The sequence below is a fragment of the Dendropsophus ebraccatus genome, chromosome 7 (genome assembly GCF_027789765.1).
Source record: "Dendropsophus ebraccatus isolate aDenEbr1 chromosome 7, aDenEbr1.pat, whole genome shotgun sequence".
Lineage (NCBI taxonomy): Eukaryota > Metazoa > Chordata > Amphibia > Anura > Hylidae > Dendropsophus > Dendropsophus ebraccatus.
Window position 1 is genome coordinate 20,932,197 of NC_091460.1, and position 72,089 is coordinate 21,004,285.

The 72,089-nt window shown below is 44.9% G+C and overlaps 1 protein-coding gene across 1 annotated transcript; it reads left to right on the top strand.

Annotated features, from left to right (window-relative positions):
* Positions 1-11,518: 11,518 nt before the first annotated feature.
* LOC138796480 (vomeronasal type-2 receptor 26-like) lies at positions 11,519-24,655 on the top strand. Its single transcript, XM_069976086.1, has 2 exons — positions 11,519-11,792; positions 23,754-24,655. Exons 1-2 carry the CDS (start codon positions 11,519-11,521, stop codon positions 24,653-24,655), a joined length of 1,176 nt encoding a protein of 391 aa, XP_069832187.1.
* Positions 24,656-72,089: the final 47,434 nt, after the last annotated feature.

Below are 72,089 nucleotides of genomic sequence, written 5' to 3' on the forward strand. Positions count from 1 at the left end.
TGTGTGGAATTCAAGGTTTCGGTACCTATAATGAAAAGTAGATTTAGTGTTCCTTTGGACATGCAGAGTTGTTCTACTGATGTTATTATTATCTGTGGCTCATACAGTATGACTCCTATCAAGTTTCTAATACATGCAGCTCCATTTCTAAACAACAAGACTCTTATACTCCTGAAATCCTGGTCCTTTCCAAATGAGCTTATACGCACCAGGGAGGGTTCTCCGGCTAACTGCAGTTTAGTGTTTACACTCTCCATGTTTGATATTCCAGAAATTAAAGAATATGTTTCTAAAGTACAATTATCTAATCGACCTTCTGACCCGTTACTAGAAGAGCTTTGGATGATATCATTTCAGTGCTTTTCAAAAAATAAAACAAAAAACCTTCTTTTTTCAGAGATATATCCATTTCCTTTCCATAACTGTTCAGGAGAGAAACTGTTTACCAAACATTTCTATTATCCATCAGACACAGTTCCTTCCCAAGTATTTATTGCAGTCTATATGATGGCACACAGTCTGCATAATATGGACTTAATTTTTAATAAAAATGGAAAACACAACAATGCAAATATACATGAATATAAATACAAGGTGAGTGTAACATATTCTAATAGTAACAACTGGTAGACATTACTGAATCTCATTAAAAAAAAAAAAAAAAATCTACTTTGCTAGTGATTAGAAAAAGACACCTGCCTCCAGCAATCAGCGTTCACTTCTAGATTGCACAGACTTCTCAATAAGATTGGCCAGCAGTCTGTACCAGGAAGCATCCAGAGGCACACAGCAGCGTGGGAGCGACTGGAGACTCGAGTTGTGTTTTTCTTTTTTTTTAATTTACTTTGCTTAAGAAATGTATCTAGGAGATGACGTTGGATCAAAGTTATGTGTTTCATGAGACCCTATGCTTAGGCAAACCTTTTTTCACATTTAATCTGTGTCCATTTACTCGACAGTGTAGGGGTTGAGTGGTGCGACCCACGTGTTTGAGTCCACAGGGGTATTTCAACATCACACAACAGGATTTGCAATTTAGTCTCTGCTTGATGGTAAAACTCCGCCCGGTTGTGTTGCTTCGATTCTCGGTAGTCCCTGCTTTGATGGAATAACAGCAAAGACATCTCTTCTGATTACATTTTGTTATCCCTGCCTGATCTCTGATTTGTTTTGCGGTCGTCCTTCCTGTGTTTATGTAGACTAATGGGGGCAACCAGATTTTTGATGGTTGGTGCCCTCCTGTAGGTGATCAAAGGTCTATCCGGGAGTAGGGGACATATATAGGGATCTACTTTTAAGAGGTGCCAGTGTTTTTTGTAGGATCTTCTGTATGTGCTAATCCAATCTACTATACCGGGTGATGACGGTTAACTCTACTTTTTTCCTGCTGTTTTGGAGCCTTTTTTTTTATTTAAATGTCATCTTTATTGAATTTTTTTTCCAAATAAATTTTTAACAAAACAGTCACAAGACAATCGGGTGTGTTACATGGCTCAGAAAAGAAGCAATAAACAATTCCATCACAAGATACTCTAGGGCTGAATCAAATCGTTAGTTGTGTGGAGAGTATCTCAATACCGCTGAAAAGTGATGGTCAGAAATGAATGAGAAAAGCAACGTCGTCTTTAAAAGACAGAAATCCCATTCAACAGTTATGCAAGCTATATAAAAAATTCTGTCACCAACCAGACAAAGCCACAAAACTCAAACACACATAGAACATAACAATGAGGGGGATGGAGAGGGGGGGAAGGGGGGGGGGGGGGTAGATTCCAGGCACCAAAACCCTAGCGGTCTATAGTGAAGAGTATGTATCCCACGAGTCCCAAACCTTCTCAAATCTTTTCATCTTATTGTTTATTGAGGCAGTAAGATACTCTAGTGATCTTAATTCTTTAATTCTCGCTATCAAATCAAGACGGGAGGAAGGGGTCGTTTGTCTCCAGTGCCGGGCTATAAGGGTCTTGGCCGCCGTCAACATCTGCAGCAGTAGCCTAGTGAAATTTTTGCCTAGGGTCTTCGGGGTGAGATTAAGCAAGCAGGCCAATGGGTCTGCAGGTACTGTTTTTTTCAGCACCGCAGACGCCAAGTCACAGACTGCCTTCCAGTATGGTTGAATAGAGGGGTAAAGCCAAAAAATATGGTATAAGGAGCCTGTTGCTCCGCTGCACCTCCAACAAAGAGGAGAGATAGTGGCGTTCAGCCGGTGGAGTAACTCGGGTGTGGTACCACATCATGAGAATCTTATATTGAGTCTCTTTGTAGGTCGTGCAGATAGATGACGTGGCCGCCCTGCTTTAAATAATTTGCCAACATTCGGGGGATATAGGTGTCAAAAGAGTAGCCTCCCACTTGTCCATATATTTATGGCGAGGGGGCAAGTCGTCTATGGGAGAGTTTAGAACTCTATATATATCTGATATTAGGCCCTTAGTTGAGTGTCCTCTACGGATCAGTTGCTCATAAACCGTAGGTTTGGAGGCCGTGAGGGCACCCAGCGTGGTTTCCATAAAGTGGCGTAATTGCAAATATGTGTACCGTTCCGCTAGAGGTAGGTCATGTTTATGAGCCAGGTCCTCAAACGTCAGTAACGCTCGAGTTATGGGGTGCACCACATCTGCAAACTGGAACAATTTCTTGTTTCCCCACGTCTGGACCATCGCAGACTCCAAGCCCGGGGGAAACTGAGGGTGTAGTAAAAATGATACTAAGGGCGGGACCGGGGAGGCGAGGCGGAATCGTGCAGCGCAAGTGGACCAAATGTGTCGGGTAAATAGGATGGGTCCAAGTAGAGGCCCAGCGGGGAGAGGGGGTGGGGACTGGTGCCACAGAAGGGAGTTAGGGTGCATCGGGGCCAACCATCGCTTTTCTATTTCCGTCCACTTGTTATAAGCATGATATTGGGACCACAAAGCTATATGCCTTAGGTGGGCGGCCCAGTAGTAATATAAGATATTAGGGGCAGCCAGCCCGCCCTGAGTTTTGCCAGACATCATGACCACTTTAGGAATTCTATGTCTCTTCCCATTCCAGATAAACCGGAACAGAGCCGCCTGGAGTGATTTGAGAGCCGATCTAGGAATTTTCACCGGGAGGGTTTCAAAATGATAAAGTAGCTTTGGTAGAATAGACATTTTTATGGCGGCCACTCGGCCCAGGAGGGAGATAAAGTGAGCTTTCCATTTCTCTAATAGGGCTCTAATATCTCTAAATAAAGGGACAAAATTCGCAGAGTATAATGAATTGTAGGTGGGGGTTAAGCGAATGCCCAGGTAACGTATGGAGGTAGAGGACCATTTATATTTAAAGTTGTCAGAGAGTTGTTGGAGGGTGGCGCTCGGGAGATTCAAGGGCAGTGCTTCGGTCTTGGTCGTATTAACCTTATATCCCGACAGGGCTCCAAAGGAGTGCAAAAGAGCATGCAGTATCGGCAGAGTGGTATGTAAGTTCGTTAAAGTCAGCAGTACATCATCTGCAAACAGCATGATCTTGAACTCCTTCCCCCTAATGGATACGCCCTGAATATCCGGATTGTTTCTGATTGCCGCCGCCAGGGGCTCAATGCAAAGAACAAATAGCAATGGGGATAGGGGGCACCCCTGGCGCGTGCCATTGGAGAGAGTGATAGTGTCGGGCCGGCCATGAGCAGACTTGATAGAGGCGGTCGGTCCAGAGTATAGACCATGGATGGCTGTCAGGAAAGAACCCTGGAAACCAAAATGCTTCAGAGTTTCAAATAGAAAAGGCCAACCTAAGCGGTCGAACGCTTTTTCCGCGTCCAAACTTAGAACCATGGCTTGGTCCATCTGCAGGTTGACTGCGTCTATCAAGTCCACTACCCTCCTCGTGTTGTCCGCACCTTGCCTATTATACACAAAGCCCACTTGGTCAGCATTCACCAAAGAAGGTAGCCAGCACCCTAGGCGATTGGCCAGTATTTTGGTGAACAGTTTGAGGTCCGAATTTAACAGGGCTATCGGTCTGTAGCTAGCGCAATCTAGAGGGTCTTTGCCTGGCTTAGGGATCAATGTAATAAGGGAGTGGAGCATAGAGGGGGGTATGGCCGCTCCTTCCAGGAACGTGTTAAAGAGGGGGACCAGCCGCGGGACAAGCTCAGCAGGGAAGGTTTTATAATATAAATAGGTGAAGCCATCTGGCCCAGGTGATTTGCCAGAGGGGAGGTGTTTAAGCGCTTCCTCTACCTCTTCAGTAGTGACAGGGGCGTTGAGTTTGAGCAGAGCTTCCGCAGGAAGGGTAGGCAAGTTACAAGAGGAGAGAAAGTCCCCTATCTTACGCGAACGAGCTTCTGGGTCTGAAGGCAGGGTTGAGGGGAGAGAGTAGAGGGTGGAGAAGTACCTAGTCAGAAGGGAAGAAATTGTGGAAGGGTGATAATGAATGGAACCCTGTTCGTCTCTTAAGGCCTGCGGCGATTGGGCAGCCGTCCTTTCTGAAAGCATACGGGCCAGCAAAGTGTGAGCTTTATTGCCCTTCTCATAGAAACATTGCCGTGAATACAAAAGCAAACATTTAACTTTGTACATCAATAAATCTTTGAGTTGGGCACGAGCTGCAATCAAGCGGCGCAAGATAGAGACTGATGGGTGAGTCAGTAGGGTTTTCTCCAAGTCCCCAATCTTACCTCGGTTTTCTAAGATACGGGCCTGGCGGTCTTTTTTCAGGCGGGTCCCCAAAGCTATACAATGGCCTCGGATGACTGCTTTATGCGCCTCCCAAAGAATAGTATGAGAAGTGACAGAGCCCTCGTTTTCTCGGTAATAGTTAGTTATGGCAGTTTTGATAGAGTCCCTGGGTATTTGATGTTTTAGGAGGGAGTCATTGAGTCTCCAATGGCATGCACGGGTAGGGGAAGTGGGGGAGAGGAGGGTCATCAGCAATGGGCCATGGTCGGACCACGAGATAGGTCCGATATCAGCGTCGCGAAGTAGTCGCACCGTGGGGATGTTGCCAAAGAAGTAGTCTATTCTGGTATGTGTGTTATGGGGGTGAGAGAAGAAAGAGAAAGAGGCCTCAGTAGGGTGTCCAATACGCCAAAGGTCATATAGATTATGCAATCGAATGAGTTTGCGAAATTCTCGTGAAAGACGCGACAGTTCTGGCGAAGGAGGTTGTCCCACTACAGAGTGTCTGTCCGCTTTTTCGAAGAAGGGTAGATTAAAGTCACCGCCCACAATCAGGGGGGCAGGAGGATGCTTGGCCAGGCAAGTGAGCACCCCACGGAGGAAGGGAATCTGGCGTTTGTTAGGTGCATATAGGTTGCAGAGAATAACAGTCTTACCCTGCATAGAGCCTTCCAAGATCACAAATCTCCCCCCCGGGTCCGAGTAGTGTGTAGTCACCTGTAAGGGCCAATGACGGGAGATCAAGATTGCTACTTTTTTACTTCCAGAGGATGCTGAGTAAATTGTTGGGTATGAGTGTCTGGCAAAACCAAAGCTGGCTGTAGAGTCAAAGTGGGTCTCCTGTATAAATGCTATGTCTGCATGAGAAGATCGCAGCTCCTGCAATAGCAGACGCCGCTTCGTGTTCGAATTAAGACCCTTGACATTCAAGGAAAGTAGACTAGCCATGGGAGTCTATAGTCATGGACCTCTGTGTGTTAGGTGACTCACCAGATCCAGGAGGAAGAAGGCAGACCAGGATATCTGGAGGCCACGACGCGTCACTCGGCACTGGAGACAAAAGCGTCAGGAGTGGAAGTAAGAATGCCTGGATGGGAAGAGGAGAGGGGGTAGGGTAGACAACACAACTAAGACAGGACCAACAAACATACAATGAACAGTTTAACCAAACAATCAAAATCCAAGTCATGGCTTTAGGCCGGAAACCCGTGACCCAGGTGCACGGGCACGGGTCACACTTCAAGATGGGGTACACCATAGAATAACCCATTTCAAGTGTCAAACAGGAACAGTCCCATAGGGAGAGATAAGCATTGAACAAGGTCATATAGTAGACAAAAACAATGGAACAAGTCCACACAGCAAAAATGCAATCCAAAAAATGGAGGCCAGCATATGCAGCAGAAATATGCCCTGAGAAAAGAGGGAAGAAGAAGCAAGGATATCAGCTTCCATTAGATAGCTCAAAAATCACGACCCGGGGAGTTGCGAGATGGAGGCGAGGAAGCGTGGGATCGTGGTCGTTGGCGCTTCTGGGAGACAGCTGTCCAGATCGCAGGAGGTGGAGGAGGCGGTGGGGTGACAGTCCAGTCCGTAAGCCTCGGGGTGGGGACACCTAGGGCATCGCAAAATGCAGCAAGGTCGTCTAGATCTCTGAGGGTGGCCGTTCGGCCATCTTGGCGGGCTGTTAATGCAAATGGAAAGTTCCAGCGATAAGTAGCCTGGTGGTCCCGAAGGATAGCAAGCAAGGGGCGTAGGCAACGTCGTTTTTGTAGAGTGATCCAGGACAGGTCAGAGAATAGCTGGATAGGGGCGCCATCAAATTCAAAGTCCTTGAGGACGCGGGCCTTGGCCACAATGCGCTCTTTGACGGCAAAATCATGGACGCAGCATATAACCCCCCGAGGGGATCCAGTTGCAAACTTGGGTTTTAGGGCCCGGTGTGCTCTGTCCAGCTTAATTTTGTGAGAGTTGGGTTCGCCTAGGATAGAGTCGCCATTAGATCTTCATCCTGTGTAGCCTCAGGGAGCCCTCTAAGCCGTATGTTGTTGCGTCTGCCCCGATTGTCTAAGTCCTCTAAATGGCGCTGCATGTCATTCAAGGCAGAAAAGAGACCGATGTGGCGTGCAGCTGAGAAATGTAAGAGCGAGTGTGATCATGCTCTTCCTCCAACTCGTCTACTCTCTCTGCTATGTGTTGCAAGTCTTTATGTACAGCTGCAATCTCAACTCTGCAAGCATTCTGTACTTTAGTCACAAGAGAGTTAAAGTCACTTTTGGTGGGGAGTTGGAAAAGCAATTTCTAAATGCCACTTTTGGTTTGAGCATCGGGGAGGGAGGCGTCTGAGTCAGATTCCCCTTGTTGCACCCATAAATCCAGCTGAGAGGCCGGTTCATTGTCAGGAGTCTTTTTGTTCTTATGCTTATGAGGGGTGTCCGACCCTTTGGAGGATTTGACTCTGTCTCCACTAGGGGGTTTAGGGGCTGCCGACATCTCCAGATCAAGCGTCCCAATCCCTGAGAGGTGTAGGAACTCCTGTGTGTCTGGGAGGTCCTGGCTGGGATTTGTGTACTGCACAGGGATGGCTATCAGTTCTGTCCCTGATTTTAGCTGGAGTGCCAGAGGGCTTATGGGGTGGCAGTGAGGGCTTCCCCCAGGGGGTACAGGTATATGCTGCCAGAGTTTCTCCTGTGACCGCAGCGTCCTGCTCCCAGGAGGGGTAAGGCGGTGGTGTGCTGGGGCAAGATGGCGCCCGCAAATCCTCACACGCGGCCGGACCGGAAGTCGCAGCTCCCGTCTCTTCCCCGGCTGATATCGGGCACCGGACCGGGAGACCCGGCAGGGAGGGTGCCGACCACAGATTGCGGATGGACGGGAGACTGGCAGCACGTGGAGGGGCCACACTACAGTGGAGCGGGGACCGCCGGCTGTGCTGCACCACACGGCAGGGCTCACCGGTTCTCGGCAGCAGGTATCTGTCCAGGGTCCAAACGGCACTACAAGGACGGGCGAGAGGCTCGGGCGGGTGCGGGCCAACTCGGGACTTCTTCCCAATAGGTTTTCTGGGCAAAGGAGGCGATATTTTGGCCTATTTAGCTGCTGTGTGGACGGAGCTCCCGGAGTGTGCGTCCTCTCACATTGCCTGCTTGCTCCGCCCCCCGTTCTGGAGCCTTTACACTTCTACTTAGACTACTTGGGAGAGTTGACATGTTCTTTGATATGCATTATGCAGTAACGTCTTGGGGTAACCTTTTTCTGTAAACCTTTTCTTCAATATACTTGCTTATTTCTTGAATGTAAAGTCCTCTGTACAGTTTTTCCGATTGCGTTTATATTGGCTGTAGGGGATATTTGTCTTACATTTTTTCAGATGGCCGCTCTTAAAGGATAGGTAGCTATTAGAGTCTACCTCCTTGAAGAACGTTGACGTGATGATCTCGTCCATTTTATGACCAATTGATAAGTCCAGAAATTCAATCTGCGTATTGGAGTGGTTAGAGGTTAGTTGAATGCCCCATGTGTTATTAATATAGTGTACAAAATCACTAATCATATTTGGATCAGCCTTCCAGAAGAAAAACAAATCATCTATATATCTCTTGTAGAACAAAACATGTGTTTTAAAAAGGGGACAGGACTTGATATGTGTGTTTTCAAGCACCCCCATAAAAAGATTTGTGTACAAAGGTGCCACCCACATACCCATGGCTGTGCCCAGGATCTGATGCTACAGTAGGTGACACCATCATACTTAAAAAAGTTTTTGAGTATGAATTCTAATGCTTCAATCAGGAACTTTGTTTGTCCCACTGGGACTTGTTCATCCTGGTCCAGAAATTCCTTCCCACATTGGACCCCAAGATCATGATGTATGATGGTGTACAGGGCCAAAACATCAATAGTGACCAAAGACATCCCTGCCTCTCATGTTATCCCTCTTAGGATGGATATTAGGTTTTTCGATTTCATCAGAAAACTCTCCAGATTCTGGACATATGGCTGATAAAAGCGCTATAAGCCTGGGAATGAAGCGATTTTTAGGAACATATATTTGTTAACAATGGTTTGAATTTTTTACAGGCCATCAGATACAATGAAAGTTATACATGTTACATATTGTCGTAATCATAACGACTTGAGGAACATGTATAACAAGTCAGTTTTACCCCAGGGCGAACGGCGTAAAAAAAAATACCCCCCAAATAAAAAAAAAAGCTTTTTTTTTTTCAATTTCACCCCACTTTGAATTTTTTTCTGGTTTCGCAGTGAACTTTATGAAAAAATTCAGCCTGTAATTGCAAAGTACAATTAGTGACGCAAAAAATAAGGGCTCATGTGGGTTTCTAGGTGAAAAAATGCAAGTGCTATGGCCTTTTAAGCACAAGGAAAAAAAGAAAATGCAAAAATTTAAATTGGCCGGGTCCTCTAAGGGTTAAAGGAGAAGTCCAGTGATAAGTCTAAGTTTAGATTTTGATCAGACTCTATGGAGCCAGATCCTCCCAGGATGGATGGTTCCCATTTGATAGCTAGAGCTGTAACCTGCAGTATTACCAACTCGTCACTTATAAATCACAGACACAGATAAGACAATGTATCAGGATTATAAGCCTGGATAATAATGGCCACGTTTTATTATGGTAATCACATTTTATAGTCAGATAAAATATTAGGTGTTGACAAATGTTGTATAAGGCATAAATGAGGCGCTGCAAGTGATTTAGATATTCAGTTATGCGCAATGGCATCTATATTAGTATTCATAATTATTAATCAAGAAGGTCAAAAAGGTTAGAACAATACATTCTTTGCAAAGATACTTTCCCATCATTCCAAGAGCACAATAGACCAAACAGTCCAGTTTCTTCTAATGTCCTTCAAAGCTTGATAAGAAGTTTCTGAGTGAAATAGTGAGAAATCATGAGAAAATTTCTTATTGTCTCCATGTATCAAAAAATGTGTGTAGTCATACAGGTATGGTGCAAAAAGGTGCATCACATGGTGCATCACATCCCCCTAGCCTTATCATCCAGTGAAAATTTTATTAAAGTATTGTATTGCCCCTCAAAAGTTATACAAATTACCAATACAAACTTATTACAGAAAAAGCACATAAAGTGCTTTTTTTCCCTGCACTTACTACTGCACCAAGGCTTCACTTCCTGAATAAAATGGCGATGTCACGACCCGATTCCCAGAGCTGTGCGGGCTGTGGCTGCTGGGGAGGATAAGCAATAAGTGTAATAAGTGTATATTGGTGATTTGTATAACTTTTGGGGGGCAATATACAATACTTTAAGAAAGATTTCTGCCGGACTTCTCCTTTAACTTTGGGTTGGGTTAAGGGCCTGTAGGCCACTCTACAGTATGATAGAAGTACTGAGGGCATACAGGTGTTAAGTTAGGTGCCTCTGAGCTTGTGAGAACCGGCTCCGGGTGCAACTGTATAAGTGGTTAGTGAAAAGTGACCGCCATGGTTTTGGGGCTTTGAGGACCACCTCCCATTGTTGTATTTCTGGGGTTGGATCATGTAATGACATGTTATGTTAATAAAGTGACTGCTGTGGCCAATTTAAATCCAAGCCAGAGTGGTGTGTTTATTAACCCTGCCTATGCCCTGATATGATTGGTTGTAATTTTATTGATTGTGTATGGTGATTGGTGGTTCAAAATATAAATTTGTATCTTGCACTTTATTGTAACATACTTGAGAAAGGCTCAGGAGTATTGGAGCCGAAACGTCGGTATTTTTATATGCAACGGCCTAAAATAAAGTAAAACTATTTTTTCACCGGATGGATGCTGTCTCCGTACCATTTTTTCTGCTATTTGAGTTAGGTGTGGGCTTACCTGAAGGAGACTGTGCACCTTGAGGGGGATCCGCTGTTCCAATCTTGGATTTGTCTGTTTATTAAAAGGTATGGGTAAAACAAGAAGGAACTTGACAGTACCCCAGTCATGCCTGTACTAAATATTTCCATTACATGTTCTTTGTATGATATGATAATTATTGTTTTCTTTGAAAGTTGGCAGAGAACATAAGAAAAACTAATTTCCTAGACCACATAGGTCTCCTTGAGAATGAAGAATGGGTAACACCACTGAAATTGATAAATTGGCAATCCATAAAATCTGAATCAGACGTGATTGATATGCAGACACTTGTCGGAGAGTTTGATGCCTTACATTCTCAGCTCAATATTATACCATCAGGGATAACATGGAAACATAATGTGGTATGTTATACAGATTCTAATACATAAGTCTATTTACCCCCATAACCCTCTATTTAACAGCACAGATACAAAGTATATACTAAAGTGCTGCGTCCCAGCATCCTTTCTGTCACTCTAGCATATACTTTGCCTCCCTCCTCCTTTACCTCCTTACCTCATCTCCCTTTCATAAAACATTTTATGACACAGTGAGAAGACAAGGCAGAAAAAAGGAGGACGGAGCGTAACACATTTATACGAAGAATTGTCGTGTGCAAACATCCCACCTCTCATTCTGTATGATGCAGCCCATCCTCCCAGAAGCTACAGTCCTAAGTACACAGGCATGGATAGGAGGAGATCCATGTCTATTCCTTCTTTTTGTATCTCTCCCATCTATTTCTGTAACCAGATGAAATGTAGCTAATTCTGGATTAGAATTATTAGTAAATTGTGTTGCTCAAGCATTCTCTGTGGAGCATGGTGCTTGGTCAAGCATTGGGGTCCTCGATAAAGCTAAATGCTTGACTGAGAACCTTGTGCTGCTCAGGTGTTCAGAATACAAAAAGAGCATCAGGCAGTAACTTTTAGCAACTCGGGCACTTTTAGTAACCAGAACTCCTCCTTGTCCTCATTTACCATGATTTATGCCTGTAGGCTTAAATAATGGTGAAAACTAGAGATGAGCGAATCAGTCGGATTTCTGCTTCGTATGAATCAGAAATCTCGGCGGCTGACTCCCGCTGCCTGTTCCCTCCCTGCAGCGGGCGGATACATCGTAAGGAACGCCTGGAAAACTGGGATACAGCCAATGCCAATGGCTGTATCCCAGTTTTCCAGGCATTGAAGTCAATGGGAAGACAGACGTCCAATGCACATGTTTTGAATAACGACGTTTTTACCACGGACGTCAAAATAATGACGGACATCATTTTCAGACGTATTTTGCAAAAAGCGTACGTTTTTTATTAGTTGTTCACACACAGTTTTTCTTTTGTCACCGTTCTTTCTCAGTTTTTACTATTAAATTCAATGGACTTTTCAATTAAGACACATCCAAAGGCCAATAAGTAATCCCAAACTAGAATAATGTACCAACAGCCGTCATTGCACTAACGGGATGCCAGGCTGCTAAATGACGTCCGTTATTTTAGACTCAAAATGACGGATGTCATTTTAAACGGAGATGAAAAAACGTTCTGTGAACATAGCCATACAGAAATCCCAATGTTCGGTTTAGAGCCCAAACACGAACATAAAAAAAATGATCGTGATTGATTTGGGTTCGTGTTTGACAAACATTCACTAACAAATAAGGAACATACAGTAGAAGCATATGTTTCAGTCTATGCCCATGTACAGGGGGAGGTTTAGGGGGATAGTCACTGAATGACTCCAGAGAACACAACATTTCCTGGGCTTCATTCATAGCCATCCTGGGCTGCAGGTTGGACAACCATGTTTCAGGTAGATAGAATAACACAAAAATTGTTCTCTTACATCTTATACAGGAAGGTATTCAGACAATATATACTTTATTTAGATGCCAAAAGGCCGATGTAATGACCCCTGTCGGCCAGGAACCAGGAAGGTTATCAGGGAAGGATATCACATCTGCTGCTATGACTGCGCCCCATGTCCAGAAGGAGAATTTACCAACAGTACAGGTAAGGATTTATTTTTCATTTCTTTTTTCCTTAGTTAAAAGGGAACTCCAGGTAGAGGTTAAAAAAAAAAAAGAAACTTATGCAGAAACGTACAGCATTGCTTACCTGTCTATGGCAGTTTTGAAACTACCAAAAATCCATTTGTTTTTTTTTGTTTTTTTTGGGGGGGGGAGTTGTTCTGTATTGTGTTTCTGTCCCTCTTGGTTGAGCAGTTCCCAGAATGCAATGCTTTCCCTCAGCTAATCATCACAGTCCCCTACCCATCCCGATCAGTAAAATTAGTGCTGCACCTGCTTCTGGCCATTCAGAGATGGTGAATCACTCAGGGGGTTGGGGATCCAGCCAAGCCTCCTGTGATATTACTCCCTGAACCCTGTCTGCATCATCAGCCTGCACTCATAATACATTGTATAGACACATCTATATAACTTTTACTGTACTTTTAATAGAACAGTTGTTTTTTTTATCTGGAGTTCCCGTTTAACCCTTTAAGGACATGGCCCATTTTCGTTTTTACGTTTTCGGTTTTTCCTCCTTGTGCATAAAAGGCCATAGCACTTGCATTTTTCCACCTAGAAACCCACATGACCCCTTATTTTTTGCGTCACTAATTGTACTTTGCAATTACAGGCTGAATTTTTGCATAAAGTACACTGCGAAACCAGAAAAAAATTCAAAGTGTGGTGAAATTGAAAAAAAAAACGCATTTCTTTTATTTGGGGGAAATGTGTTTTTACGCCATTCGCCCTGGGGTAAAACTGACTTGTTATGCATGTTCCTCAAGTTGTTATGATTAAAACGATATATAACATGTATAACTTATATTGTATCTGATGGCCTGTAAAAAATTCAAACCGTTGTTAACCAATATACGTTCCTTAAAATCGCTCCATTCCCCGGCTTATAGCGCTTTTATCCTTTGGTCTATGGGGCTGTGCGAGGTGTCATTTTTTGCGCCATGATGTGATCTTTCTATCGGTACCTTGATTGCCCATATACGACTTTTTGATCGCTTTTTATTACATTTTTTCTGGATTTGATGCGACCAAAAATGCGCAATTTTGCACTTTGGGATTTTTTTGCGCTGACGCCGTTTACCGTACGAGATCAGGAATGTGATTAATTAATAGTTCGGGCGATTACGCACGCGGCGATACCAAACATGTTTATTTATTTATTTATTTGTTTACTTTTATTTAAAACCTGGGAAAAGGGGGGTGATTCAGACTTTTATTAGGGGAGGGGGATTTTTACTATAAACAACACTTTTTTTTTTTTTTTTTACACATATACTAGAATCCCCCCTGGGGGACTTCTAGTATATACACTGTGATCTCTCATTGAGATCTCTGCAGCATAGATATGCTGCAGAGATCCATGAGATCGGCACTCGTTTGCTTTCGGCTGCTGCAGCCGGAAGTAAACGAGTGCCAAGCCGGGGACGGCGCCATCTTGGACGCGTCCCCGGCCGGCATCAGTAACGGAGATCGCTCCTCCGGGACAAGGTCCCGGAGGAGCGATCTCCCCCACTAGACACCAGGGAAACGTTGCCTCCGGTAATCGGAGGCAGCTGTCAACTTTGACAGCTGCCTCCGATTAGCTAATTAGCGGGCACGGCGATCCGACCGTGCCCGCTAATAGCATCGGTCCCGGGCTACTCGCGGCACCCGGGATCGCGGCACTTCAAAGCGGGGCCGCCGCGCGGCCCCGCTTTGAAGTGCAAGTGAGGACATATGACGTACCGGTACGTCATATGTCCTTAAGAGGTTAAGGGGGGATTATATGGATTGAATGAACCCAAGATTCCGGGCTGTTCACAAGACTTTAACAAACCAACCCACCACTACTTTCTTCTAACTATATAGCAGCAGTAAAGCAAACCTTAAGCTAACTTTTTTTTTACATCAACAGGAGTGGTGATTAGGGATGGTCCGAACCGAGTTAATGATTCCCGCTGTCTGCCCGCTCCGTGCAGCGGGCGGATCCAGCGGGAGGACCGCCTGGAAAACTGGGATACAGCCATAGCCATAGGCTGTATCCCAGTTTTCCAGATGTTCCTCCCGCTGTATCCGCCCACTCCACAGAGCGGGCAGACAGCGGGAATCTGCTGCCAAGCGTTCGGGTTCATACGAACCCGAACCTCAGCAGGTTCAGACCATCCCTAGTTGTGATCTAAAGCAATTTTGCAACATAATCACTTTATTTTTTCATGTTTTCTATGTTTAAAGCGAAGTGTAGAGGCAGGGAGATTTTTTCAAAAGTGCGGAGGAGGATGAAAAAAATAACATGCACTTACCTCCGCGGCTCCAGCTCTCGTGCCTGCATATTGATTCTTCAATCCCCAACTCCTTCCTGGTTTGAGAGGAGAGTTGGGATATATTGTTCCATTCCTGCTCAGCCAGTCAGTGACAGAGACAGGACCCCGCTACAGCCACTGACTGGCTAAGCAGGCCTGGAATTCTCCGTTAAATCATTGTCATACATATGGCCAAACTGTGGTCCATGCCAATATTTGGCCTTTGTTTTGTAAAAAAAAAAAAGCACAGGAAGTCCCAGTTCTTTGTGCGGTTATGCAAGAAAAGTCTCCTGTTTATCATGCAGGTGGTTTATCAACTTAGGGCAATTAATTTAGGCTACTTATATTATCTTTTGCTAATTATACTATCAGCTCTGCAGCTTACCAGGAGACAATACTCCTTGTTATGTAACAATTCTGTCAGTATAATGTCACTGTGTGGTTACAGAGATGATGTTTGACAGGAGAGCTGACCATACAATGTGAGCAATCCCAGGATTCTCTGCTACTGAATGTGAATGTGCTGTGGACATGTTGATTTAAACATAGAGGAGACATTTATTAAAATGCGCTCCTGGCATATGTCAGGGAAAAGAAGCAGATTTGCCCTTTTTCCATGGTGTACACCAGCCATATAACCCTCTCGCCTGATGGGTGGCAGAGGGGGGATTGGCAAGTTGGGTAGGAGGTGTGGCCTTCTCCCACACCTGATTTTTCACGATTTACATTTGCTGACAGGCGTAAATCATGACACAAATATGTACCTGCTTGTAGAAAATGGCATTAGCACCTGTAGTTTATGGCTCGCCGCAGTAGGATGACATCAGAGAGGTTTCTTTATAAAATGGAGATTTATTGCTTCTTCTTTAAAAGTAGTGAAATTACAGAATTGTATAGAAATTAATATCAGAGAAATGTCTTACAGCCCTTAGTGTCTAGTGTCCATAGTTCATATGAGAGTCCTTTGAAGTGAAGGGTTTGTCTTACATATCGTCACGAGCTTCAGGCAGCTGTTGCGTCACTCAAGCATCCTGGATGACCTTCCTTCCTTCACTCTTCCATCATGGATTCCTCATGCGCAGGGGTGATTCTAGCCTCTCTGCTGCCTGAGGCGAACTATAGAATGACGCCCCCCCCCCCCCCCCCCGTCAATCCGCCCACATTATAATCCACTACTGCCCCCCCCCCCCCACTGCTGTCCCCAATAAACATAATGTTTGGTCCATTTCTGCACAGAGGATGTCAGGAGAGGAGGGGGGCTAATCCTATAGGAGAGGTCCCAGCAGCACAGAGGATGTCAGGAGATGAGGGTGCTAATCCTATAGGAGAGGTCCCAGCAGCACAGAGGATGTCAGGAGAGGAGGGTGCTAATCCTATAGAAGAAGTCCCAGCAGCACAGAGGATGTCAGGAGAGGAGGGTGCTGATCTTTTAGGACAGGTCACAGCAGCACAGAGAATGTCAGGAGAGGAGGGTGCTGATCTTTTAGGAGATGGTCCCCCTCCTCCCCCCTTATAGATGGTCCCCCTCTTCCCCCCCTTATAGATGGTCCCCCCCCCCCCTTATAGATGGTCCCCCTCTCCCCCCCCCCTTATAGATGGTCCCCCTCTCCCCCCTCCCTTATAGATGGTCCCCCTCTCCCCCCCCCTTATAGATGGTCCCCCTCTCCCCCCTCCCTTATAGATGGTCCCCCTCTCCCCCCCTCCCTTATAGATGGTCCCCCTCTCCCCCCTCCCTTATAGATGGTCCCCCTCTTTCCCCTCCCTTATAGATGGTCCCCCTCCCCCCTCTTTCCCCCTTATAGATGGTCCCCCTCTCCCCTCTTTTCCCCTTATAGATGGTCCCCCTCTTTCCCCTCCCTTATAGATGGTCCCCCTCTTCCCCCCCCCCTTATAGATGGTCCCCCTCTTCCCCCCCCCCCTTATAGATGGTCCCCCTCTCCCCCCCCTTATAGATGGTCCCCCTCTTCCCTCTCTCCCCCCCTTATAGATGGTCCCCCTCTCCCCCCCCCCTTATAGATGGTCCCCCTCTTCCCCCCCCTTATAGATGGTCCCCTCTCCCTTATAGATGGTCCCCCTCTCCCCCTCCCTTATAGATGGTCCCCTCTCCCTTAAAGATGGTCCCCCTCCCCCCCTTATACATGGTCCCCCTCTCCCCCCTCCCTTATAGATGCCCCCTTATAGATGGTCCCCCTCTTCCCCCCCCCTTATAGATGGTCCCCCTCTTCCCCCCCCCTTATAGACAGTCCCCCTCCCGCCCCTCCCTTATAGATGGTCCCCCCCTTATAGATGGTCCCCCTCTTTCCCCCCTCCCTTATAGATGGCCCCCCCTTATAGATGGTCCCCCTCTTTCCCCCCTCCCTTATAGATAGTCCCCTTCCCCCCCCTATAGATGGTCCCCCTCTCCCCCCCCCTTATAGACAGTCCCCCTCCCGCCCCTCCCTTATAGATGGCCCCCCTCTTTCCCCCCCCTTATAGATGGTCCCCCTCTTTCCCCCCTCCCTTATAGATGGTCACCTTCCCCCCCCCTATAGATGGTCCCCCTCTTCCCTCTCCCCCTCCCTTATAGATGGTCCCCCCTTATAGATGGTCCCCCTCTTCCCCCCCTACCTTATAGATGGTCCCCCTCTTTCCCCCCTCCTTTATAGATGGTCCCCCTCTTCCCCCCCCCCCTTATAGATGGTCCCCCTCTTCCCCCCCTACCTTATATATGGTCCCCCTCTCCCCCCCCCCCCCTGCACAGCAGATAAAACAAAAACAAAAAACAGCACACAACTCACCTGCCCTCCGTTCCCCCGTCGAGCCTCTCTGGTCTGGTCCCGGCTGATGTGCGGCTGCCCGGGGTGTCCCGTCCTGTCCCCGGCAGCGCGCGCATCAGAGAGCTCCCCGTGTGCCTGTGGCTGTGACTTCCGGCGCACGGGGATCTCTCTGATGCGCGCGCTGCCGGGGACAGGATGGGACACCTCCGGCAGCCGCACATCAGCCGGGGGACTAAGGCTGCATTCCCACGTTCCGTGATCCTGACAGATCACGGACTTGGAATGCATGTATCGGAGTCCCCCCGCGCCCGGACAGCATCTGTAATGAGATGCTGTGAGCGGGGGAGACTGTGTTCATAAGCGCCGCGCTGTAGTAACAGCACCGCGCGGCTGATTCATTACAGCGCGGCGCTTATGAATACAGTCTCCCCCGCTCACAGCATCTCATTACAGATGCTGTCCGGGCGCAGGGGGACTCCGGTACATAGTACAATCAGTGGCGGATTATAATGTGGGCGGGCGGCCGCCCGAACCGCTCATATTATAGTCTGCCACTGAATGCCGCAGGGCCGTTTTAATACATTGGTGGGCCCAGTGCACAGCCCTCAAGAGTGGGCCCCCCCTTCCCTTTCGGCACATTGTATAATGTACTGAATTTGCCCCCACACTGTATCAAGAGCCCCAATACATACAGTAGTTACCTTATAACACTATTTCCACCATACAGTGATTATATATTACATAAAAACTGCACTAAACAAAACAGAAAGATATCACCAATTATACCATTACATAATACCGCCACATCATGACCCCCAACACTACAACCCTATAACAGAGTGCAGTTACATCCAGTGACTCACCGGGGGCGTCTTCTCCGATCAGAGTCTGTCACCTTTTCTTTTTCTCTCCATCCAGCCTGGGCCACCTTGAAGTCTTCCCCTGGCTGTGAATCTTCTCTCCAGAATCTGCCAGACAAATATTTTAGGCTCCAACACATACAGTAGTTAGGTCCCTTGTACCTCTATACAGTAGTTACACCCCTCTGTACCCCTACATAGTTACACCCCTCTGTGCCTCCATAGTTTTAAGGTGTCCCTGTAGTATATAGCCCCTCATGTGCTCCTCCAGTTATATACAGCCCTCCTGTGCGCTCCCCCATTAGTATATAGCCCCCCTGTGCACTCTCCCCAGTAGTATATAGCCCCCCCTGTGCTCTCCCACAATAGTATATAGCTCCCCTGTGCTCCCCCATAGTATATAGCCCCCTGTGCTCCCCCATAGTATATAGCCCCCTGTGCTCCCCCATAGTATATAGCCCCCTGTGCTCCCCCGTAGTATATAGCTCCCCTGTGCTCCCCAGTAGTATATAGCCCCCTGTGCTCCCCAGTAGTATATAGCTCCCCTGTGCTCCCCAGTAATATATAGCTCCCCTGTGCTCCCCCATAGTATATAGCTTCCCTGTGCTCCCCATAGTATATAGACCCCTGTGCTCCCCAGTAGTATATAGTCCCCTGTGCTCCCCCATAGTATATAGCTCCCCTGTGCTCCCCCATAGTATATAGCCCCCTGTGCTCCCCCATAGTATATAGCCCCCTGTGCTCCCCAGTAGTATATAGCCCCCTGTGCTCCCCAGTAGTATATAGCTCCCCTGTGCTCCCCAGTAGTATATAGCTCCCCTGTGCTCCCCCATAGTATATAGCTTCCCTGTGCTCCCCATAGTATATAGACCCCTGTGCTCCCCAGTAGTATATAGTCCCCTGTGCTCCCAAGTAGTATATAGCTCCCCTGTGCTCCCCCATAGTATATAGCTCCCCTGTGCTCCCCATAGTATATAGACCCCCTGTGCTCCCCATAGTATATAGACCCCTGTGCTCCCCAGTAGTATATAGTCCCCTGTGCTCCCCCATAGTATATAGCTCCCCTGTGCTCCCCAATAGTATATAGCCCCCTGTCCTCCCCCATAGTATATAGCTCCCTGTGCTCCCCCATAGTATATAGCCCCCTGTCCTCCCCCATAGTATATAGCCCCCTGTGCTCCCCCATAGTATATAGCTCCCCTGTGCTCCCCAGTAGTATATAGCTCCCCTGTGCTCCCCCATAGTATATAGCCCCCTGTGCTCCCCCATAGTATATAGCCCCCTGTGCTCCCCCATAGTATATAGCTTCCCTGTGCTCCCCATAGTATATAGACCCCTGTGCTCCCCAGTAGTATATAGCCCCCTGTGCTCCCCAGTAGTATATAGCTCCCCTGTGCTCCCCAGTAGTATATAGCTCCCCTGTGCTCCCCCATAGTATATAGCTTCCCTGTGCTCCCCATAGTATATAGACCCCTGTGCTCCCCAGTAGTATATAGTCCCCTGTGCTCCCCCGTAGTATATAGCTCCCCTGTGCTCCCCCATAGTATATAGCCCCCTGTGCTCCCCCATAGTATATAGCCCCCTGTGCTCCCCAGTAATATATAGCCCCCTGTGCTCCCCAGTAGTATATAGCTCCCCTGTGCTCCCCAGTAGTATATAGCTCCCCTGTGCTCCCCCATAGTATATAGCTTCCCTGTGCTCCCCATAGTATATAGACCCCTGTGCTCCCCAGTAGTATATAGTCCCCTATGCTCCCCCATAGTATATAGCCCCCTGTGCTCCCCAATAGTATATAGCTCCCCCTCCCATATAACATTGAAAAAAACAAACACTTACTCACCTAGGTCCACGCGTTCCTCTTCTCTTCCCTCTTGTGGCCGCACTTCCTGCGGTCACAAGAGGCTGCACTCCCCTTACCCTCGCGCCGACGCTCCAGTGACGTCGGCCGCTAGAGGGAGAGTGCGGCCTCTTGTGACCGCAGGAAGTGCGGCCACAAGAGTGACTGACAGGGAGGGAGCCAATGGCTCTCTCTCTGTCAGTGTCGCTGCTGCTGCAGCGCTGAAGCGCCGCAGCAGCAGCGGGCGGGGGCAGCGGCGAACGGCGGGGCCCTGCAGGGGGCGCCATGGAGGGGTAAGTAGATTACCCATCCATGGCGCTCCCCCCTGACAGGCTGGTGGCCGGAGCCCTGTGCGACCGCATTGGTCGCACATAGCAACGGCCGGCCTGCTCGGGGGGGCCCCTTTAACCAGTGGGCCCGGTGCACGTGCACCATGTGCCCTCTGGTTAAAGCGGCCCTGGAATGCCGCCCCCATGAAGACAGCTAATGGAGCCGCCTGAGGCAGACGACTCAGGTCGCCTCATGATTGCGGCGCCCCTGCTCATGCGACATAACCTTCTCCTTGAAGGCTCTGGATCCTTCTTGTGACATAGGGCTCATACCTTCTGTACAGCCCTGATCCAACCAACCTCCATCTTGGTAACTACCATCTTATATAGGGTTCATGACTCACTGTCAATGTCATGTGTGGGTGTGTTTATTATAATTGAGTGTGTGTGTCTGCACATATATGACCATAACAAATATAGAACTCTTTCTCTATGCATCAGCATATCCTGCTTCCAGTTATGGATGTATAGTTATCGTGCTGTGTACTGGCATCACCACCCTACATACGTCATGGAATTGTGAATAGTGCTGTGTACACTTATGTATCTATTTCCAACTTATACACGTCTCCTTAGTATAGAATATGATATTATAATGTCAGTATTACAATCACTTTATACAGTGAATAGTGTTATGCTATTATGGTGAGGTCAGCAGTATATATATGACTTACATTATATTATACCAAGATATTGTTCATTGTAAAACACATCGTATTTAACACTGCTCCTGAGCATATGTAGATTTGTTGCCTAATGCCAGCACCAGGAGCAGGGACAGGAGGCGGGATTTTAGGACACCAATCTTGATAAATGTCACCCAGATAACTTATATTGCAAAACGACTTGCGATCTGAACCCTGTCTATTTCTCGCGACAGTGACTCTTTAATATAATGGTGTTCACAGTACGATAAATACTAAATATAATTGACATATAATCCTACTTTGTATTTTTTATTTTTTTATTTTATTTTTAAATTTTTTGCTTTGAAAATGGGAAAAGGGGTGTTTTTTATTTTTTATTTTTATGGAGCATAAACCATGGAGCATTTTTTATATTGTCAAAAAAATGTATTACTTTTTTCATTACTTAAATCATCTTAGGCTATCTACGCTTGCCATTATTTGCAAAATACACTGCAATACTAATATATTTATACTAATTCCTGTATATGACAGTTCCCTGTCCTTTTGTAGAAACAATAAATGGCATTACCCATAGTGCTCTCAGGCTTTCTCAGTATACACTGCATCCCGCTATATACATTTTGATCTGCTTTCTCAGGAGTTATAATTCCCCCTACTGCACAGTTTTTCATTTAGATTCACTATACTGAAGATATTCATCATAAGGGAGCAGGAGAATCTGGGCAGGATGGGGTGATGGGGGCCAGGGCCGGCGTCAGCACCCGGCCGACTAGGGCAAGTGCCGGGGTCCGAAGCGCCTCTAGGGGCCCAGTACCGTCTGATGCTGTCAGAAAAAAAAGTGTAGTAACAGAGGGGACTGGGCCCCTAGAGACCCGCATAGGACAGTTAGGGGGCGTCGGTACAAACTGGAGTCCCTGGCACATGTTTCTCTGCAGAAAACTTCCCTACAGCTGCTGAGTAGCTGCTGCACCTATGGGAGATGCAGGACCTTTCATTGAACATGCTGAGACCTCTAGACTAGAAGCACCAGCATGTCCATGTGTTGATATATATATATATATATATATCACTGCAGGAGCTTTATACAGGAGAACTAGAAGCACCAGCTTTCCCAGTCCCTCTCAGTCACCCCCTTCTCCCTCTCAGTCACCCCCAGCTCCCCCTCAGTCACCCCCAGCTGCTCCAGTCCCTTTCAGTCCCCCTCAGTCACCCCCAGCTCCCCCTAAGTCACATCCAGCTTCACCAGTCCCTCTCAGTCACCCTCACCTCCCCCTCCCGTCACCCCTAGCTTCCCCAGTCCCTCTCAGTCACCCCCAGCTCCCCCTCAGTCACCCCTAGCTGTCCCAGTCCCTCTCAGTCACCCCCAGCTGCCCAAGTCCCTCTCAGTCCTCCTTAGTCACCCCCAGCTCCCCCTCAGTCACGCCCAGCTGCCCCTTTCTCCCTTAGTCACCCCTAGCTGCCCTAGTTCCCCTTCAGTCACCCCCAGCTGCCCCAGTCCCTCTCAGCCCCCCACCAGCATCCCCTCAGTCACCTCCAGCTTCCCTAGTCCCTCTGTCACCCCCAGCTCCCCCTCAGTCACCCCCTAGCCCCCCTCAAGTCACCCCCAGCTGCCCCAGTCCCTCTCGGTCACCCCCAGCTTCCCCAGTCCTTCTCAGTCACCCCCAGCTCCCCCTCAGTCACCCCCAGCTGCCCCAGTCCCTCTCAGTCCCCCTCAGTCACCCCCAGCTCCCCCTCAGTCACCTCCAGCTTCCCCAGTCCTTCTCAGTCACCCTCAGCTCCTCCTCAGTCACCCCCAGCTGCCCCAGTCCCTCTCAGTCCCCCTCAGTCTGCCCCAGTCACAGGGGGAGCAGTGTTGAACTGGGAAGCATTACAGTTGTTGTCTCAAACATCATTAAAATAGTATCTGACCTCACAGCTTCTCTGGCGATCTGTCATGTCCTCTCTCCGCAGTTCTACTGTACATCAGTAATACTGTAATATTGTAATAAAATATTATTGGGAAAGCTGGGGACGTCTTTGGGATGTGACCATAGTAGTAGTAAGCAGTCTGAGAGTTTAGGATCCTATAAACGAGGCTGACGGCTGCCCGGTAGAATTGTCAGTGCTGAGAGAAGAGATGACGGATCCTGTGCGGTGAGACACAGAAGTAGCTGGAGAAATTATGAAGATTACCGTCCGATCACCACCGACAGTGGCACAGTACAAGAGGTGGAGGCAGTAGCACGGTACATGAGGGAACACAGTGACAGTTTATTAGGACACATTGGCACATAAGGAGGCGTCACCTTAGAGTAATTGGATATAATGTTTTTGGCCTCTGACTGCGCCTGATCGGTTTGGATGGGGGGGGAGGGAAAAATAAATAAATATTATCCTTATGTGAAATGGAAGGGATGCAATCTGAAGAGCCTAGTATGGACCATCAAGTTGATGGAAATAACTCTTCCACCCTGCATTTGGCAAAATTATAAACTATTGTTAATTCATTTTGTTTCTTCTTTTCCAGACAGTGAAAATTGCCAGAGATGTCCTGACCATGAATGGCCGAATGAGGGGAAAACCAAATGTGTTGTGAGAGATGATGAGTTTCTGTCCTATGAGACTGATGTTGTTGTTTTAGTCTTTTCCATCATCTCCATATTACTCTCTCTTATAACTTTATGTATAATTGGAATATTCACTTTATTCCGGAACATTCCCATTGTCAGAGCCAATAACCGGAACCTCAGCTTCATTCTCCTGATCTCTCTCATGTTCAGCTTACTCTCTGTGTTTCTCTTCATCGGTCGTCCAGTGGATATAACCTGCATGCTGAGACAAATCTTCTATGGGGTCTTCTTCACAGTAGCCGTGTCTTCTGTCCTGGCCAAGACCATCATAGTCTGCATAGCATTCAAGGCCACCAGACCTGACAGTCCCTGGAGAAAGTGTGTGGGGGTTAAGCTTCCTTATACTGTAGTGTTGGTCTGTTCATCTATTCAGATCCTGAATGCAGTTATCTGGTTGTCACTGTCTCCTCCATATCAGGAGTATAACCTGGATTATCCTGGGAAGATCATCATTCAGTGTAATGAAGGGTCAGTCTTGGCCTTTTACCTCATGTTGGGTTATATGGGGTTTCTGGCAGCGGTGAGCTTTGTTCTAGCTTTCCTAGTGAGGACATTACCTGATATCTACAATGAAGCCAAGTACATCACCTTCAGCATGCTGGTGTTCTGCAGTGTCTGGATCTGTGCCATCCCGGCCTATCTGAGCAGTACAGGGAAACACATGGTCACTGTAGAGATATTCGCCATATTGGCCTCAGGGGGAGGAATATTGGCCTGCATGTTTTTTCCAAAATGTTACAATATCCTGATGGAGTTTAAGAAGAGGAATAGTAAAGAAACAAAAAAAAATTCCACATAAAAACTAATTATTAATATAAAATACAAAGTAATTTTTATTTCCTTTATTGTATTAAAGAGTTTCTCTTTTTTGCTGATTTAATAGGCTCCTCCGCCATTATCATTTTTCTCTATGAATCTCTCTATAAAGACTATTTTATTCTGTAACTAATTGTAGTTAGAGATAAGCAGAGCACTCTTAGTTTTGCTTTGTACTGAACACTCGGCTTTTAAATCCTGCTGTCTGCCCACCCTGTAGAGAAGGTTGAGAAGGCCCGAGGACCGGGTGGAAAACATACAGGACTGCTAATCTCTAATTGTAGTTACATTGTTGTTCCATCTTTCATTCTTACATTCACTAAACTGGGACTCCTGTAAAGACTTCACACGGAGGGTTTGGGAATAAACCATGGAATTTATCCACATATAGGGTGGGATCACACTACGGATTTTTTGCGGATAAACTCCGTTATTCCGTTGGCTGTCCGCGCCCCTTTCCGCCAGCTCCATAGATACCATTCTATGGGCCGGCATGTCAATTCTTTCGGCGGATAGCGGAATACGCCATCTCATAGCAGGGCCGTTTCTAGAGGCGGGCGGGCCGGGCGACCGCACGGGGCGCCGACAGCTAGGGGGCACTGGTGGCTCCACTGAGCTGCGCGCACCCCCGGCCGCCCGCCCGCTCACCGCATCACCTAGCTCTGTGACCCCCTGCCCCTGTGCCCCATCACAGGGCAAGACTGGTGCCCAAACGTTGTTCCGCCCTGCCGCCCGGACGTAGCTCCGCCCCCGCGCCTGAACGTAGCTCCGCCCCCCATGGACTGGCCGGACCCTGCCGAGCACTCTGCAGGCCGCTGCAGACATCTTCTCCCTGAGCAGGCGCAATGACGTCATATCACCGCGCCTGCTGAAGAGAGAAGATTTGTGCAGACGTGACGGCGGCCTGCTCCTAGCAGGCTGGAGAAGAGGAGAGAGGGACCTGCTGTATGCTGGAACAAGGTGAGTATAATGTTTTTTTTTGTGTGGACAAAGCATGGGGGGGTTATTACTATGGGTGGGGGAGCACAGGGGGGGTTACTACTATGGGTGGGGGAGGACAGGGGGGCTTATTACTATGGGTGGGGGAGCACAGGGGGGCTTATTACTATGGGTGGGGGAGCACTGGGGGGCTTATTACTATGGGTGGGGGAGCACGGGGGGGCTTATTACTATGGGTGGGGGAGCACAGGGGGGCTTACTACTATGGGTGGGGGAGCACAGGGGGGCGTATTACTATGGGTGGGGGAGCACAGGAGGGCTTATTACTATGGGTGGGGGAGCACAGGGGGGCTTATTACTATGGGTGGGGGAGCACAGGAGGGCTTATTACTATGGGTGGGGGAGCGCAGGGGGGCTTATTACTATTGGTGGGGGAGCACAGGGGGGGTTACTACTATGGGGGGAGCACAGGGGGGCTTATTACTATGGGTGGGGGAGCACAGGGGGGCTTACTACTATGGGTGGGAGAGCACAGGGGGGCTTACTACTATGGGTGGGGGAGCACAGGGGGGCTTATTACTATGGGTGGGGGAGCACAGGAGGGCTTATTACTATGGGTGGGGGAGCACAGGGGGGCTTATTACTATGGATGGGGGAGCACAGGAGGGCTTATTACTATGGGTGGGGGAGCACAGGGGGGCTTATTACTATGGGTGGGGGAGCACAGGGGGGCTTATTACTATGGGTGGGGGAGCACAGGAGGGCTTATTACTATGGGTGGGGGAGCACAGGGGGGCTTATTACTATGGGTGGGGGAGCACAGGGGGGCTTATTACTATGGGGGAGCACAGGGGGACTTATTACTATGGGTGGGGGAGCACAGGGGGGGTTACTTCTATGGGGGGAGCACAGGGGGGCTTATTACTATGGGTGGGGGAGCACAGGGGGGCTTATTACTATGGGTGGGAGAGCACAGGGGGGCTTATTACTATGGGTGGGGGAGAACAGGGGGGCTTATTACTATGGGGGAGCACAGGGGGGCCTATTACTATGCATGGGGGAGCACGGGGGGCTTATTACTATGGGTGGGGGAGCACAGGGGGGCTTATTACTATGGGTGGGGGAGCACAGGAGGGCTTATTACTATGGGTGGGGGAGCACGGGGGGCTTATTACTATGGGTGGGGGAGCACAGGGGGGCTTATTACTATGGGTGGGGAAGCACGGAGGGGGGCTTATTACTATGGGTGGGGGAGCACGGGCGGCTTATTAGTATGGGTTGGGGAGCACAGGGGGGATTACTACTATGGGTGGGAGAGCACAGGGGGGCTTATTACTATGGGTGGGGGAGCACAGGGGGGCTTATTACTATGGGTGGGGGAGCACAGGAGGGCTTATTACTATGGGTGGGGGAGCACAGGGGGGCTTATTACTATGGGTGGGGGAGCACAGGGGGCTTATTACTATGGGGGAGCACAGGGGGGCTTATTACTATGGGTGGGGGAGCACAGGGGGGGTTACTTCTATGGGGGGAGCACAGGGGGGCTTATTACTATGGGTGGGGGAGCACAGGGGGGCTTATTACTATGGGTGGGAGAGCACAGGGGGGCTTATTACTATGGGTGGGGGAGAACAGGGGGGCTTATTACTATGGGGGAGCACAGGGGGGCTTATTACTATGCCTGGGGGAACACGGGGGGCTTATTACTATGGGTGGGGGAGCACGGGGGCTTATTACTATGGGTGGGGGAGCACGGGGGGCTTATTACTATGGGTGGGGGAGCACAGGGGGGCTTACTACTATGGGTGGGAGAGCACAGGGGGGCTTACTACTATGGGTGGGGGAGCACAGAGGGGCTTATTACTATGGGTGGGGGAGCACAGGAGGACTTAGTACTATGGGTGGGGGAGCACAGGGGGGCTTATTACTATGGGTGGGGGAGCACAGGAGGGCTTATTACTATGGGTGAGGGCGCACAGGGGAGCTTATTACTATGGGTGGGGGAGCACAGAGGGGCTTATTACAATGGGTGGGGGAGCACAGGGGGGCTTATTACTATGGGTGGGGGAGCACAGGAGGGCTTATTACTATGGGTGGGGGGAGGGGGCGTTTTTAGCAGGATTCGCCCTGTAGTCAAAATTACCTAGAAACGGCCCTGTCTCATAGAATGGTGTCTATGGAGCCGACAGACATTATCTGCGAGAATTCCTCAGTGTGAACCCACCCCTAGGCTGTGTTCACACTACGTATATTTCAGTCAATATTTTGGTCTTTATATTGCAACCTCAACCAGGAGTGGATTGAAAAGACAGAAAGGCTTTGATCACACAATGGTGGAATTGAGTGGATGGCCACCATATAACAGTAAATAACGGCCATTATTACAATACAACAGCCATTGTTTTACAGTAACAGCAAATATTTGCCATTAAATGTCGGCCATCCACTCAATTTTGAAATTGTGTGAACAGAGCCTTTCTGTGTTTTCAATCCAATCCTGGTTTTGGTTGCAATATGAGGACCAAAATATTGACTGAAATATACGTAGTGTAAAACCAGCCATAAGCTGTATCTACTGGATTCCTTGTAAATGCTTAATGCAATATAATTTATTCCTCTAAATAAAGAGACTCTGTTCACGATTTGAGTCATCAAATGCTTGAAAATCTTTTATTACGGTCTAAAGAGATAAGCTCATACACAGATTTTTTCAGCAGAAAGCCTCAGCTCAGAACTGGGAGGAGACTAAATAGACAATAACAAGTATGGAATGAATTGTTAGTGTCACCGTGGGAAGCAACATACAAAAAGTTATGTTAGAGTGGAATACTCCATTAAAGTATTCTTGAACTCCAAGGGCCAAGCAATTCACCTAAAACATTTTTTATCATATAAATAAAGCTCTGGCCATTTTGACATAAAAAATGTTTACTGTAGTTCGAGTTGGAGTCATGTGTCTAATAAACATGTAATATGCTGTAATGATAATAAAGGAGGCTTCTTTTCGCTCCTGGAGTACTGGGTGTCTTAGTGGCTAGCAGTTTTTTTTTACAGTGCTAGGATTATGTGTTTTGATCTCACCAAGGACACATCGGTATAGAGTTTGTATGTTTTCCCAGTGTTTGCATGGTTTCCTTCCACACTCCAAAACTACTCATAGACAAAATTAGATTGGAAGCCTGAATAGGGGCAGAGAGTGATCTATGGCAAGCTCTGTACATCAATATAGAATTAGTTGGTGTCATATAAATAAAGGAATCATCATTATTATTATTGTTATTATTAGAGATGAAAACACTTTTCAAAAATTCACTTGGCCAGTTCACAAATTTTGGGCATAAAATGCACGAACATGCGAACTGAACCATAATTAACCTTATAATCACTTAAAACAGTATATTTTTATTTCAGTTTTGCTTTTGTAGATGAAAAATATGAAAATTAGAACAAAAATATGCAGTATTGAGTAAATATATAGCAAAATACCTGGCGGCTTAAATGCAAAGGGATAGTGTCTAATGCAACATAGCCGCCAATTAGCCGCCGCTACTTTACTATATATATTTTTTACTGCATGTTTACTGCATATTTTCATTCTAATTTTGCTATTTTTCTTTCTATTTTCTTTCTTTCTATTTTTCTAGAGCCGTTTTTTTGCAGGTCCTATGTGCATTCAGTGCAAGTCCATATCACTCGTGAACTAAAGTATGTCCACTAATTATCTGTGCAAGTGTGAAGTTCAATGAATTTATCAGTTCATAGGAAATAAACTTAAAAAAGCAGTCCATTCATTAAGCTTTGAGTATTGAGACAGAGCAACTCACTGATCAGCATGAGGGTCCATTTACATAGAAAGATTATCTGACAGATTATCTGCCAAAGATTGGAAGCCAAAACCAGGAATGGATTTGAAAAGAGGAGAAATCTCAGGTTTTCCTTTATGACCCGATCTCTGTTTATAGTCTGTTTCTTGCTTTGGCTTCTAAACTTCGGCAGATAATCTGTCAGATTATCTTTTTGTGTAAATGGACTCTAAGGGTCCATTTGCTTGAGAAAGGTGGTGGAGACTGCAGAAACGACGCATCAGAATCACTTTTGCTGCGTTGCACTGCTATTTTGCTATTTTCGAAAATGGAATAAATTACTTTGTTTGATCTACAAGACGTGCTGTGGGGAATTCCTTAATATAACTAAGTGGTTCCTGGTCAGAGCCGTCCCTGCTGGCACTCGGACTCCACAAACTGGTATAGTGTTACCTGTATACTGTGTTATCTATCTATCTATCTATCTATCTATCTATCTATCTATCTTTCTATCTATCTTTCTGTCTCTTTCTCTCCCATATTTATCCCTATCTATCTGTTTTAATTCATTAAAGAAACAACACTCGTGTCTGTAGAGTCCTCCCGCTATCAACCCGTACAATCCATCAAAAATCCATTTTTTAGAAACACAACCTTTCACAATGCAACTAATGAATTTTTTTTTTTTAAGGAAATACGGATGCCTAAAGATTATAATCCGTAGAAAATATCAGATCCCATTGAGAGAAGAGTCCGCACTATGACATGTCCTTTTTTCAGGATTGGTTTGCGTCCTGATCATACTGATCATGTGAATAGCCTAATAGACATCAATGTGCTCTAACTCGAGTACGGAAATACGGATCCGTAGATTAGGGGACATGTGAATAAGGGTTTATAATTTATTCGAACTGATTAAACTGGAATTACAGTGGTACCTCGGTTCTCGAACTTAATTGGTTCTGGAAGGCAGTTTGAGAACCGAGCAGTGTCTTCCCATAGGAAATAATGTAAATGTGATTAATTGGTTCCAGCAGCCACCAATAATTACCTACGATCCTCATTTATTACATATCGAAAACCGAGCAAAGTTCGAATTCCAAACACTACTTCTGGGTAAATTTTTGTTCGAATACCAAGCAGTTCGAGTTCCAAAGCGTTCGAAAACCGAGGTATTACAGTACTATTTTCTTTTTATTTACATTTATTAAATCTGCAGATGAAATATGTGAAAAAATTAACTTATTTGTATTCATCCTTTACAAAGCTTACATTACAATATAAATGTACTGTATAATAATCTGTTGTTGTATATTCCTTACAATACAAAGAATGTGCTTAACTATCAGTGCTACAATTCCATTGCATAACCCTGTCTATTCCTGATCTGCTCGCTGCAGCCTCCGGAGGTTTTTCTGCTTAGACTCATTGTCTGGTTAATTGTTTTATATTCATTATTCTGCAGAAACCTGATACAGAACTTATCAGCACAATGTAAACTCATTGTGAATAATTCCTGTAAGGAGGTTTGATAATTGAAGAGCAGAGAGCTGAGGAATGGAATCTCATTTTCCATGTATTTAGCAGGTGGCTTCATTTTATATAACGTAAATTTAAACCTTATAGGGTCGATGTTTTTTTTTTTTCTTTGCAGGACAAGTTATTCTTTGTAATGTCACCCTTCATTTTACAATATGATATATTGCAAAACCAACACATATTTTTGAGGTAAATTTAATTATTGAAAAATTCACATGTGCTATTTATTTATTTTGTAATTATTTCTTCCCAGTCTTTTAACTTTTATCCATAAAGCAAGGTTATCCATTTCTTTCATTTTATATTGTCATCTAATAATGTTATGTTTTCTTAATTTTGATTAGTGATGAGTGAGTACTAAAATGCTTGGGTGCTCGTTACTCGAGACATATATTTTCCGATACTCGGGTGCTCGTTTCGAGTAACGAACCCCATTAAAGTCAATGGGAAACTCGAGCATTTTTGCAGGGGACCCAAGCTCGGTAGAGGGAAGGACGTGTGAAAAACTGTCAACCTCAGAAAATGATGGAAACACCATGGAAATGGACAGGAAACCGCAGGGGCAGCATGCATCCTCTGAGGCTGCCTAATCACACAATTATGCCAAATTTTGGGCAACAGTATGGCAGTGATCACATAGTGAAGGATTAAAACAGAGGTAGCATATGAACCACCCCAAAATTTAGCCTGACACAGCATGGCAGTGAGAACACAGGGAACCATTAAAACAGAGGTATCATATGAACCATCGAAAAACTTTGCCTGACACAACATAGCAACATCCAAAGAAGGTAGAAGGTGCTGGTGAAAGGACGGCAGAGGACACCCGTAAGATGACATCCACAGATAATATGGTTCAAAATGGATGAGACAAGGATGCTAAATTGGATTTGACTTTGATTTGCAGTTGGGGTAACATTCCCTGCATCATGTGACTCACCACTTCTCCCCCCACCACTGTTTTGAGTTTGAATTTGAGTTTGAATTTGACTGTAGCAGTTGGGGTAACATTCCCTGCATCATGTGACTCACCACCTCTCCCCCCACCGCTGTTTTGAGTTTGAATGAGACTGTAGCAGTAAGGGTAACATTCTCTGCATCATGTGACTCACCACCTCTCCCCCCACCGCTGTTTTGAGTTTGAATTTGATTTTGACTGTAGCAGTTGGAGTAACATTCCCTGCATCATGTGATCTTCATGGGGTATGGCTACTCAACATTACTGCAGAACTGATGTGGCTCAGGCATCCTGGTTTTAATTCCTTGAGGATATGGCAATTGTCTCATGCAAAGGGATCATCACTTGAGGTTCTGCCTTACTAATTATGTGCTGCCCAACAACTAGACTTGTCATTTGTTTCTTTAGTTTGAGCAGGGTCTGATTTTTTTTTCCTTTTTCCTCTTTTGTTTTGTTATCATGTCATCATGTCATTTTGTCATTAGGTCTGTATATAGACACACACTTAAGAACAGAATACTGACAAAGTTTACCACTCGGTTTCCAAATTGTACAAAAAAAAAAGAGTGAGAGAAAGACAAACACAGAATTAGACAGCAAAGTTTGCATTGTTCATTGTAGCACTAAATAAACTTTGGTAATAAAAGAAACACGTTTGTGCATTTAATGTGAAGATCCTTCTCGTATTTCATTTGGAAAGATGGGCAAGGTCAGCTTCCTTCATTTTATTTCCCCTGTTTTTGAAAGGCAATTTTCTGCCATGTTCTGCCCCTTCACAGCCAGAGGAGTATGTATCTCCTTACAGTGCAAGGATCTGCAGGCTCCTGTGGCAAGGAATTGGCAGACAAAACCAATAATCCACTCTTAAGGAGAAAGATATTGCCACAACCTTTTAACAATTTCCAGAGTTGTGTATCACTGAGCTTCATCTTTCCAGAATGAGCAAAACACTGTGCAGTCTTTGTTACGATTTTGTCATAAATTTGTAATAAATGTGCTCAGACTCAGGGAAGGGTCCAGAAAACAGTTCCTGGGAGCATGGTGGTGGATCTGAAACCCTTCTTTTCCTGGAGGGGCCAAGTTGTGGGGAAGGAGGCTAAGCTGCTGGAGCAAGGGTTCCACTCCCTTGGGTAGCATGGGTGGACTGCGTGGAAGACTGGGTAGTGGATAAGTTACTGGACACATTATCCTCTATCCACGTGATCACCTGTTCCCACTGCTGCGGTTTCAATATCGGTCTACCCTCCTCAACAGGTGCTGCTGTGTCACCCTGCCCTGAACCACGGCCTCTGCCAACTGCATCACTTGGAACCCCACGCCCATGCCCTCGTCCTCAACCCTTACCCCTGGGGTTCACCATTTTATGGACACTGCACAGTAGTGAACTTAAATATGCCTTGAGTAAGAAATACAGAAATCAGAAAATATACTAGTGGTCCCACTAGTTTTTTGGGGGCTGTGGGATACAATCTGTTGGTGGCTGCACCTACAGTATACACACTCTGTGACACCCCCTTTACACTATGCAAGCAGAAGTGAACTTTAATGTGCCTTGAGTAAGAAATACAGAAATCAGAAAATATACTAGTGGTCCCACTAGTTTTTGTATACAATCTGTTGGTGGCTGCACCTATACACTCTGTGAATCTTTTATTTGAAAAGCAGTAACAGTATTTACATATTAACAATAAATAAGAAAATCAAACAACTTCTTCCCCCATTAAACAAAAGCTGAGGTGCGGACATGTCTCCAGAACACATTGGCAGAATTTATCTTTTTATCAGTCTCATATACCCCCTGTAGAGATTTCTTTATGTTCTGGATGACTGTATTTACAGATAGCTCCTCTCTACTCATCGCCGGGCGACATCAGGCCCCCCATAGATGATGAACACACACACCATTAATGACATACAAAGTACTCTTATTAAATATGTTAAAGGCATCCGGGAACTAACTATACATTACCATAACATATGTTTGCTCTCTAAGATGTGGGAGTTGTAACTCACAGGACAGTGGGGCCCAAACCTGTTTAGTAAACACACAGTCACATACCAAGTGCTCCATGGTCTCTATCTCTGGGCCACACTCTTCCCATGGACAGGACCGATCAGTAATGTTACTACTTTTTACATTGGACTTTACATACATCTTGCCATGAAAACCTAACCACAGCACATCCTTCATATGTCGGCGCAACCTGTAGTCCTCCATGAAGTTCACTGCCTGCCTGATGTCTGTACTAGGTGCGTTCCTTAGCTGTACTGCCACACTATATGCACAGCTCAATATGGAGTTATACAACTGTTTCCTGCTGACAGATTTTATATCATCATATGTTATCTTCCACTTTATCAGCCTCTTAATGGTGTGTATACCGTACCATGTAACTCTATTACTGAACCGCCCAAAAACTCTCTTAATAGGGTCACCAACTGACCATATTGACAAGAACTGACCAATCTAACACCTGAACAGACGTCTCCTGACACTTTCCAAAAGACAAATTCTTATACAGAAAAAGTAAATAAAAAAAAAGCTCCGGGCACAGCATGCCCAAGCCTCCATCCTTACGGGACAAGTAGGTTACATTCCTCCTCATTATATTCATCCTATTACCCCAAAGTAGATGAAAGAAGCTATTAGAGAGTTGTGGGAGCAGACTGTCTGGAACTGGGAAGACAACACTGATATAAACAAACAGGGGAAGCAAAAACCTTTTCATAAGGAGGATATTTTCATGGAAGGAGAGTTTCCACAAAAGCCATCTCTTCACTTTATCCTCACACAGGATGATCTTCTCCTCCCAATTGACCTTTCCCTCATCTCCTCCAAACACAACACCTAAGATCTTAATTTTTCCCTGCACTATATTAAAGTGCACCTGAAAGGCGTCTCTCTCCCCACCCATCCACAAGGCCTCACTCTTCTCCATGTTTCCTGCTGACCCAGATACCCGCTCATAAGCCGCAATCTCCTGCTGTAACACCGCACAGCTATAACTAGAAGAGATGAATAATGTCACATCAGCATACGCACAAAGCTTTACTTCCTCCACATTACTGCCCGGATGACACTTGATACCAGCAAAATCACCATTCATCTCCACTTTTCTCAATAATGGGTCTAAACTAAGGACATATAGCAAAGGACTGAGGGGAACACCCTGCCGCACTCCTGACCGCACTCTGAACGGCTCCGCAAAATGACCATTAACCAGGGGTCTTCTCATCGCATCCTTGTACAAAATATAAATCCACTCTACAAATGTGGCTGGAACCCCTTATGCCAACAACACCTTGTACAGATCTGGGTCTGGGGTGTGTGTACCCCAACTATCAAACTCCCCCCTCAACTTTCAGGGACTTAAGATGATCATACTGGCTACCAATAACCTCCCCATTATTAATTTTAGAATACATTTTGCTCAGAGTCAGCCACAGAATGCATTACTGCATATACTTCTTATTACCTTGCCTTTTTGCTGTAAACATAAAAAATCTTTTTAATATCTCTTCATAAACTCCCACCACTCTGCTGTACTTTCATACATACACTCTGTTGTCCTTCTATCCCTAAAGAAAGTTATGAACTCCTCTCTAAGACTTATCATGAAGCACAGAACTGTTGAGCTTCCAGTACCCTTTTCCAAACACTAGAGATGAGCGAGCATGCTCGTCCGAGCTTGGTACTCGTTCGAGCATTAGGGTACTCGATGGTACACCTTACTCAGACGAGCATCTCGCGATACTTAAGAAAATCTCAACATCCATTTCCTGTAAGTTTGGGCGCTATTTCTCAGCCAATAAACATGAAGGAGACTCTTTGGTACATCCTGCGATCACGTGGGACCCATACATGTCGATAGCAGCGATTGGTTGGCCAGATCAGATGACCCTGCCATATAAAACTTGGTGCCGGCAGTGCTCGCTTCAGACGCATGCTGTGAGAGATCAGGGACAGAGCTGCTGCTTCTCAGGGAGAGCGTCAGTGTAGGATTTAGCGTTCCAGTAGGTAGGGTATATACTAGCAATATAAACAAACAGCCCTTTTCAGGGCTTAAAAGCTTTTTTTAATACTATTACTACAGACTGCTGGCTGGGACTTGCAGTGCTGCTACCGCGATTTCAGCAGCACACTGTGGTGATCGGCTGCTGGCAGAAAGGGGACATTAGGTGTTGCATACACACCCCTAAGAAGTGCTCAGTGTACTCTTTTTTGATTTTGTGGCTGGTGGTCCTGCTGTACTACACTGTATTGCTGGGATTTGTAGTGCATCCTGCATAGAACTTCACTGCTCATTGTAAAGGGGTGTCAGAGAGTGTGTGTATAGTTCCGGACAATACCAGATTGTACCGTACAGCCCCCCATAAATGCTCAAAGTGAGAAGGAGAGTGAGGAAATTGAGTTGACAAAAATGACGTTTAGGATACACACCGCCACAGTTAATATTTTGTTAATGCTGTTTGTGCCTTAAAGGGGAGGGTAACTATCACTTCATAGAACGATTGACGTGACTATAACTTTCATATTGACATGTCAGCCTCCTTACCCCAACAGTTGCCAAAATAGGGCAGAGGTGGTCAGGTTGTCACCTTTTTGTTTCTGTTTGTCTATCCGGGAAGGGATGATCAGGAAGGAACAGATGCCGCACTCTGCTGAGGGCCCTCTGGCCCTTCCTTTAACCCCTTGCCTCTAAAGCCTGTTTTGGCCTTAATGACCAGGCTCATTTTTCAAAATCTGACCTGTCTCACTTTATGCTCTTATAGCTCAGTGATGCTTTAACGTATGCTAGCGATTCTGAGATTGTTTTTTCGTCACATATGACACTTTATATTAGTAGCAAAATTTGGTCACTACTTTGTGTATTTTTTGTGAAAAACATCAAAATATCAAGAAAAATTTGAAAATTTTGCATTTTATGAACTTCTGAAATTCTCTGCTTCTAAAAAAGGAAGTCATAGCACATAAATTAGTTACTAAATCACATTACCAATATGTCCTCTTTATTCTTGCATAATTTGGGAAACATATTTTACTTTTTTAGGGTGTTACGGGGCTTAGAAATTTATGAGCAAATTATCACATTTTGTGAAAATTTCCAAAACTGATTTTTTTTAGGGACCAGTTCTTTTTTTAAATGGATTTAGAAGGCTTGTATACTGGAAACCCCCATAAGTGACCCCATTTTGGAAACTAGACACCTTAAAGAATTAATCTAGGGGTATAATGAGCATTTTAACCCTACAGGGGCTGGAGGAAAGTATTCACAATTAGGCAGTAAAAAAAAATCGAAAATTTAAATTTTCAAATAATATATACGTTTAGATTAAAGTTTCTCATTTTCAAAAGGAACATGAGAAAAAAAGCATGCCAAAATTTGTAACGCAGGTTCTCTTGAGTACAACGGTACCCCATATGTGGGCGTAAACCACTGTATGGGCACACAGCCGGGCTCAGAAGTAAAGGAGCGCCAATTAGCTTTTTTAATGCAGATTTTGCTGAAGAAGTTTCTGAGCGCCAGGTGCATTTGCAGAGCCCCTGTAGTGTCCGCAGAATAGAATCCCCCCAAAAGTCACCCCATTTTCGAAAGTACACCCCTCAAAGAAATCATCTTTGGGTAGGATGAGCATTTTGACCCCACATGCATTAGAGGAAAGTATTCAAAATTACACAGTAAAAATGAAAAACACGAATTTTTCCAATAATATGTTTGTTTAGTTTGAATTTTTTCAATTTCACGAGGAACAAGAGAAAAAAAGTACCCCCAAATTTGTAAAGAAGGTTTTCCTGAATACAACGGTACCCCATATGTGGGCATAAACCACTGTATCGCCACACAGGAGGGCTCAGAAAGAAGGGAGCGCCAATTAGCATTTTCAGTTCAGATTTTGCTGAAGAAGTTTCTGAGCGCCAGGTGTGTTTGCAGAGCCCCTGTAGTGTCAGCAGAAGAGAACCCCCCCAAAAGTCCAACCATTTTGGAAAGTACACCCCTCAAATAATTCATCTTGGGGTGTGGTGACCATTTTGACCCCAAAGGTATTAGAGGAAAGTATTCAAAATAAGACAGTAAAATTGAAAAACTAGAATTTTTCCAATAATATGTTCGTTTAGTTTGAAATTTCTCAATTTCACTAGGAACAGGGGAGAAGCTGCATGCCCAAATCTGTAACGCAGGTTCTCCTGAGTAGAACGATACCCCATATGTGTGTATAAACCACTGTATGGGCACACAGCAGGGCTCAGAGGGGAAGGAGCGCCAATTAGCATTTTCAGTGCAGATTTTTACGAAGAAGTTTCTGAGTGCCAGGTGCGTTTGCAGAGCCCCTGTAGTGTCAGAAGAATAGAACCCCAGCAAAAGTCACCCCATTTAGGAAAGTACACCCCTGAAAGAATTCATCTTGGGGTGCAGTGAGCGGTTTGACCCCACAGGTATTAGAGGAAAGTATTCAAAATAAGACAGTAAAAATGAAAAACTCGAATTTTTCCAATAATATGTTTGTTTAGTTAAAAATTTCTTAATTTCACGAGGAACAGGAGAGAAAACGTACCCCAAAATCTGTAACGCAGGTTCTCCTGAGTACAACGGTACCCCATATGTGGGCATAAACCACTGTATGGGCACACAGCAGGGCTCAGAAGGAAGGGAGCGCCAATTTGCTGGAGCAAAACCGCAGCTAGTAATAGTTATAAGAATAGCGCAGTTACTAAAATACAATAAAAAATGAGATTACAGGTAATGTGGGGTGGTCACGGGCAACCTGGGGTGGTCACGGGCAACCTGGGGTGGTCACGGGCAACCTGGGGTGGTCACGGGCAACCTGGGGTGGTTATGGGCAACCTGGGGTGGTTACAGAGAATCTGGGGTGGTTACGGGCAACGTGGGGTGGTTACGGGCAACGTGGGGTGGTTACGGGCAACGCGGGGTGGTTACGGGCAACGCGGGGTGGTAACGGGCAACGTGGGGTGGTAACGGATAAACTGAAGTGCTTATAGGTAATCTGGGATGGATACCTGTAATTTGGGGTCGTTACAGGCAATCTGGTGTGGTTACGGGCAATCTGGAGAGGGTCACTGGCAATTTGGGGTGGTTAGAGGCAACGTGCGGTGGTTATAGGCAACGTGCGGTGGTTATGGGCAACGTGCGGTGGTTAGGGGCAACGTGCGGTGGTCAGGGGCAACGTGCGGTGGTCAGGGGCAACGTGCGGTGGTCAGGGGCAACGTGCGGTGGTTAGAGGCAATGTGCGGTGGTCAGAGGCAGCGTGCGGTGGTTAGAGGCAACGTGCGGTGGTCAGGGGCAACGTGCTGTGGTCAGGGGCAACGTGCGGTGGTCAGGGGCAACCTGCGGTGGTCAGGGGCAACGTGCGGTGGTTAGAGGCAACGTGCGGTGGTTAGGGGCAACGTGCGGTGGTTAGAGGCAGCGTGCGGTGGTCAGAGGCAGCGTGCGGTGGTTAGAGGCAACGTGCGGTGGTCAAGGGCAACGTGCTGTGGTCAGGGGCAACGTGCGGTGGTCAGAGGCAACGTGCGGTGATTAGAGGCAACGTGCGGTGGTCAGGGGCAACGTGCTGTGGTCAGGGGCAACGTGCGGTGGTCAGAGGCAACGTGCGGTGGTCAGAGGCAACGTGCGGTGGTCAGAGGCAGCGTGCGGTAGTTACGGGCAATCTGGAGGGGGTCACTGGCAATTTGGGGTGGTTACGGTCAAGATGTGGTGGTTATGGGCAACGTGCGGTGGTTACATGTAATCTGGCGTGTTTACGGGCTACCTGCGGCGGTTACGGGCAAACTGGGGCGGATACGGGCAACCTGCGGTGGTTACGGGTAATCTGGGAGTAAACCGCAATTATTACTATAATAAAAAGTGTGTTTTATTTTGTTTGTATGTTTTTCACTTTTTCACATTTACACTTTTTCACTTGTTCTTTTTTCACTTTCATTTTCACTGTATTACTATGATTACTGTGATATTTTCTATCACAGTAATCATAGTTTAGTGACAGAGACCAAATTGGTCTCTGTCACTTTAAATTTTCAGAGCTAACTGCTTCTGACGCGCATGCGCACATCAGAAGCAGTCAGGACGTCCAGGAGGACGGAGCTCCAGGATCCGGTGAGTATATGGGGAAGGGGGGGTGACTGGGGGACGGGGGTGACTGGGGGGGTGGGGGGCGACTTGGGGGGGGGGGCACAGTGACGGTTTTTATCCCCTGTCACCAATGATTTATGGTGACAGGGGATAAAAAGTGCCGGCAGCACTGGGAACAGGCGATCGGCGGTATATAGTATATACCGCCGATCGCCTGCTCCGGGACCACACGGGGGGGTCCCCGATCACTGCCCCATGCTCTCCGCTACCTCCGGTGGCGGAGAGCATGGGGCTTTGATCATTATTTTATATCCATCCCTGCGAACAAACATCGCAGGGATGGGGGCGGCCATCTTGGATCTGATGGCCGCCCGGGTACGGGGATCTGGGGTCTGATCGGGGGGCTGATCTGGGGTCTGAGGGGATATTTTTCATCTCCCCCCACCGTGGATTCACGGTGGGGGGAGATGAAAGCTCTCGGCGGCGCCGGTAATTCCCGGTACCGGAGATCACCGCTATAACGGTAATAGCGGTGATCTCCGGTATCGGGGGACAAGGGGAGGGGGCCGGGGGACACACTAGTTGTGGCGGTGGGGGGAGGCAACGTGCTGCAGCCTCCCCCCGCCGCCCGATCGCCCGATCTCCCCATAGACGCTGCGGTCGCATTGACCGCGGCGTTTATGGGGTTAACTGCCCGGGGGGAGCGCGGCTCCCCTCCGGGCAGAGGCAGCAGGGGGATGCTGTGTGACATAGCATCCTCCTGCTGCCCGATCTTCTATAGGGACAGCGGGGGGAGGCAGGGAAGCCATGACGTTCCTGGAACGTCATGTTGCGGGAACTACCTGCTTTACATGACGTTCCAGGAACGTCATTTTGCGGCAAGGGGTTAAGCAAGTAGGGTTAGGGTGAGCACTTGGACCCTAACAAGTTTGGTGACATGTCAGAAATTTTAAAAATGATGGTTACCCTTCAGTTTAACCCCTTCAAGACCAAGCCTATTTGCACCTAAAAGACCAGGCTCATTTTTCAAAATCTGACCTGTCTCACTTTATGCGCTTATAGCTCAGTGATGCTTTAACGTATGCTAGTGATTCTGAGATAGTTTTTTCGTCACATACGACACTTTATATTAGTCGCAAAATTTGGTCAGTACTTTGTGTGTTTTTTGTGAAAAACATCAAAATATCATGAAAAATTGAAAAAATTAGCATTTTATGAACTTTGAAATTCTCTGCTTCTAAAAAAAGAAAGTCGTATCACATAAATTAGTTACTAAGTCACATTACCGATATGTCCTCTTTATTCTGGCTTCATTTCATAAACATATTTTACTTTTTTAGGGTGTTACGGTTGATGAGGTTCCGAAAGGGGGATCATCAGGAATTACGTCATCAAGCCCACAACAGGTCACATCAGGCAGCACAGGCGTCCCTTATACTGCCGACTCAAAGGTTAACAAGGACTTGGTGGCGTGTATCCATTTATATACCCCTTTCTGCGTCATTAAAAGTAGGCAGTTACAGACGTGTTCACACATCTGTAAGGCATTATTTAGATAACTCGAAATCAACCCAAACATTCTGGCCAGGAATGTCCGGGCAGATATCCAAGCCATGTTTCTCATCCTAGAATATGTCAAATGTGACAAAGTGCAGATATTACTGTATCCAAAATATTACACAATAAGTATGGGTGAAACAAAGGATATATGAGGTGAAGTGAACTGTCTCAATAGACCGCCATTTTGTACTGCGGCAGCCATGACACCTTGGTTTGGCGCCATTTTATAGTGCGGCAGCCATCTTAGAGGATAGTCCGCCATCTTAGGTGATGTGGCGGACATGTTGTGTGCTCCAGCCGCCATTTTAGGTGTTTCAACCGCCATTTTATGTGCTAATGGCAGGGATTTTAGCTTTAGTAACACATTCCACCCTAGACAGGTCATGAAACCTTATATGCACCATAAGCCACTTTAACTGTTTGGCGTCTGGTTGGTTTACACATCGTGTACAAAGATGGAATGCATTGAATACAACAACAACTTGTGATTAATAGAGCTATTATACAGATTATGATCCCAACAGCCTGTCGAAGGTACCCAAAATTGGGCAAGAACGCTAATAGCCAATCCCACCACCCTTGATTTACATCTTGTTTTATGTGGGTAACCATTTCATGTAATTGCTGCAATTTATCATGAACATCCTCTGAATGATCAGATAGATTGAAGCAACACATTCCTGCAAAACTATCACATCCATGACCATGTTTGAGTAATAGGTAATCTATGGCAGCTCTATTTTGTAATATTTCTTTCCTATATGAGTGCAGGTCCAATAATATATCTTCTAAAATAGCACTGGTAATATTTATGTTTTTTATCATAAAGCAAGCCATGCGTGCTATAGTGCGATGATTATATACAGCTAGACCGGGCACCCCTATCAGTGATGCAGCTAGACTTATATATTCTGCTCGTGATAAAAGCTGTACATCATAATCACAATTCTCAGGCAGCTGTTCAATGCTCCTTTTGTGTACAGCCCGTTTCTGGGGTGTAGGAACCATCGTTAACGTTAACCTAGCCAAGGCACATAGCCCTCTGGTTACGTTAGCAGGTATATAAGTATAGCTACTATTACTGCAAGACAAAACCCATCCGGGTGGTAGGGGTACATGTTCATCTAATGATGGGACGGTTAATGTTCTTTTGCATTGCATTCGCCGCCCCACCTTTAGAATTTGACAATCCTTTTCAGTTCTATCACAAATCTTTGGTAAAATCTTTGGTAATGTTTCTCTCTGTTCTGGTTGTGCCTGTATTGGTTCTTGATTACCTTCCTGTGCCTCTACGTGTACATGTGGTTGTTCTTGCACCTTTTCTTGTGGTTCTACTCGTACACCGGTATGTTCCTGCACCTTAACAGGCTCCTGTACATCAACACGCTCTTGTACATCAGCATGTTCCTGTACATTAGCATGTTGCTGTGGTTGTTCTGCCTCATCTACTTGTGTTAACACCGGGGGCTGTGCAGGGGTGTGTACAAATAATTTGTTACACGCGGGAATATAATCTTTATTACATGTGAACTCAAAGCATAACTCTGCATCTGTCACAGCCCCGGTTGCTATTCTAATCATGTTTTCCTCTAGGTTTGCATATGTAGGACAATTTAAACAAGCGTAATAAGGACTTATCCAATCTCCATGCACAAGTAAATCAGTCTCCTCTAAGTCAGTGTCATTTAGCTGAATTTGTAGTAACTGTGTCCATGTTGCAACAGGAGTTGGTACAGCGACCAAACAGGTTTCCAGGACATTGTATGAATATGCATTTTTCAGGCAAAAGTCTGTCATGTTCAGTACTCGAGCTAGGTATAGCCACATATTCTCTTTGGTTCTCCATAGTTCTTTTTCCAACTCTCTTGCTTCTAGTTTTGGATCGTTCCCGTATGAGTGGAGGTCCTGACAAGATTCGTACCAGTTCCATAACAGCACGGCTAAGAGGCATCCACCGAGAATCACTAGGATCCAAATCTGAGGAGGACAAAATTACTCACATAAATATACATTGGTGACAGGAGTGTAATGTTTCTGTTCCAACATTATGTAAGATTACTTCAATTTCACCTTGATAATCAGGATCAATTATCTCATTGTTTACCTGTACACCAAGTAACCTCAGGCTGGATTGTCCCAAGATTAACCCAAAATGTTCTGGAGGAAATATTATTCCCAGTCCAGTGCCTAAGGCTTTTATTTCTCCAGGCATAATGGATTCAGTCTGAGCACAATACAGATCTAACCCTACTGATTGTGGTGTAGCTTGTAGGGGAGATTTAGCTGTATCCCTAACTTGCATGGGTGTACCACCAGTACACCTGAATAGGTGTCTACTGCAATGCAAGCATATCGACAACCTTGTGACTCAGTTAATGGCCCAATATAGTCTATTTGCCAAATTTAACCAGGTAATGTACCTCGCAAGATGTGTCCCTTTACCACCCTGGACACTAAACTGTGCTGCGAATGTTGGCACACAGGACACTGTTGTATTATTGTCTTTATAACCTCTAACCTGAGGGGGACACCTCTGGTTTGTCCCCACCGGAAGGTGGCTTTTTCTCTCCAAGGTGTTCACACTTTTGGTAAGCTCATTTTAGCCAACCCCAATCCTGGGAGTACTCAAGTTCTTCCTCACTGATTTGAGCCTCAGCAATCTTTGTAAAGTCTGTCAAGAGAACTTATGTTAGTATGAGCATCAACATGAAAAACAGTTACATTCTCGAGTTTCCCCTGGAATTCTATATTATTTTACATGAATTGTTTTTGTTGCTCTAGAAATCTGAACAAGCTTCATTTTCAATTTTCCTATCAAAACTGGATTAATTTGCACAGATTTTACTCCAAAAGAATATTTATCAGCCAAATACAATTACTATCCCCTTAAAATGTCTATACTATTTAGATGTGGGATTTCTTGAGTTAACAAAGAGAAGCGATGTCACTTAGTCATAAAAAAAACTAAATGCTTCTTTATTTAATAATCAGGGGGTTTGTTGCAGGTGCCTTAATATTAAGCAGCACCTTGCTTTCCCAGCTCACATACTCTGAGCCAGATTCTCTCTAAACTTAGGAGTTCTAAGTTTATATACAACATTTACCCAAAATGCAACACTTTTAAAGCAATATATACAGGGGTTCACTTTTCAACATAAAAGAGTTTCAAATTTATCTTTTCTTACACAGCATACAATCCTAATACACAGTCAAAATAAATAACATAGAAATACACAAAATAAACAGTAATTCAAAACCCACAATAGCTGCGTAGCTCCCGCTCAGCCTCACCTGGCAATAATCAAAGCAGCACTCTATATACACCCAGCACCCTCTACCCATCTGCTTACTCCTAGTAAGCTGTGATGCTGTATGTGTTGGTGGAAAATGCCGCACCAGTCTGTCTGTAGAAATAACAGTGGATAGAAAGAAGTTTTGCTGGCCAGCAGAGAAAGAAAGTAAAGACACAGACACAAACAGACAAACTAATACATTATTCCCCCCCCAACACCTGTAATATATTCAGGTATTGTGATTACAATAACACTGTACTGTCTAACAGGAATATTCAAATATTAGTTCAAATGCCAATGTCTTTCCGACCACCAAGCCCCCTAAGGGTTACTTTTTGCCCATTATGCATATCTGGGTTCCCAAAAATAAGTTTAGCCTCTGCCCTCGTATCCACTAATGCTGTTACATTTTGTGCTTTTTATTTCTCCACTCAATTTATAAATTAACATGGGGTCGGGCATCTACATGGTGGGCTTGGCTAACCTGTCAATCATAATGGTCCCGGAGAGATTCTCCACAGAAATCTCTCCTTTTCTTTGTATTCTGATAACAATGCTTTCACCACTTTAAACAAATCTGTAGATTCTGCTGCAGCATTGTCATACTGTTCTTTGTGTGATTTAGAAACTTTCTTTCCCCATTTCTCTCGATATATCTTCCATAACTCAGCAGTTGGAACCCTGTCAATATCCTTGGCAGGCACTCCAGCGCTCAGCAACGCCCTGAACCTATCAGTTCGGGACACCATTCCATCCTTGCCTTGTTCCCCTGCATATTTTTTCCTCTTATATTTGTATTGTGTTACCCTCACAGTTACTAGATCAGCGAGCATTTCATTCTTACATCTGTGCATAGTTTCCTGGGACTGAAGGGTAAACAATTGCTGTTCTAGCTCACTGACACAAGTTAGTAACAACCTATTTTTCTCATCTTGTTGCTTACATACGGCTACATAATCATTTTCATAGCTCAGCGGCACATTTTCTAAACATTTTGTTACATCTACTGGGCTACAGGTTCCTAGTTGTTCATCCCAACTTTCTCCTAATCCTGTAACTTTAGCCCATTCCCTAGCTAAAACGGTGTAAGGAGCCAGCTCCCACCCCGGTATTACATCAACAGTTTTTTCAGAACTGATTTGTGTCTTACGCTTAAACATGTTCACAAGATCTTTTCTTTTCTTATTCTATAATTGGAATCCTGCCGACTACGCCAAAAATGTTTTGCTTAGAGCCTAGGTTCTTTGGATTCCGTTATAGAACATGAAAAGAGAGTCAGACAAATCAGCAATAGTTAAATATAGTTTATTAAAAATATAATAAAGCACTTACCACACTGTTGCACATCATTGATGAGGTTCCGAAAGGGGGATCATCAGGAATTACGTCATCAAGCCCACAACAGGTCACATCAGGCAGCACAGGCGTCCCTTATACTGCCGACTCAAAGGTTAACAAGGACTTGGTGGCGTGTATCCATTTATATACCCCTTTCTGCGTCATTAAAAGTAGGCAGTTACAGACGTGTTCACACATCTGTAAGGCATTACTTAGATAACTCGAAATCAACCCAAACATTCTGGCCAGGAATGTCTGGGCAGATATCCAAGCCATGTTTCTCATCCTAGAATATGTCAAATGTGACAAAGTACAGATATTACTGTATCCAAAATATTACACAATAAGTATGGGTGAAACAAAGGATATATGAGGTGAAGTGAACTGTCTCAATAGACCGCCATTTTGTACTGTGGCAGCCATGACACCTTGGTTTGGCGCCATTTTATAGTGCGGCAGCCATCTTAGAGGATAGTCCGCCATCTTAGGTGATGTGGCGGACATGTTGTGTGCTCCAGTCGCCATTTTAGGTGTTTCAACCGCCATTTTATGTGCTAATGGCAGGGATTTTAGCTTTAGTAACACAAGGCCGCGCTGCTGCTCCGTGCACCGGAGCTCACAAAGCCGTCCAGGCCGCTCTGCCGGGGCTGCAATTGGATGCGGCGTGGGCTGAGCAATGCTGTGACTCTTTTCCCCCTCATAGAGCCGGGAGGAGGGATGAGGGATGAGGGAGCTGGGCAATCTGCTGTAAATCTCTCCTGGCGGCGGGAGCTCTGCTCACATGTGTCTTCACGCCGTTATAGTCAGACCACGCCCCTGATTCTTGTATATTTAGGCAGCACTAAACGTCTCATTCCCCGTCAGGCTAGATGGGCCTTGTTTTTTACTCAGTTCAATTTCGAAATCACCTACTGGCCCGGTTCTAAGAATGTCAAGACTGATGCCCTGTCTTGCAGCTTTGACATTGAGACCACGCCCAGGGTCGAACCCGATACTATCCTGTCCCCTGGTGTGGAAGTGGCCATTTTGCAGCCGGATCTGGTGACTCAAATCGCGGAGTCTAAGTCCCTGGCACCCCGGAACATTCCAGATTCGCACTGTCTGTGCCCCCTAACCTCCGTCTCCAAGTCTTGGAAGAGGTTCACAGCACTGTGTTAGCTGGGCACCCAGGGGTGGCATGAACAAAATACTTGCTCTCGCGCCATTACTGGTGGCCTTCCTGGGTCCTTGACATCAAATCCTTTGTTGAAGCTTGTGAGACTTGTGCACGGTCCAAGGTCCCCCATAGGCCACCTGAGGGTCTCTTACATCCTCTGCCGGTGCCTACAAGACCTTTGGAAACATATTTCTATGGAATTTATTACAAACTTGCCACTCTCTAAGGGAAAAACCATGATATGGGTGGTTGTGGACAGATTCTCTAAAATGTGCCACCTCATCCCTCTGTGTAAGCTACCTAACGCCCGCACTCTAGCCATGCTGTTTATTAAAAACATTCTGCGCTTGCATGGTGTCCCTGAAAACATTGTCTCCGACAGAGGTGTTCAGTTTGTAGCTAAATTCTGGAGAGAATTCTGTGGCATGTTGGGTATCTCTTTATCCTTCTCATCTGCCTTCCATCCACAGATGAATGGGCAGACTGAGAGGATCAATCAGTCACTAGAACAGTTTCTAAGGTGTTTCGTGGCTAATGCCCAGGACAAATGGAGAAAATTTCACTAGCAGAGTTTGCTCTAAACAATCATGAGCAACGTGCAATTAAGATGCTGCCGTTCTTTTGTAATTTTGGTTTTAACCCTAGGTATTCATCCACTCACCCCTCAGCTGAAGCCATATACTCAAAACTGTGCACAGTTTGGGCCCAAGCTCATCAGAGCTTGGTTAAACCTAAGAGATATACCAAAAACATGCTAATAAAAGACGCATACCTGGCCATCAATACATCCTAGGTGAAAAGATCTGTCTCTCTACCAAGAACCTAAGGTTAAGGGTGCAGTCTGGAAAACTAGCACCCAAATACATTGGCCCATATACGATTGTGGAGATCATTAAGCCTCTTACTTTCAGATTAAAACTGCCTGCATCTCTCCGTATTCTTACGGAACTTGTGGACCGGACGGGGGTAAGATCTCAGTGTGTGTGTGCGGTGCCTGGTCACTGGTGTGTGGTCACATATGATCTGTAATTGTACATAGCGGTTTACTCTTAGCCTCTTGATTAATTGGTGGCCAACTGAGGAATTACGTACCTGTTTTCCTCCATAAATAATACAGCACTGGTTTAGCTGGTCATTCTATGTAAGGGTGTTAGTTCGATACCACTTCTATTAGTTTGTTTTTCAGTGACCACCAGATGGCAGCGTTGCAATTGGCACACATTACGTTATAGCACTTTAATATATTTATATTGTTTTACCACACTGAGACCTTTCTCTCCCTCTGGCCTTTGTGTTATTTGTGTCATTCCCCATGAAATTTTCGAGTTTTTAACATTTTGTATAGAGATGAGTGAAACGGGTTCGGGTTCGAGTCGATCCAAACCCGAACATTTGGCATTTGATTAGCCGGGGCTGCTGAACTTGGATAAAGCTCTAAGGTTGTCTGAAAAACATGGATACAGCCAATGACTATATCCATGTTTTCCACATAGCCTTAGGACTTTATCCAAGTTCAGCAGCCACCGCTAATCAAATGCCGAAGGTTTGGGTTTGGATCGACTCAAACCCGAACCCGGTTCGCTCATCTCTAATTTTGTATATGATGTATATGAAAATAAAGGATTTGTGTTATACTTCTAAATTATTTGTGCAATTTCTCTGGTTATATCTCCGTATTCATAGTGTGTTTCATAAGTCTCTTTTAAAAAGGTATGTTCCTCCGGTGTCATCATCCAGGGTGAATTGGAGTATGAGGTGGAGAAGATTCTGGACTCTCGTATGGTACAGGGCTCATTGCGGTATCTTGTCCACTGGAAGGGCTTTGGGCCAGAAGAACGTACGTGGATTTCTGCCAGGGACATGTACGATCCTCGCCTGGTACGGCGATACCATGTACTAAATCCTTCAAAGCCTGGTCCATTGGCTAAGGGTCCTGAGGCCCCTCATAAGAGGGGGGTACTGTCAGGAATGTGCAGTAGCCTGGTGGGGACTGGGCCTGGCTTGTTGTGACACACCCAATTGCTTTTCTTCCAGCTATGCAGGAATTAACCAGAACTCTGCAGGATTTGAATGTTTCAGCTGAACTTGGTGCTGGGATCAGGACTGGTCCAATCAGCTGCTGGACCTAGCCTCTGATCCTGGATAAATAACAGCTAGCTGCTCACTTCTCTGCTGGCTATTTTGGTTCATACCTGGATCCCAGCTCCCCTGTGTTTATTTCCTTCCTATTTCCCTCTGATTGCTCGACTTGTTTTCTGACCTTCTCTCTGACTTTTGACTATCCGATTTGGTTGCTGATTTTGCACTGCGTTGCTCATTTGGTTCTGACTTGGCTTGCTCACTATTCTTTATTATGTTTGTCTGTCTGTCCTGTTTTGTGTTCCACATATACAGTGTAGGGAACGATTTTGTGGTTGTCCGCGGCTGCCTAGGGCCGACTGAGGAAAGTAGGTAGGGACAATGGATGGGTTAAGACCTAGGGCCCACTGTCTTGTCTTGTCCATACCTCCCTGTCCTGACAAGAGACCCATGCATTTTGGTAAAAATATAATACTTTACTGGATTAATGTAGTTGTTTTGTAGTAGAAAGAGGGGAGGAGAGGATTTGCCAGAGGGGCCCTGCTAAAGGTAGTAAGTGTGCTCTGTCGGAACAGGAGAAGTACAGAAAAGGTGAAAAAGAATACTCGTACTCCTGGATGATTTGCTGTCTCTGACCGCCTTATGTCCCCTAGTTGCGGCTACCCATCTTAGGTGGCTAGTACAAGCCCCAGTCGTCGGTTATTTAGGTGTAGCAGATGCAAGGGTTTCCCAGTTGCCCTGCACTGCGCAGTAGGATACGAAGACATTTCTCATGGTAGCTTTGTCCCACTAGGGTCAGTTCTCATTGCCTCAGGCAACCGCCCTGCAGGTTTTAGAGAGGTTCCTGGCGTGGGCAAGGTGTTCCCTGTTTGGCTTTTCTACCCTTTTTAGAGCTTAGCACTGCATAGCTATCTTAGGGTATAGTAGGAGAACTTTGTAACTCAGCTGCTTCTCACACATCCACTCACGTGGAACTCCAGCCATTAAGGGGGCGATTTATCAAACTGGTGTAAAGTAGAACTGGCTCAGTTGCCCCTTGCAACCAAACAGATTTCACATTTTATTTTACAAAGAATCTGTGGGAAATGAAAGGTGAAATCTGATTGGTTGCTAGGGGCAACTAAGACAATTCTACTTTACACCATGTTTGATAAATCTCCCCCTAACTCTCTGACAGGGGACCTGGCCAAAGCCAGGCCCTGGCTAAACTTCTCCAGAGACCAGCTAGTTTGCTTCCTCCCACACTGAGAACTAGACTAGAAATTATCACTTCCTCCCACAAAAGAATAACTTTTCCATCAGGGGCCGTGTAAACCCTCTGAGTGGTGGGACTGAGTGTGTACGAGAGAGAAGATAGGATAGGACAGAAAAGAACCCGCACCTGTGACTGGTTAACATTCAACGTGTGAGACAAAACAATTTAAACCTTGGTTCTTCAGCCGTGCTGTGCTGTGCTGTTGCTAGTGTAAGACAATACAGTAGTGAAACCTAGTGGGGAAAACTCAACAGCACAACATCTCCCACTTGTGTGAACCTGAGGGAATGACCTACCGTGGTGCTCTATACAGCACCTTGTGCTAGTACACCACAGTTTCATACCTTCATCTTCAGTACCATTTCCATGTAATTAGTAGTTATATTCTTAAGCTAATATGGTAGATTGTTGTAGCTCTTAAAGATTCACTGTCTTTTTTTTGTTTTGTTGTTGTTGCAGAAATAAATAGTACAGGCGATTTTAAGAAACTTTGTAATCGGGTTTCTTAGGCAAATATGCCATTATCTGCATTCAAAAAGACTTTCCCCAGGTCCCCCTCCCCCCTCTTCTCTATCATTTACTGCTCATCATCAGGAAATCTTGACTCTACATCAGTCGAGCCCTGTGTAACCTATGGAGAGGGAAGGGTAAGAGGAGGGAGGAGGGAGATTAGTTGCCGGCAGAGAACAAAGGATTACACAGTGTGAAAGTCAGTATTCAGAGGTCAGAGAGGTCATTGCTGACTTCAGAGGAGATAGCCTTGTGGTCTAGCTGTAAATTAACTCTTTGTTGTCCTGTTTTGGTGCCTCATCTCCCTCCACCCCTCCCCTCTCCGTAAGAGAGCCATGAAGACAGTGGGAGAGCTTCAAACTGCATTTTTCGGCTAATAAACCCAATTACAACGTTTCATAAAATTGCCTGTACTATTTATTTCTGCAAACAAATTTAAACGACAGTGACACTTTAAGGTGTTTTTTTTTTTTTTTTTATGGGATAAATCCTTTTGTTGATACCTTGGATCTTATTTGTTCTGTGACCGGCAACCTAACTTAGCAGTGCTTGGTGGTTTGAAGGAGATCTGCTGCATATTTTTATGGACCTGCCTGAAAAGAAGGAAGGAATATAATCCTTCCAGTTGGAGGGTTTTTTTTGTTTTGTTTTTTTTGTGAGTCACACAAAACCACAATGAAGCTGGCACTATTAGTTATAACACTATGTTAGTAAGTTATATATCTTGGGGTGATAGTTGTATTTAAATACAATTTTCTGATACTCTATGTACCACTTTACAGTGTCACTGTCATTATAACTTTCAAAATCTAAATCAACAGTAGATATGAAATGAAGCAAGTTTGCAATATACATTTATTATTTTTTGGGGGGTTGTTCTCATGCTGTAAAACAAAGCAGAACTTACCAGAAATCCAGGTCCAGTCTCCTGAATTCCTAAACACAGGAATTCTGGCCAGTACAGAGAGTCAAGGCTCAAGATGTCTGTTAATCACATGACTGCCTTCTCTCTGTGAGCGCTCAGATGACCTGGGATACACAGGACTTCCTGTTTTCTGACTGATTCCTGTTGTTGTTGTTTTGTTTGTTTTTTTAAGGAAAAAGAGTCAGAACAAAGTTATAACGACAGTGACACTTGATGTAGAAGTTTTCTTTTTTTATCAAGCCAAGTGTAACACTACAACAATAACAACAACAACAACAACAAATAATAATAATAATAATAATAATAATAATAATAATAATAATAATAATAAAACAATAGGGAACTTTTTTTTTAAAGTAATGTGAATGATATAGTTAATAAAAGTTTGACAGTCCAGAGATTTTGTCTGCTCTGTTTGGTCTCTGGGGGATGTAACTATTTTACTGTAGTGTCTTTCTGATGTAACTCCACAATCCTGTTTTGTGCTTATTTAGAGATGACAGATCATTATATAAACCTCTCCTTGTCATACCCTGTGCGGCATTGTGCTGTACACAATGCAGTGATAGAGTGTATTTGCAGGAGGTTTTCTCTCATTTTATATTATTACATTCGGAAAATGTTCCTCATGTTGGTTTTGTGTTTGACCTTCTGTATTGCTGAGATCCAGGACCCTGCAGCTCAATGTCATCTTACAATGAAGAATTACACCTTTGACTACAAATATTCTCAGGAAGGAGACATCATTATAGGAGGGATCTTCACTGCACATACCTGTGTGTCACCCTGGAACTATAAAAGAAATGTTCCTGACAGCTTCTTCTGTACAGGGTAGGTACAAATAATATGCAAAGCTAACACACAATGCAAAAATTACAAACAATTAATCTTGGGACTTCAGCAGCAGCATAAGTGCAGGGTCTGCTTCGATATTAACAGATTTTATCTTTAACTATGTTGTATGTTAGTTTTACAATCAGATTCAAAGGAAAGTTTTAAATTGTTTAAAATGTATACGTTCATGACTGAGGGATAGGTTGGTTTCATGGACCAAGCCACCCCACCCCTGACTCTGACCCAAGTAAAAACTTTGAGTCAGCAGTTAGGTTTAAGGGGGTATTCCACTCAAACATAACTTTTCATGTGTTGCTGCCCATGGCGAGACTAACAATCCATTCCATACTTGTTATTATCTATTCATTCTCCTTCTTGAGATGCTTCTTTCTGCCGAAGACACAAACCGGTCTCCACGTTCCCATCCGCTTTCTGGTCCGTGTGGGGACCCAGAAAGATGACTTGTCAGGTCCACTTAGCCAGTCAGCAGCCGTTGAGGGACGCTGGTTTGTATGACCTCATTCACACTTTCGTATGTGTTACAGGTCACTAGGCGTAAATAAGGCTTTTTATTTTACTTGTCTCATTTCTTTGGGAAAGGAATAAGAAATGCAAAGAAATAAATTATAATTCTGGTTCTTGCTGAGCCTGGCATTGGCCTAAAAACTACAGCAGCAGTTTCCTGTGTGCGACAGCAGACTAAGGTTGTGTTCATACACTGTAAAATAAAGGTAAAATACAGCTGTATACATAATTAGAGATGAGTGAACTTATAGTTATTTTGGGTTTGCTTGATCTTAGATGTTTTGCATTAGATGCCTGGTGGCTGGAGAAGATGGATGCAGCCCCAAGGCTTCCTTGAAATTATGAATACAACCTATGACTATATCCATGTTTTCTGGGCATCCCTAGACCTGTATTCATTTTCTCCAGCCACTGGGAAGAACTCGAACTTATTGTAAATTTGCTAATCTTTAACGCCTCCGTACTGCAGCCAGTTTGGGCCTTAATGACAAGGCAAATTTTTCTAAATCTAACCTGTCTCACTTTATGGCTGAATTATGCCTCAACATATGCTAGCGATTCTGAGAATGTTTTTTGTAACATATGTACAGGCAAAATTTGGTCACTATTTTGTGTTTTTTTTTTTGTGTGTGTGTGAAAAACATCAAAATATCATAAAACATTTTAAAAATAAGCATTGTATGAAGTTAGAAATTCTCTGCTTCTGAAAAAGAAAGTCATATCACATAAATTAGTTATTAGGTCACAATAAAAAAAATATGTCTTCTTTACTATGGCGTAATTTGGTATACATATTTTACTTTTTTAGGGTGTTACGGGGCGTAGAAAAATATCAGCAAATTATAACATTTTCAAGAAAGTTTCCAAAACAGATTTTTGGGAGGGCCAGTTCATTTTTTAAGTGGATTTAGGATGTTTGTATACTGGAAACCCCCATAAATGACCCCATTTTGGAAACTACACACCTTAAACAGTTAATCTAGGGGTATAATGATCATTTTGACGCTAGAGGTGCTTGAGGAAATTATTCACCATTTTAGGAAATGGAAATGAGAAATTTTCCAATAATATATTTGTTCTTTTAAATCTTTATTTATTAATTTTAAAAAGACAAAAACAAACATATACAAACAAATACATAGCAGGTACAAAAATACCCATATTATCTAAAAACAGCTGGGAAGGAACATACAAGCACTAAGCCAATGCTCCGCCCTATTGCTATATTATTATACCTACAATGTACATAAACACAACCCCTCCCACCCTCCTCCCACTCTCCCAGAAAAATGAGGGAGGGGGGAACAAAAAAAAACAAACAAACAAACAAAAACAACAACAATAATAATAGAAATAAAAATAAAAAGAGTAAACATGAAAGATATATATATATATATATATATATATATATATATATATATATATAAAGAATTGCTCAATCTATGAGTGAACACATAAATTGTGATTCCAGTAGCTGACCCCACGGACCCCATATTCTCTGAAATCTACCATGGGCTCTTTCCCCTTCTGATACCAATTCCTCCATCCTTTGTATAATATTAACCTCATGGATCCACTCCACCACTGTAGGGGGTTCCTGACTCTTCCACTTCCTAGGTATTATCATTCGGGCCGCTATTAATAAATACCGTATTAACCCCAACCCCTAAGGAGCTCCTATGTTCGGGTATAATAGATAGTAATACCATTTTTGGAGATTTTTCTATTGGAGAACCCACAATCCTCTCACAGACCTGGAATATTTTCTCCCAGAAGGGCTGTATGCGTGAACATTCCCACCATATATGAAGTATTGTCCCTTCTCTCTCTCCACATCTCCAACAATCCTTAGGTACATCTGGGTAGATTTTATGTAACTTGGAGGGGCATCTATACCATCTAGAGAGTAATTTATAATTCTTCTCCTGTGCTGCGCATGAAATGGTCGTCTTATGTGTGGATATAAAGGCTTTACGCCATTCTTCTTCTGTGATGTTGGCCTTCATCTCCCTTTCCCATGATCCAATATATAGGGGGAGGCCCTGTGACACTGCTTCCAGCAAAAGAGAATACAAAAATGACAATGTCCGTGTAGAGCTTTCTCTCTGCATAAACTTCTTTTCTAACACTGTAGGTGCGGCTATTATTGAAAACTTATTGTGTGAAGTGCTAACAAAAAATAATAATTGATAACATTCCATCCATGTGATAGAGACCCCTGTGAACTGTGCTCTCATTTCTTCTAAATCCAACAGTGGTTTCCCACCTAAAATGTGATAAAATCTAATATCCATCTCCTTATGCCAGCCCATAAAGCTAGCTTCCGTCAACCCTGGCATAAAGGATGGATTGTGAAAAAGTGGAGTCAAAGGCCCGACTTCCGTTATAAGCCACTTCTCCTTAATAACACTATCCCATAAACTAAAAACCCTTTACAAAAAAGGCGAAAACTTAAGTTCTTTTGGCCTAACAGATCGTGACAACCAAGGTAATTTATACAGTTGAGGGTGTACTAACCATAATTCTATTCCAACCCACTGTTTTGTTTTCCTGTGAAAATGCCAATCGAAAACTCATTGTAGAACTGCTGCCGAATGGTACAGTTTTGGGTCGGGGAGTCCCACTCCCCCTTTTTCTTTTGGTCATGCAAGAGTTCTAAAACTTATTCTGCAACCACCTCCCCCCCAAATAAAAAATGTAAACATGGTCTTAAGTTTTTTAAAAAAAGCTGCCGGTGTACATATAGGGAGGGCCTGAAATAAATATATTAAACGAGGTACTACATCCATTTTGAGTACATTTATTTTCCCAAACCATGCAGGTCTCCCTGCATACCTCCTCAAATCCTGTTCCGTTCTTTCCAATAGTGGTTGGTAATTTAATCTATATAGGGAAGATAAATCCTTAGACAGCCGAATCCCCAGATATTCTATTGTGTTCTTCTTCCATTTAAACTGGAACACCCGAGCCAGATATTCTGCCTCACCCCTTGGGAGTGAGACATCTAATGCCTCCGTTTTAGCCAAGTTGACCTTAAAATTTGACACATTCCCAAACCTGGCAAATTCTTTTAATACACAGGGAAATTATATCCGAGGTTGTGAAATATATAGCAACAAGTCATCTGCATATAATGCAGTTTTAACCTGATTGGCACCCAAGGCTAGACCGTGCATATCAGGGTTCCCCCTAAGGGCAACCGCTAGATGTTCCATAATAATTGCATACAATAGCGGAGACAATGGACATCCCTGTCTCGTCCCATTTCGAATCGGAAACGGGCGAAACAGGAAGCCATTGACCCACACCTGGGCCGTTGGATCTGTATACAAGGACATCACCTTATCTCTAAAGTTAAGCCCTAAACCAATCTGCTCAAATGATGCCCATAATATATTTGTTCAGAATAAAGTTTCTAATTTTCACAAGGAACATGTCACATCCGCGGCCGCGGCACATACCTCTCGCCGCACCACTGCTGACCCATCTCCTGCTTTGTACCGTGGCTGTTCCTGCCACTTGCGGTCCCTGCTCATGACTGTCCGTGTGTACCGCTGCCTGCCTGCCTGCTACCCCACTATTCCTGTTACACCTCGTCCCCCATCACTAGCAAGCCAATCCAGGGGTAGCGACCTGGGGATCGCCTGTCGCAGCAAGTCCGTCCCGCCTTGCGGTGGGATCTGGTGAAGACCAGCCATCGCTGGTGACAGTCCAGTGGATCCACTACTCCAGTCATTACAGAACATGAGAGAAAAAGTACCCTAACATTTGTTACACAGGTTCTCCTGAGTTCAATGATCCCCCATATGTGGGAATAAACCACTGTATGGGCATGCAGCAGGGCTCAGAAGGGAAAGAGTGCATATTAGCATTTTCAGTGCAGATTTTGCTAAAGAAGTTTTCGAGTGTCAAGTCCGTTTGCAGTGCTCCTGTAGTTTTAACAGAGTGGAACTAGCCAAAAGTCATCTCATTTTGGAAATTACACTCCTCAAAAAATTTATCTTGGGGTGTGTTGACCCCACAGGTATTAGATGAAAGTATTAGGCGGTTAAAATGGAAAAAATAGAATTTCTCCAATTTTTCCAATAATATGTTCATTTAGTTTGAAATTAATCAATTTCACAAGAAGCAGGAGTACCACTGTACCGGTAATCTGGGGCAGTTACGGCAATCTGGGGCAGTAACAGGTAAGCTGGGGTGGTTATGGTAAAATGGAGGTAGTTACGAGTAATCTTGGGTGGTTACAGGTAAACTGGAGACAAATACTGGAAATCTGGAGGTGTTTACCAGCAATCTGGCATGATTACAGGCAATCTAAGGTGGTTACGGGCAATCTTGGGTGGTTATGGGAAATCTAGGGTGGGTACGAATAATCTGAGGTTGTTATAGGTAATGTGGGTTGATATGGGTAAAATGGAGTGCTTATGAGTAATCTAACATTGTTACAGGTAATCCGGGGTGGTAACAGGTAAAATGAATATGGTTACAAGTAATCTGGGTTAATTTTGGGCAACCTGTAGTGGCTATGGCATTCTGGGGGGTGATGGGCAATCTGGGATGGTTACAGGTAAAATGGAGGTGGTTATGAGTAATCTGAGGTGGTTACAGGTAATTTGGGGAGGTTACGGGTAAACTAGAGGTAGTATTGAGTAATTTTCTCTCCACAGGTATTAGAAAGTATTAGGCAGTAAAAATGGAAAGCAGGAGAGAAAATCACACCAACATTTGTAACACAGATTCTCCTGAGTACCGTTGTACCGGTAATCTGGGGCTGTTACAGCAATCTGGGGCAGTAACAGGTAAATTGGGGTAGTTACGGTAAAATGGGGGTGGTTATGAGTAATCTGGGGTGGTTACAGGTAAACTGGAGGTAAATACGGGCAATCTGGCATGGTTACAGGTAATCTGAGGTGGTTACGGGCAATTTTGGGTGGTTACAAATAATCTAAGGTTGTTACAGGTAATATGGGTTGATATGGGTAAAATGGAGTGGATATGAGTAATCTTGCATTGTTTCAGGTAATCTGGGGTGGTTTCAGGACATCTAGGGTGGTTATGGGTAAGATGAACTTGGTTACAAGTAATCTGGGTTGATTTTGGGCAATCTGGAGTGGCTATGGCATTCTGGGGTGGTTACGGGGAATCTGGAATTGTTACAGGTAAAATGGAGGTGGTTATGAGTAATCTGGTGTGGTATCAGGTAAACTGGAGGTAGTTTCAAGTAGTTAGGGGTGGTTACAGGTAATCTGGGGTGGTTGAGGGTAAGCTAGAGGTAGTTGCGGCAATCTGGAGGTGCATACGGGCAATCTGGCATGGTAACGTACAATCTGGGTTGAAATGGGTTTCTGTTGATTTAGTCAGATTGTGAAGTTGTATGCCTGGAAGCCATTGGCTATATCCTAAGGGGCAAACAATTTAGTTTTAGTTACTGGGTGTATTAAAAATGCTATTCTCGATTTAAGGTTCTCGGATTTAAGTCTCCAAGTCAACAATTTCCCAGCCCTACTGTTTTGTGAGTAGTAGTGGGCCTTTTACTTTAAGGAAGATTTTTCTCATATAAATGCAGCAAAGTTTCTTTTAGTTCAAGAATCAATGTATGCAGCTCAGAGGCCCAATATTTGGGAAGGTTTCTCCCTATTTTTCCACTCTGTGTGCTGGATTTAAGATGGCCCCTATTGTGACTCCTATAACGATTTAATTTTTTCACCTACAGGGCTGTGTAGGGAGCCATGATCTCTAGTTCTTATTAGTACCAAATTTGTGTAGATCGGATTGATCACTTTTTATATATAAAATGTAAAAAAAGCCATCAATCCTGGTGTTTTTTAATGCTTTTTATTTACACCGTTCACTATATGGGAACAGTATTGTTTTGTTTTAATAGATCGGACAATTCCGCATGCTACAAACACATAATATGTTTATTTTTTTTATTTTTTTTTATATGTTTTATTTATAAAATGGGAAAGTTGGGTCATTTACATTTTTATTGGGGGAGGGGCTATGGTGTGTTTATTAACCCCTTCAAGACAGAGCCCTTTGATGCACAAAAGTCCAGGTCAAATTAATGCAATTCTCCTCCTCGCCTTCTAAGAGCCATAGCGCTTTTATTTTTCCACCTACAGGGCTGGTTGGGGTGTCATTTGTTGCGCCATGATCTCTTGTTTTTATTAATATCATATTGGTGTAGCAGAAAAATTTTGATTGCTCTTTATGAATTTTTCATGATATATAATTTAATAAAATCAGCAATCCTGGTGCGTTTTTTTTTGTTTTCGTTTCCGCCGTTCACTGTGCGGGAACAATAATGTTATATTTTAATAGATCAGACAATTCCACATGCTATGATATGTAATATGTTTATTTATTTATTTATATTTATATTTTTTTATAATGGGCAAGGGAGTATTTTAAACTTTTATTGGGAGGAGGTTTATAAGGGTTTATTTTTAATACTTTTAAAAACTTTTATTACACTTTTTTTTAAACACTTTTAACACTGTAAAAGATTCAAAGTTGACAGCTGCATTTAAAATGCCTGCTGTCCCACTCCCTGGTGTCTAGTGGGAGGGATTGCACCAATGCGACGTGGTCGCGGAGAAGTGATCCCCGCATCTGACTTGCGCCGTAATGGTGCTGATCCCGGCTTGGCACTAGATTGCTTTCGGCTGCAGCAGCCGAAAGCAATCCAGTGCTTATCTCATTGATCTATTCATAGATCTCAATGAGAGATCAGTGTGCATATACTAGAGGTCCCCCAGGGGGGCTTCTAGTATATGTGTTTAAAAAAAAAAAAGTGTTATTATTAATAAAAAGCCCCCTCCCTTAATAAAAAACTGAATCTCCCCCCTTTCCCCATGTTATAAATAAATAAATAAATGAACATGTTTGGTATCGCCGTGTGCGTAATCGTCCAAAATATTAATTTATCATATTCCTGATCTCGCACGGTAAACACCCAAAAATTCCAAAGTGCGAAATTGCACATTTTTGGTCGCATCAAATCCAGAAAAATTGTAATAAAAAGCGATCAAAAAATCGCATATGCGCAATCAAGGTACCGATAAAAAAGAACACATCATGGCGCAAAAAATTACACCTCACACAGCCCCATAGACCAAAGGATAAAAGCGCTATAAGCCTGGGAATAGAGCGATTTTAAGGAACATATATTTGTTAACAATGGTTTGAATTTTTTTACAAGCCATCACATAAAATAAAAGTTATACATGTTACATATCGTTGTAATTGTAACGACTTGAGGAACATGTATAACAAGTCAGTTTTACCCCAGGGTGAACAACGTAAAAATAAATAAAAAAGATTTTTTTTTTATTTTTTTTTTTCTTTACAATTTCACCACATATTGAATTTTTTTTTTGTGTGTGTGTTTTGCAGTGTACTTTATGAAAAATTTCAGCCTGTCATTGCAAAATGTACAATTAGTGGGGCAAAAAATAAGGGCTCATGTGGGTTTCTAGGTGAAAAAATGCAAGTGCTATGGCCTTTTAAGCACAAGGAGGAAAAAAATGGAAGTGCAAAAATGAAAATTGGCTTTGTCCTTAAGGGTTTAAGCGCCCCGATCGCTGTAGATCGCGGCGTTAAAGGGGTTAATGAGAGTCGGCTGCGGGATCGCAGCTTCATTACCTACGGCCCCAGACACAGATGAGAGCGGGATCGCTATCCCTGCAGCGCTCCCGCTCTCATCAATAACCCCGGAAGTTACAGAAACATATACAGTATATACATTCCTACTGCACGGGGTATGGGCAGTAGGAACGTATATAAACATGTTACTGACGAGAAGGGGTTAACCTCTTGAGGACCCATGCCATACCGGTACGGCATGGAATCCTGTCACTTAAGGACCCATGCCGTACCGGTACGCGAGCCCTTTAAACGAGCGCCGCGCGAAATCAGTCGTCATTAGAATGCTGCGGTCTGGCTGCTCAGTGGAGACAGCCCAAGTCCCGCCAGGAAAACATCACTACATAAAAAGAGATAGGTCAGATTTTAAAAATAGGCCCCGGGCATTAAGGCCAAAACAAGCTGCGGAGGCAAGGGGTTAATCCTTCATCATCCTGGAGATATTCTGTGGTATATAATCTTTTAAAATAACCCCTACATCGCTTGGCGATTTATGAACTTACATTTGTAACATTGCCTTCAAGCGTTTTGATGGCCATTATGTCACTATGAGATCTCTGATTTTTGATTATTGATATCAATCCCTTATTGGGCCTTCGTGAGCCTACATAAGCCTTAGCCTGCCTAAATCCTATTTGACTTTGTGCCTTGGCCAATAAATATCCATCCAACTGAGCCTGCTCTCTTTCCAATATTTCTTTCAACTCCTGTGTAACCCCCCTTTAGTGCCTCTTCTGCGATTCTAACTTTATCTCTTAATTGATTTTCTTGTGTCTTAAAAGTTTTTATAGCGTGCTTAATTATCCTCATATATTTACCTGTTACCTCTGCTTTGATAGTATCCCACACAATCAAGGGTGTCGATGTGCCCCAGTTCAAATCCCATATTTCCCTACTTTTTATTTCCCTTCTATTAACTTTAACCAGTGTGCATTTATCCTACCTATCCTAACCCCTCTGCTACCTACTGTATGCTGCTTAACGCCACCAACCATTGAACATGGTCAGACAACCTACTATCTAAATGCTCGATCTTGTTTAATCTTTCAGCCATCCTGTTATTCATTAGTGCCAAATCAATTCTAGACATTGTGTTGTTTGACTTGTTCCAACATGAAAAACGTTCCTCATCGGGTTCATCTCCCTCCATACATCTCTCAAACCTAGTTCGTCCATCCAGTTTTTAGGCTTGGAGCAAGTCGGGGTTCTTACTAGCGGTTGAAATCTACATTTATCCCTCTGCTAATGTAATACAGTGTTAAAATCATCCATCACCAACAACGGACACTGCCCCCTATCTTTACAGAATGTAAATAGAGACTCCAAAACTTCTGGGTTAAAAGGTGGAGGAATAAAGATAAACTATATAGCATCTCTTACAAACCCCTCAAATACTTTACCTACTATAGATATTAGACTTACGGGCCTGTAGTTTCCAGGATCACTCTTTGACCCTTTCTGGAATATTGGTACCACATAAGCTATGCGCCAGGCCTGTGGAACAATCCCTGTCGTAATAGAATCTTTAAATATTAGAAGTCTGGAGGTTCTTTAAAGAAACTGTGGATGACCGGCGGACTATAGTGTGCAACAATTGCCACGCCAGGATCAGCAGGGGAGCCACCACTACCAGCCTAACCACTACCAGCCTGCGCAGGCATGTGAGTGCTAAACACCCCACTCAGTGGAACCAAGTCCGTTTAGTGACTGCAAGTCCCACCCCTGCTCCTTCTCCTGTGTCACATGTCCCTTTACCTCCACTATACTCCACACCCTCCAGCAAAGTGTCCAACAGACCCTTGAACAGAAGCGCAAATACACTGCCACTCACCCGCATGCACAAGCCTTAAATGTGCACATAGGCAAACTGCTGAGCCTGGGGATGCTTCCCTATCGGCTGGCCGAGACAGAGGCTTTTAGCAACCTCATGGCGGTCAGTGACAAGGTCCACCTAACCACAGGCACGTGGACAAGTGCTGGCGGGCAGGGGCACTATATCTCCCTGATGGCACATTGGGTCAACTTGGTGGAGGCTGGGACAGAGTCTGACTCTGCTTCCGCTCATGTGCTGCCCACACCAAGGATTGCGGGGCCTACCTCGGTCGCGGTCTCTCATGATTTGTATACCTCTTTCTTCTCCTCTTCTTCCTCCTACTCTCTATTACCCTCCATGAGCACGTTGCCTCCATTTCGTAGGGCTAGCTGCATCAGCACTGCGGTGGGTAAGCGCCAACAGGCGGTGTTGAAACTGCTGAGCTTAGGCGATAAGAGGCACACGGTCCATGAGCACAGACAGATCTTTGGCTCGCGCCACGGAATCTCAAACCAGGCATGGTTGTGTGTGACAACGGGCGGAACCTGGTGGCGGCTCTGCAACTCAGCAGCCTCACACATGTACCATGCCTGGCCCATGTGTTCAACCAAGTGGTGCATCGGTTCCTTAAGACCTACCCCACGGATGCTGCCACCCTTAAGGCAGTGCAAAGGCGCTTGCAACTGTCAGCTCACCGACTGCTCTGCGACTTGCCCACGAGGTGGAATTCCACCTTCCAGATGATAGCCAGGGTTTACCAGTAACGCAGAGCCATTGTGGAATGCCAGATGTCAACCTCGGTCAGAAGCGGTGGTCAGGTCAGTCAGCTTAGTGGATGTCTGCTATCTGTCAGGAGTCAACACAGATGGTCAGCAGCGATGCCGCTATCATCAGCCTCACCATCCCGCTGCTGTGTCTGCTTCAAACCTCTCTGCTCAGCCTGAAGTCAGACCACCCTGACATGAATTTCTCAGCACAAAGTAGAGGAGGAGGAAGAAGAGTAGGAAGAGGAGGAAGAGGAGCAGACTGCTGTCGCGACTGAAGAGGGTACACATGCTCAATCCTTAGCTGTTGAGCGTGTATGGCCTGAAAAGGAGGAATTGGTGGAGGAGGAGGAGGAAATTGAGAGTCAGCCTATTGAGGAGAGGGAATTCTTGCGTGTTGGGACCCTGGCGCACATGGCTGACTTTATGCTAGGCTGTCTTTCCCGTGACCCTCTGGTTAAAAATTTTTTTGACAACAACGATTACTGGGTGTTCACCCTCCTGGACCCGACCCTCGGTACAAACAGAACTTTTACACTCTCATTCATGCCAAGGAACGCAGTATGAGAGTGAATCAATATCAACAGGCCCTGGTGCAGAAGCTGAAAATTTACTTCCCATCTGACACCACTAGCGCCAGAGGATGTAGTTCTGTGGGCCAAAAAGCAGGGTAGAGGAGGGGTGGAGAAGGCAGCTTGTCAAGGGGCAGGGGACCATTCTCCAAGGCCTTTGACAGTTTCATGGCACCCCAGCAAGACTATGTCAACCGTCCCCAGTCTAGACAGAGTAGGAGGGAGACCTTCAGAAAGATGGTGAGGGAATACCTTTCTGACCATACCAACGTCCTTCCCGATCACTCTGCTACAAACAACTATTGGGTTGCAAAGCTGGATACGTGGCCCAAACTGGCGCTTTACGCCTTGGAGGTGCTGGGCTGCCCTGCTGCTATCGTGTTGTCAGAGCGGGTCTTCAGTGCAGCTGGTGTCATCATCACTGATAAGCGCACCCGCCTATCAACTGACAGCGCTGACAGACTGACGTTTATAAAAATTAACAAAGCCTGCATTTCCCCTGAATTCAACTGTCCACCCAGGGAAAGCAGCTCAACATGAAGATTCTTGGTATCTCCTCTCCTCCTCCTCTTCATCCTCCTCCTTCAATTCTCAGCCAACAGTCACTTCTTCTTCCGCCATGCTGTGTCTGGCATCATTTTTGGGAGGCTTACCTGCTACCGATTCTACCTGGGTCACTCTGTCATCACCACCATGCTGTGTCAGGCTAAGTTTTGGGAGGCTCACTTGCTACCTCACTCACTTTTTATGGTTCTCTGTGTCCTCACTGCAATTATGTGTCTGGTATAATTTTTCGGAGGATCATTGGCTATCTCACTCACTTTTAATGGTTCTCTGTGTCCTCACTGCCATGCTGTGTCTGGCATAATTTTTGGGAGGATCACCTGCTACCGCTTCTAACTTGGTCACTCTGTCCTCACCGCCATACTGTGTCAGGCTAATGTTGTGGTGGTTTATATGCTACCTCTGTTTTAATAGTTCCCTGTGTTCTCACCGCCATGCTGTGTCAGGCTAAGTTTTGGGAGGCTCACTTGCTACCTCACTCACTTTTAATGGTTCTCTGTGTCCTCACTGCCATGCTGTGTCAGGCCTAATTTTTCTGAGGTTCAACGCCTGCCTTATCTTCCTTGTTCACTGAGTCCTTACTGCCATGCTGTGTCAGGCTAAATTTTGGGGTGGTTCATATGCTACCTCTGTTTTAACCAGGCTGTTGCCCAGAATTTGGCATAATGGTGCAATTAGGCAGCCTCAGAGGCATGCATACATGCTGCTTCTGCTGTTTCCTGTCCATTTCCATGGTGTTTCCATCATTTTCTGAGGTTGACAGTTTTTCACACGACCTTCCCTCGAGTTTCCCATTGACTTCAATTGGGTTTGTTAATCGAAACGAGCGCCCCAGTATCGGGAAATATTCATCTCGTAACGAGCACTCGAGCATTTTAGTACTCGCTCATCACTAGTTGTGGCCAAAAGTTACCAGTATGCTAAGAATATAAAAGTTAGTGCAGTTTAGTTAGTATTTGAGATATGTCTAATCAATCACCATCAGCTACACATGGGACAACAGGGTTTATATAAAGCTTATTTCCACACTTGTACAACACCTGATCTCCACTCTCATATGCAAAGCCTGTTACCTTCTTATATGCTCTGTCACCGGTGGTCTTCCCGCCGATGGGCCCAGATTGTTGCTGCACTCCTTGCGCCGTGTCATGCCTCAGAATATTCTGCCCTCTTTCAATCAATGCCTCCTGGGTCTGAGCTGGGGCACACCTCTCACTGGCACCCTCACCCAGTCACAGGGCACTTCCTCGGTTCCTTACTGTCACTGTTCAATGGCACCACCACTCCTCTCCTTTCTGGACGCCACCAGGACTCCTGCCTGCAGCGCTAAGGAAGGTCGCTCTCACCAGCTCCTCTCACAAGCCGGAACACAGCTTTCCTTAACGGCACGCTCTTCTACGCAGCACTGCCCCAGGAGCACCAGATGATGATCCGCCTTTTTCCCTGAGCTTTATTGCACTATAGTATACACACATGAGCTGAGGGCTGCTCTCACCGCCCACTCAGCGCTAAACTTTCATCTAGTCTCCTCTAAGATTAGTGATAAGCGAACAGTAAAATGTCGAACCTCGAACAGTAGTGGTGTTCGGTTAGAGGTTCGACTCAAACTCGAACCCTATTAAAGTCAATGGGAAGAGGTTTAGGTTAATTTTAACACCTATATGTTGTAGGAGAAACTGTAATTATCATCCAACTTATAGCCTGAAATTTGGCTTTAAGAATGAAAGAGATGGGCGAAAAGTGAAATATTTGATAATTCAAATAGAATAGCTCCAGATATTCGAAAGAATATGGAATCCTATTATAGTCTATGGGAGAAAAATACTTGGGACCTGGAAATTAATATTCGACCACTAGGAGGTCACCCAGGGCACAATGAAATTATGCCAACAGCTCTGAAATGCATATGGGACACCAGGAGAAGCATGCCTGGGTACATGAACATAAAGTAGAAGTGTACCTTTTGGTCTAGCCGTACTTGCGTATGTATTAGGTGGTGCATATATATTACGCGCTCGCTTGTGAGTATGTATGGCGCAATACGCATGACGAACACCAGGCCCATACGTATTGTTAGAGCTGGAAGCAAAGATGGCCCAAAGGCTGTAGGTGTGGAGGGTTCTAATAATGCACAGTTCACAGTTGAGCTTATAGGAATAGACCTGTAATAACTAAACAAATGCACATACACAAACGAGATGTAAGTTTAATAACTGTGTAACAGAGGTCTAAAATTTCGTATTTCTCCTGACGGAGAGAGGACCTTTTTCAGCTTATAGGAATATAGCTGTAACCACTAAACAAATGCACGTACACAAATTAGATGTACGTTTAGTAAATGTATAAAAGATGTGAGCAGACCAAAATACACTTTTAGGCACTATGTACTGGATAAATTGGCAAATCCAATATGCAGCCTTCAATCCCAAAGATAATTATTGGTGTGGCTGCAATGTTGTCTGTGGACAGGAAAATGCTTGTTGCAAATATGCTAGTGTAAACATGATAAACACCCCATTAATCTCTCTAATCTCACTGCCTATCTCTGTAATATCACTAATCTCACTGCCTATCTCTGTAATATCACTAATCTCACTGCCTATCTCTGTAATATCACTAATCTCAATGCCTATCTGTGAAAAAAGTGAGTGAGGAGACAATGGCGTCCAGAAAGATGCATGGGGACTACTCAAAATGGCTGTATGCAGTCAGATTATACACTGGGGTCATAGTGTATCTGTACAGCACACTGAGTGAGTGAGTGAGTGAGGAGAAAATGGCGCAAAGAACGCAGCAGAGTGACTAATGGAAATGGCAGCATAAAGGCAGACGATGCTGCACTGTGATTGCCATCCACACAGCACGCTGAATGAGGAGAATATGGCACCCAGAACGCGGCACAGTGACTTTTATGGGACATGGTCATGTGATTTTAGCAGCCAATGAGACCCCTACACCTCAGCAATGACGTTTCTGCTCTGCACTGATTGGCTGGCAAAAATGGCGCTCGAACACTAACTCGAACGCTAACTTGAACGAACAGTAAAATGTTCGGTTCGGACTGAGAAAATCGAGATGTTCAACTCGAACTTAACTTTGCCTCATGCTCCTCCCCCTCTATTCAATATAGCATATTTTCCGAATTTTTTGCAGTGTTCGGAAGAACCATAAAAAAAAACAATATTTTTGTTTCCTTTTTGCTTTTGTTAACGTAAAATAGCAAAATTGGAATGAAAATACAGCATATGTCAGGACTGTGGGCTGGCGCTCCTTGGTTCGGGCTGTGTGGCCGAGAAGACACTGAGTTGGTGCAGTTTCAGAACACTGTCTGAACACAGGTTTATTTTAGGTTTGTTCAGCCCCACTGATCTTGTTATGCCTTGGCAGCTTGAGGGTTAACCTGCTGCTGTGCAGGTTAGCTGTGTGGAGGATCAGGGGCCTGTCCAATCAGCTGCTGGACTTAGTCCCTGATCCTGCATAAATAGTGAGTAAGTCCAGTAGACAGACGATCGCTACTAGTGTTCTTTGCTAGGCTAGCTTGCTGTGACCTGTAGTTCTCTAACCTTTTTCTTATTTTCTGACCCTTTGCTTGTTTTCTGGCTTTTCAGTTTTGCCGCCTGCCCTGACCTTTCTGCTTGTTTACTTGACCCTACCTTTTCCTGACGATTTTGTACCTTTGCTGCCTGCCATTGCTGACCTGGACTGTTGACCCGGAATTATTGTGTTTGTTTGTCTGTCCTTGTTTTGTATTTTCACCTGTTACAGTGCAGGGACCGCCTTCGTGGTTGTCCGCAGTCACCTAGTGCTGTCCGTGGCAAGTAGGCAGGGACAATGGGTGGGAACAGCTACGGGTCACTGTCTGTGTGCATCTGTCTTACTGCCCTTGTCACCACCCAGTGCTAACAGCATATTTTCGTTCCAATTTTCCTATTTATTATTTACAAAAGCAAGAAGGAAACAAAAATATTGTTGTTGTTTTTTATGTTTCCTTCGTACACTGCAAAAAAATGAGGTTCATTAACGAACCATTGGGTTAAAAAGGTTCAGTTCACACATCTCAATGCAAAAAATGTAAATGAATACACTAACTAGAAAATTTCACAACATAAGATATTTCCATCATAGAGGTGGTACCTTAATTTATAAGCCTTTTTTTTTTATTTATTATTAATATATTGTGGATATATCATAGGTATTTATGATAGAAATGTCTCTTTAAGGCTTACAAGTTCTTAATAATGATTGAAGAAAAGAAAAAAAAACATAACTGCTTCATTTTCAAATATTTTCTATAGCATTCACTACAGAGAATATACACATATATTGGCTTTTCAGTTTGCAATTGAATTCATTAACAAGTGTATAGATACTTTACCCAACATCACTCTGGGATATCACATATATGACTCCTGTGGAAATGAGAACAAAGTAATAAAAGATGTTCTGCAGATAATGTCTGGACACACAGTAACAGCTCCAAACTATTCCTGTATGGAGAAGGATGCGGTGGTCGGGTTTATTGGAGATTTACGTTCTGTCACTACTCTCCCTATGGCCCAGCTGTTGAGCTTATATGGATATACACAGGTAATTGTTTATAACATTCTCCAGAAATGAGTTTAATTTGTTACTCAAGCCATTTTTGTTATTAACCCCTTAACGACATCGGGCGCAAGTATACGCCCCCGCATGGTGGGCTTTAACGCAAACCGGCGTATACTTATGCCCGATGTTTCCCCGATCGCTGTGTGTTCACACACAGCGGTTGGGGAAGATGGCCTGTTATAATGTATAGCAGGCCATCTCTGCTCGTCGGCACGGGGGGTGATTAACCCCTCCCGTGCCGACGAACGCTGCTATATGCTGATTAATACAGATCAGCATATAGCAGCTGAAAACAGCTTTCCGGGTCATCGGTGACCCGGTGACCCGGAAAGCAATGGCGATTGGTGCTGTCCGAGATAGCACCAATCGCCATTAGTGTCCGTGGAAAAGATGGCGCCAATGCCACCCCCACGATCGCCGTGATAGGCCGGCCAGTACCTAGGTAGCTGAGGGGTGCAGAACAGGTGTGTGTGGAGCAGGTGTACCATACTCACCTGATCTGGGCATCCAGAGCGAAGATCTGCGGTCCGCGCCGTCCTCGCGTCTTCTTCGCGTCACCTCCGGGTTCGGTCGTCCAGCGTCGGAAATCTTCGGAAACGCTCGGGTCCTCGGGTTCGGCGGGCCTCGGCAATCTGTGGCAGCATCGCTCTACTGCCCCCTAGCGGCTGATCAGTGAATATCATTCACTGATCAGTTGCTTTGGATTAAAAAGATTTTTTTTTCCCCAATTTTTTTTTCTTTTTTTGCGCCCTAACGCCGCTGAGTGCTGATCAGCATCGCACGTAAGTACGCCGCTGATCAGCAACTCCTCCTTTTTGGCGTAGGGGCATTTTTCCCCCCTACATCCTACCGCCACTCTCTGCTGATAAGTGCCGCACATAAGTGCGGCATTTATCAGCAGCTCCTTTCTTGGCGTAGGGATATTTTTTCTTACTGTCAAAAAAACACGTAAAAAACACTACACTACACCACACTACATGGAATAAAGTTTTACACTACAACACTACACATTTACATACCCCATATACTAATCCCGGTATAAAGATGGCCCCCAGGGTGTTTTCGGCGTCAGAGGCATACGTTATTATTGCCTCCGACACCGAAACAGCCAGTGAGGATGAATGGGGGGGATTCTTCTTTCCTCCATTCATCCTCATCATCCTCATCATCCACATCATCCAGTGACGTGTCTGGGGGGTAGCATAGCGTAAGCTGCCCCCCAGACACGTCTTTTCCGCCAGTACCGTCTCAATAAGAGATGACTTTATGGCGTGAAATTCTACAAACTCTGTGAGAGTACCTCAGGGTACTCTTACAGATTTAGGCTGGGTTCACACTATGTATATTTCAGGCTGTATTTGGTCCTCATGTCAGGTCCTCATAGCAACCAAAACCAGGAGTGGATTGAAAACCCAGAAAGGATCTGTTCACACAATGTTGAAATTAAGTGGATGGCCGCCATATAACGGTAAATAACTTCCATTATTTCAATATAACAGCCGTTGTTTTAAAATAACAGCACATATTTGCCATTAAATGACGGCCATCCACTCAATTACAACATTATGTGAACATAGCCTTTCTGTGTTTTTAATCCACTCCTGGTTTTGGTTGCTATACAGCCTCAAACATACAGCCTCAAATATACGTAGTGTGAACCCAGCCTTAGGGTACGTGCACACTGCGGAATGGCAAAGGATAACCCTTTGTGCATTTCGCAGCTGGCACCCGCCGGCGGACTGATGGAGGCGCGCGTCTCCACCCGTGTCATAGACTCCATTCTATGGAGTGTGACACGAGAGGAGACGCGCGCCTCCATCAGTCCGCCGGCGGGTGCCAGCTGCGGAATGAACAAAGGGTTATCCTTCGCCATTTCACAGTGTGCACGTACCCTGTGAGTGTATGAAGGAAGGTACACCTGAATCCAGCCCCCAAATGCCCCAAGATGCCCCTTCCCCCTACTGTAGCTTGTGGCACGATCCGAAAATATCAGAAGTAGTAATAGAGCCCTAATATTTAGCAGCCATGGAGCGGACCCAGCGCTTCTGGATATGAAGGACTCCGTATGGCACCAGGGCAACATTTTCCAGGTGATGCCCTCCACACTGGAAAACAGGAGACCCCAGAAGAAGTGCAGAGTGTGGCGTAACAGGGGGATCAGGAAGGACACCATTTTCCAGTGTGACGCCTGTCCTGATCACCCCGGCCTCTGCATACTGGATCGCTTCAAGGCATACCACACGTCATTGGAGTTCTATATTTTCTAAATTCTGTCCCATATTCCTATTTCAGGGGTCACGTTGATGCGGGGATTATTCTGATTGCCATTATGGAGTCGGGAAGGAATTTTTTCCCAGTGATGAGGCTACTGTCGTCTGCCTCACAAGGGTTTTTTGCCTTCCTCTGGATCAACACAGGTTGAATTTGATGGCTACCTGTCATTTTCAACTAACTTAAAAACTAATAATTGGCCTAATACCCCCAAATAAATTAGAATTGTCCCTTTTCCCCAGCTAAATAGGTATGGCCGCCATTCCCATTAGAGGCTTGCCATGATGCAATTACAAAGCCTCTGTGCTGCCAGGACAGTAGAAACCCCCCAAAAGTGACACCATTCTGGAAACTACACCCATAAGGAATCTAACGAGGGG

Excerpts from the sequence above, each read along its gene's own strand:
- LOC138796480 (XM_069976086.1), top strand. The coding sequence starts at position 11,519 with ATGGTGAAAACTAGAGATGAGCGAATCAGTCGGATTTCTGCTTCGTAT. Across the intron at positions 11,793-23,753 it reads GACGGACATCATTTTCAGAC|ACAGTGAAAATTGCCAGAGA; the intron begins GTATTTTGCAAA and ends CTTCTTTTCCAG.